The sequence below is a fragment of the Chrysemys picta genome, chromosome 7, assembly GCF_011386835.1.
Source record: "Chrysemys picta bellii isolate R12L10 chromosome 7, ASM1138683v2, whole genome shotgun sequence".
In the NCBI taxonomy this organism is placed as follows: domain Eukaryota; kingdom Metazoa; phylum Chordata; order Testudines; family Emydidae; genus Chrysemys; species Chrysemys picta.
This window is the reverse complement of record NC_088797.1, coordinates 48,526,873-48,581,542: the sequence shown is the minus strand read 5'-3', so window position 1 is coordinate 48,581,542 and position 54,670 is coordinate 48,526,873. Positions and strand designations below refer to the sequence as shown.

Sequence of the window (54,670 nt, the reverse complement as noted above, 5' to 3'; positions counted from 1 at the left end):
AATCTGAAATCCCCTAACTCTTCTCAAGGGTTATGAATAAGGACAGCCCGGATGTGGGAGACGTGCCTGGCCCAGGAATGCTAAGTACTGAGCTGTGCCCTGGGGCTGGTCCCTGAGAGATGGAAATGCTTTGAAACTGTCTGTCTGACCCTCTTCTCCCAGCCCCCACCTGCTGCCTCTACCTTTCCTAAGTGCTGTCTGGCTCACCCCGCTCTTCCTGGCATCGTCCCGAACACAGCAGCTAGGGATGGGGGCTCTGCGGGAGCCCATTCTGCCCCCACTTCCCTCTGCCACTGCCTTTCCTCGGCCAGCCTCGCTGGTGGGAAATCCAGCCTGGTAAGGATTTGGGGCAGCCAACCTCCTCTCTCTTCCCCACCTGCTTCACTGCTGCCTTGGAAGGGGGAATCTGGAGCAGCACCTTTGGGTGCTCCCCTGCCCTGGTGGGACCTGGGGCTGCCCTGCCCAGACTCTGCCCTGGTGTGAGCGGTGGGAATTGAAGGCCAGGGCGGCGGCTGCACAAGTCGCCTGCAGCCAGGGTGAGTCACTGTCATGCCACGTTCAGGCTCTCCTTTTTATAGGGAGGCCACACAGTGCTGAACTGCCTGAAGTGGAGTGTGGGACGCAGGGGCGGGAGGAACCTGGGGCACATCCCAGGCCAGGAAACAGCCCCACTTTTATGTCAAAGCATCATCAGCCCAGGGCTGTGGGAGGAGAGCCCAAGGGAGCCCTGAACTCTCAGCCAGATCACATTATTTGACAGACCCCCCTAACGCTCTATGGCTGGGAGTTGACCCTGAAGGGACAGCTGTAGCTGGGCCATGATATGGGGGAGCTAGATTTATGCAGGCAGGACCTCAGGAATATCCCCTTTGATTTGATGCCAGCTGTGTGGCAGCTCCTCTCCTTCCCAACACACCCATATCTTCATCTCCCTCTTTGTGACATGCCCTTTCCTGGAGTCAGGGTTCCAGGAATCCTGCCGTACCTCAGGGCCTTTGTGTGTGGCAAGGGCTGCAGGGCAGTTCTAGTCCCAGATCCAGCCTGGGCGAGCCCAGCAGGTGAGTGGCAGGATCCCAGGAATTTACAGAGCTCTGTAATCATGGCATCATCTACTGCCCATGGGCAGGAGAGTGGAAGAGCCCAACAAGGCACCACCGAGAACGTGGCAGTCAGCTGCAAGTTCTAGCCCCGGGCAATGCCAGCCTGCATCAGCTAGCCAGGCCTGTGCCCAAACAGAAGCAATCACCTGCATTATGACACTGATGGTGGCCAGCTATGATCCTGTTGTGTCCTTTGCTCTTTACACAATTATAGGCGTGCACACGGGGTGTGCCGGGTGTGCCCAGGCACACCCTAATGCAGGGGTGGGCAAATGGCTCCACTCCCCGATGCGGCAAGCCGTGGGGTCCGCGCTCCCGGGCCGGAGCACCCAGCTGAGCGCAGCAAGCCACCGGCCCCTCCCCCACCTTCCCCCCTCCCCTGGAGCTATGTCGCCGTGCGCGCAGTGCTCTGGGGGCCGGGGCTGCGTGCTCCCGCGGGGCAGTGTTTGGCTCCACGGGGAGGCTAGGAGCCTCATCTCATGGTAAGGGGACTGGGGCCAGGGTGGTTGGATAACGGGTGGGGGCAGTCAGGGGACGGGGGGGGTTGGATGGGGGTGAGATCCGGGGGGGGGGGTTAGGGGCGGGGGGTCTCTGGAGGGGTCAGTCAGGGAGCAGGGGGGGTTGGATGGGGCATGGGAGTCCCGGGGTCTCTCGGGGCGGGAGGTGGATAGGGGTCAGGGCAATCAGGGGACAGGGAGCAAGGAGGGTCCTGGGGGGCGGGAGTTATTGGGCGGGGGATCTCTGGAGGGGGTGGTCAGGGGACAAGGAGCTGGGGGGGTTGGATGAGTCAGGAGTTCTGGGGGGGGCTGTCAGGAGGCAGGGGTGTGGAGAGGGGTTGGGGGAGGCAGGGAGCGGGGGGGGGTGTATGGATCGGGAGTTCTGGGGGTCCTGTCAGGGGGTGGGGGTGTGGATAAGGGTCGGGGCAGTCAGGGGACAGGTAGGGGATAGGGTCCTTGGGGGGAGTCAGGGGACAAGGAGCAGGGGGGTTGGAGGTTCTGAGGGGGGAAGTCAGGGGGCGGGAAGTAGGAGGGAGTGAATGGGGGTGGGGCTAGGGCAGGGCTCCCTGGGTGCACATCCTAATGAAATGGGCTGCACATGCCTATGTACACAATAAACATAATATGAAGCAACCACACAGGCATTGGGGGGGGGGGGGGAGGCATCCTGAAAACTGTGTTACTGAATATGTGCAGCACGCCAGGCCTAGCCGCATGTACACTGCTGCCCTGGCTGGGCTGTGAGACGTAGAATGGGGTGATCACCACTGGAGAGCTCATGCTAGTTAAAGGGCTATGACCCTATTCCTATATACTCTGGGCTTGGTTTCACTGGGGAGAGGGGACCCTTCCTCAGGTATTGTCTGTCAGTGAAATTTACAAAACCCCTATAAATGACCCACAGATTTGGATTGCTGTGTGGCTCACTCTGGAAGGCAGCCTGGTGCAGAAAAAAAGCATGATGCGATTAGCACTAATTTGTGTTTTCCAGCTAGCGAGGCACCCGGCAGCCCAGAGCACTAACCTACAGGCCCCACCCCCCGGCTCTACTTATTGGGTCTCAGTAACTCCCTAGCCAATTGGCTCCACTGATCAGTAATCGGACGCTTCTCTACGTGAGACGTCTTCACAGGGGCCGGGTACAATCACAGCCTGGACAGAGAGAGTGCGTGGCTATGTGAGCTGAGGCCGGGTCACCGTCTCTCTCCCTTCTCGTGTTGCAGCAGAGTGAACCCAGCCAGGGAGAAGCACAGAGGCGTTACAGCTGCTGTGCCCTGGGAGACTTTGCATTTGCCTTTTGGAGCTCCTGCAGGGCATGTCTGGAAGCAATGGGAAGTCTGGACCTCTGCTGCCCTGTATCTTTTGTGGTCATTTACATCAGAGCAAAGTGGGTATGAAACACTGGCTAGCTTGGAAGGGGAGGGTTATGCACCAGGGAAGGGCAATAAGGAATCCTGTAGCATTCAAACTCAGCCCTTGAGGCATCTGGCCTGTAACCTGGAATCTGAAACTCGATCTGGTTTGCTCCTAAGCTTGGACACTGCTGCAGTTGCTGCTGCTCTTCTGGCTTGCTTCTAGCTCAGGCTAAATATTTTGCCAGTCAGATTTTGCCTTCAAAGCACCAGAATGGGTTTGCATGGGTGGAGCTCGGCCTGTTCACACCTCATTACTGGTGATGATGTGTGAGCCAAAAGCAGCCTACCCTGGCGCTCTGCTCTCAGGAGAACCATCTTTGCAATCATGAAATGAATCTGCGAGAGGCAATAAACATGGACCCCAGTGATGCTGTTTGAACAGTCACTTTTCTAAATGGAAACTCATTTTAATGGACAGATCCTCAGCTGCTGTACTTTGGTGTAGCTCTATTGACGCCAGTACCCAGTTACATTAGCTGAGGATCTAACCTATGTTTCAAAAGGCAGGATTTGATGCTTACAAGGCAGAGACTAGCATCCACATGATTCTAGTTAGAGGAAGGTATCAATCCCTGGGCTCCAGGACAAAAGTGGGTCAGCTAGGGTGACCAGACAGCAAATGTGAAAAATCAGGACAGGGGGTGGGGGGTAATAGGAGCCTATATAAGAAAAAGACCCAAAAATCAGGACTGTCCCTATACAATCAGGACATCTGGTCACCCTAGGGTCAGCGAGTGACCCCTCCCATCCTGGTACAACATTGCAAGATGAATTACTTTAGTGGAGCATTTTGCCTTACTCTGTACCATCTGGCATTGACAGGACACCAGCCTAGATGGACCACTGGGCCATTCCAGCTGGCTACATTTCCTGTTCTTAAATAGACTGCAATGTCATTCCAAATCCTTTTAAAGAACAATCACCCTGCACTCAGGGGCAAACCCTGCTCTACAGCTGCAAAGGCCCCTTTGCATTGGAAGCAGTTTGCATGGAGGAGGGGCAGAATTTCGGGGAGCAGTTCAGCATGGAGCCTGGTGCTGCAGTGGATCTTGCATGGCAGGGGATGGGTGGTGGCTGGAGGACAGATGGGTCTGGGGGATCCTGTACTATGTGGAGTCTCTGGTCCTATGCCAGCTGAGGGGCTTGCGTAAACTATTTCCCCTCTTAGGCTGCAGTAGCCTCCAAGGAACGGCTCTGAAGCCACTGCATGGATTGTGTTGTGGCATTGCTGACTGCCCCAGTCTCCCATGCATCTGCCCCGTGCCTTGCTGAGTTTCTCAGGCTGGTTGCTGGTCATAGGAGTTGCCTCTCAGTGCTTTCCGTCCCATGCTCTCAGGAATGACTGGTTACTGAAGTGTAACAACTTATAGCTAATTGGTGCCTGACATCATTCACTCCTGACACTGAGGTTATATACTGTGCATGGAGATCTGCTGATGAAACTGAGAGATTAAAGGGTTGATGAAACCAGCTGGCTTGTTGCCCAATGGCTAAGACACTTGATGGGGGGTCAGGAGACCTACCTTCTATACCTCATCTGTAAAATGAGATATTTTAATATTTAAATATTTTAATATTTTAATATTTTATTTTAATATTTAAATATTTAAAATATTTGCCCTCATTTGTAAAGCGATTAGAGATCTATGCACAAAAAGCACCATAGAAGAGAGAAGTATTTATTGTGCAGTTGTCACTCCATAGTGTTGCAATCAACTTTGAGTAGAAAGCCCTATTATAACTTTGGCTTGGAAAACTGGTTTGGTTTGAAAATTGCCAAGTTTACTCTGCAGGCAGAAGAGAATGTTTCTGTAGAGTTTGAGGGGAAAAATCCATCAAACAGTGTGAGTTACAGGTCACTTCAAAATGATTCTGATTTGAAATTTGGACTTCAACCTAAATTGTCTTCCATTTACCCCCCCTCGCAAAAAAGTATGGCTGCTGGCTATTTCCAGGTAGCTAATTTTCCTGGAAATCTCACTTGCTGGCTATATTAGAAGAGAACAGGTTGTAATTAACAATTTCTGTTTTGGATGATTGGGGTCCTTGCCCGGTGATTTCAACTGGAGGTTTTGCATTCACTTTGCACAAGTATAAATGGCTACCAAAGATGCAGAGCAGGAGCGGCTCAGACTCTCCATATGTATGACCATGTTGCCCTCTATTTGCTGTTTGCAGCTCAGAAAGAATTTCAAGTGCTGCCTATGGGTGGAAGTTAACAGATATTGGGACTGATCAAAAAATGTCCTGATTTTTTCCCCTCCTGACTACATCTCCCATGGTGTACCATAGCCAGGGACTCCCATAATACGTTGCTACCCTCTCCAAGGAGGGAGACCATGGTGCATCATGGTAGATGTAGTCCAATCAGGGATCCCAGCCTATAGAGATAAAAGGGAGTGCTAGGCACCTGAACTACAACTCCCAGGAGCCCCCATAGCAGCATTTCCAAAATCACAATATTTTGGGTTTTCTCTAAAAATGTTCAGGATTCAACTTGTTAATGAAAAATTAAAATTTTCCAAGGGCTGGACACCAATCAGCATCTACAGACTTTCTGTGGCTCAGATAGTACAATACACCACACCTCTTCTTCATGTAATCTATTGATTAGTCTAATGAAATGAAAAGAAACATGATGTCTGATTTTGTTGCTAGTTTCTTAAACATTTTTATGTTTTGATTCAATTGCTTATTGATACAATAATTATTAGGTAGCTAGTTCCTGATATCGGCTAGGCACTTCTCATGTGTAAGACAGGTCCCTATCCCAAAAGAACTTTACAAGGGAGAAATCTTGATTCCACTGAAGTCAATGGCAATTTTGCCGCAAGTGACATCATATAGACAAAATAGGAGAAGGGAAAAGAATCAAATAGATAGGGAGGAAGGAATATACAGAGTAGCTTAAGATGCTGCAAATGTGGTATATGATGCATTATGTTAATTCTTGGCTATTTTTAAAATTACTTAAAATATATGCATAGGCAATTAAGGGATTGTTGTTTGAGGCATTATGAGAAAAGGTGCATTTATGAATCACTTAAAAATTACCATTTGGGCTATATTTTGAAACAATCATGCTCAATAATTGTGTGAATCATGATTTGTAATTGTTCTAAAAAATACAAAGATGATAACTGAAGGCTAAACCAATGTCTAAAAGCAGCTCAAGCTGTGGTACGAGGAGAAAAATGGTGGGGAGGGGGCTTTAAACCAGAAGGGAAAATAGAATGGAGAGAGGAGAAGAGGACATCAAAACCTGACTGTATTATTAATTCCTATTGCTGTCATATTTATCCACAAGTGGTGGATGCATTTCAGAGGTGGGTGAAGTGTTTCCTGTATAGTTTGAACAGTCAACCAGTGGAATATTGAAAAGCCTATTGTGGCATTACATAAATGTTTGATCATTATTACTACACTGGAGTACACTGCACAACTGGTAGTTATATGGGTATTGATCACAATGGTGTTACTGTAGGTACAGCACTCTGTCATTTGCTTGGTCCTTGGAGTTTTGCAGATTCCAAGCCTATGTCTAGGGCAGGAACTGCATTGGAAGAGTTGTGATGGGGGTTTTATACCCAGTGCCAGAGTGCACAGTGAAAGGGTTATACTCCTTAAGTAGGATAAGGGAAGAGAAACTGCCTAGTAGAGATTGGTTTGGGTCAAGAAGTGGCTTCTAAGGGGTAACAGCTTGTTAAAGGCCTCCTGAAAAAGCAGGGTGAAATTATAGTTTAGAGCTGGTCAGAATTCTTCATGCAGAAAGTACAACACAACTTTGTTGAAACTAAACTGTTTTGCAGCAAAATGTCAGTTCTGACACAAACATTTTCCCATGGGAAATTCTGAAGCACAAAATTTCATTTTTAAATTGACATTTCAAAACAAAGCAGAAATGTTCATCTCCATTTTGAAATGTTGTTACATCAGTTTTGCAACGTTAAAAAAAACTCCATAAACAAAATGTCATTTTAAGGTGAAATGTTGATTTTTAAGAAAACAGTGAAATGAAACACTTGAGGATGAAATGACAAATTTTTGTTTCTGTCTGAAATGTCAATTTGAAATGAAAATTTTGTTTCAAGTAGGTTCTAAACTTCCCGCGAGGAAACTGATATTTTTCAATTGAAAATTTTCAAATGAAGAGTTTTTTTTGTTCCAAATTTCTCAGGGGGGGGGGGGGGGGAAAGAATGTGGAATTGGAGGAGAAGTAGGCAGGATTGCAATTTGCTCCAGCCCCAGGGAAAAGGAAACTGGTGGTTTATCCATCCCCAACTTACATCAAGTGAATTGTTTTCTTGAATGCACCATGTTAAACCTTTCTCAAGGCTCTAGCATTTAAAGTCACCCTGTTACGCATTCTAACACAGTGTGGCTCTTTGTACCACTTGCAGTGACATCCCAGGTTAGGTCACCTGCAGAGACTGAACCCAGGACCTCTGGATCTAAAAGCACATGCCTCTGCAGCCTCAAATACAGGAGTAGCAGTAGTACATGAACATGTTATATGTGACCCAGCCACTAGAGGGGGACAATGAGCCTCACTGTATTAGCCTAGGTTCCCCAGTAATATCCAAGATCAATTGTTACCGTGTTATTTTTAAGAACATGTGGGTGAGAAGTACTCAAGGTGGCCTGAGAACAGGCCTGAGTCTGATCTCACAGCACTTCTATGCAGGCATCTCTGCGCTTACATCAGTGGAGTTGTTCCTGCTGTTATACCTTGTCACCTAGCTCAGAATCAGGCCCAGCCTACCCACAGGGCTGTATAAATACTTGGGATCTAGTTTCTTCGCATAATAGCGTGAAAGTGCCAGTGCTGCTGTTGCATGTTAATTACACAGCCTTTCTTGCTGGGAAGAAGATCGAGATTTCTGCAGTCTTATAAGTGCTATCACCTCTGCCCTCATTAAAACCATGTATTTCTTATTTCTTTAGCTTCCACTGTCACCAAGGTTTCAAAATCAGACAGCGCGACAGAATAGCTGATAACTTTGGTACATTGCTATTCCACAGATGTTCCAAATGACTAACAAGAGAACTTCACTCAAGAGAAATGGGGGTTTTGGTTTTTTTAAAATCTGCTATGCACAAACCTAACTCCACATTTGCTGGATCTTTACAGCACCTGTTAAACTCGGGTTCAACCTACTCTTCCCTTCCCCAGGAGGGTACTAGAAAATTTCATAGACTGGAGTTTTTTTTAAGGCCTTGCTTACTTTGATATGTAGGCACCAGTGGCATTAAGGTGTTATATAGATTTTCAAGGAATTATATGGGAATAAATGTTCAAATCTGGGTGTCTGAATAAGACCTCGTCTGCACTTAAAAATTAGATTGACCTACTTATGTCACTCAGGGCAGTGAAAATTTTTGTGCCCTCAGCACCATGGTTAGATTGACCTAACCCCTCAGCATGGATGGTGTGTGAACCCCTCCTTCAGGAAAGCTAGCCCCCCAGCTCTTCTGCCTGAGGCCCCACCCTTCCCCCCACCGTGGCCGGAGGAGCTCTGGCTGACCTGTCTGTCCCAGCCCAGGCTGCTGGCCTGAGCTGAGCTCCCACCAGTTTTGGGGAGAGAGGGGTGCGAGGGCAGGACCTCGGGGCAGAGTGTGGGCAGGGCCTCCCCTGGCCCATTATACCCGTTGCCCATGCCCCTCAGGTAGACGCAGCTAGGTTAACGGAAGAACTCTTCTGTCGACTTACCTACTGCCTCTTGGGTGGTGGGGGGAGAAGGATTAACGATATCTATGGAAAAACCTGTTTCATTGATGCAGGAAGTGGCTGTGCTACAGCCACATAGCTGTGGCACTGTAGCTGTGCGGCTGTAGAGCCCATATTGTAGATCTAGCCTGACTGTCAGAGTTGCTGAGCATCCGCAGCTGCTGTTGACACTGGTGCGAGCTGTGACACCCAAGTTTGAAAATATTCCACATAGGGCCTAGCTCCCATGTTAGGCACCTAAACACCTTTAAAAATCTGGCCCAAGCTTCCTTAGCTAAATGTTTTTGCAGCATGAACTTATACCTTAAAAGCTGCCTCTTCCAAAGCTCAGTGTTGAGACACACCAGCGTTGCTTGAATATCTCTGTGGTGGTGACTAGGGTTGTTGTGTCTGTCTGTCCGTCTGTACCATTCCCATCGCTATGCTCTGTGAACATTTCTGTGCTCTCACCTGAGTGATACTTCCCAGAGGGTGCTCTTGGTGTCAGTGATGCAAAGTGGGACTGAAGGAATCAAGGCTCCTCCCCCCCCCCCCCGAAAGCTCTGGGGATCCCACAATTCTAGTTATCCTCAATGTATGTGTCATTCGATGCTCGGCTTGATGACTCTGAAATTAACCCAAGCAATGTTGAAAGGGAAGGGCTAAATAATTTAAACAATGCTAGGACTCTGCCTTCCGACTCCAAAGCCCGTAGGGAGGAGAAAACACTAGGTTTTGTGCCATTTAAAATCTAAGGGCCAGATTCTGGAGCTGTGCCAATAAGCGCCAGCTGAGGGCTGGTCTTGTAGTCTTGGAAAATGATAAGCAGTAGGATCCGTACCTTGTGGGTTTGTTTCTCTCTGCGGGCTGAGCAGCCAGGTGAACAGAGATGAGTAGCCGCATTCTGAGGGGTTGCATGGAACAACTGCTGAGATGCAGGGTCTGCATGGAAGAAAATAACGTAGTTCGGAACTGCCAAGCTGTACAAGACCTCTCTTGGCTTCTGAATCCCTCCAATAAACGGACCCCTTTTGCTCCCTGCCTGTGAAATGCTAGCCTACCAAACTCAAGAAGGTGTCTGTCAGCCCTGCAGGGCTAGAGGGATGGGGACAAATTGCAGGTGCAATGCAATTGACGCCAATAGACTGACACTCATTTATGCCATCAGTGAGTTTGGCTCCTTGTATCCCATTATGCCAGCCAGTAAATGAAAATAAAGTGAGATACCTTGATTGGGGTAGGAGGTTGGGATGCAGGAGAAGGTGAGGGGTGCGGGCTCTGGGAGGAAGTTTGGGTGCGAGGTGCAGGCTCTAGGCTGGCCGGGGGGTTGGGATGTGGGAGGGGGTCAGAAGGGCGGCACTTACCTTGGGCGGCGTGGCTTCCAAAGCACCCCCCTCCCCCCGGCAGTGGCTCCTAGGTAGGGGGGGCCAGGGGGGTCTCCGTGTGCCGCTGCCAACAGGTGCCGCCCCCGCAGCTCCCATTGGCCGCAATTCCCGGCCAATGCGAGCTGCGGAGTCAGCGCTCGGGACGGGGGCAACACGTGGAGACACCCTCCCCCCCCCCCCCCCCCCCAGGGGCCGCAGGGACATGCTGACCGCTTCCAGGAGTGACGTGGCACAGGGGGAGGGAGACAAAGTGGGCAGGGAGCCGTCTTAGCCCCGCTGCACTGCTGCTGGCATGTCTCTGCATGCCCCTAGTCGGGAGGGGGACAGTGGGTCTCCGTGCGCTGCCTGGGGTGGGGGCAGTGACTGGAGCCGCCTCCCCCTGCCAGGGGTGCGTAGAGATGTGCCAGCAGCCGACTGCTTCTGGGGGTGGTGTGGGGCCACCGGCCACGGCATGCAGGCAGCCTGCCTGCCTGAGCCCTGCTTCGCTGCCACATTTGGGGGCCCCCCTGTTTTGGGGGGGCATGTGCCACTGCATGGTTTGTTTAATGGTAAATCTGCTCCTGCAATTGAGTTTTACAAGTATAGAATAATCTCATGTTGTCTCAGCATGCAGTACGTAGAACAGCTTGAAGCTTCTAGTTTCCATGAGCCCATGTTCCTTCTGTGAGTGTCTGGATGCCCATGCAGGTGTAGTTATAAATGGCATGGTGTAGCCAACTCAGGACTCCAAAAAGTTCCCCTTAACACTTGATAGCACATGTTCACTCATTGGTTATAATGCAGTAGCATGTAGTTGCAAAAGACATCCCTGCACACTTAGGTGCCACATCCCTGCAATCTGGTCTGTGTGGGTGGATCCCTGCACCTGCATGAAGCCCCATTGACTTCAATGGGACTCTACATGGAGGCAAGGGTCTGTCCATGGAGCCTGCAGGATCAAGGCCTTAAATAGAAGCATGGAAATAACTGGGCATTTCTCTAAGCATGAAAATATCTCTAGCTTAACATTTCTAGTTGCGTGTCCAGTTGGGTCAGTGCATTGGCTGGGTCATGGCTTGTTTCCTACAAATCAGATCACTGAATCTTGAAATTCTTTTGTATCAAAGTTTAGAAGACAGCTGCAAAGAGAGGACCCAGCAATGACAAAATGCATACAAAGGTGTAAATGTAGAGGAGTGGGATGGGGTGGGGAGAAATAGTGTAAGATGATACAGATCAATGTTAATGAGAGCCAGCTAATACAGTCAGGGCCTAATCTGTGCAATTTACTGTAGAATCCCCCCCGCCTGAAGAATTATGCTCCAGAATTTCAGCTTTCATTTAAAATAAAATTATGCTTTTAGCAGCTATTGCTTTGGAGAAACAGTTGAAGACATGAATGGATGAAATGATGTCTTCTAAGCTTGCAGCCAGCTTGAACTAATGGCCTGAGAGATATAAACTGCCCTATCCATATCAATGAATGTTAATTCTGAAACCTAAAGATGACATCTTCATTGTCAACTTTGTGACTTTGAAAATCTCCTCCAGAGGGAAGTTAGGCAGCCAGCAGTCTTCACTGATTTATAATGGGAGTTGAGTGCTTAACTGCCCTCTGTATGTTTGTGCTTAGCAGCCCATACTGTTGACTATTTCACTACTGAGCTCTCTGAAACAAATCACATTAGCTGGATGTTTGCGTTAAACTCTCTAGGTGTTAAAAGTCCCCAACTGTCCCTTATTCAAATGCCCAGATCCCCAAAGAGTCAGTTCTTTGTTGTGAGGATAAAAATAAACTGAATTAATGTCAAACTAAATAATACAAGGAGCAGCAATACTGATTCTATTATTCTATGTCATTAGCTGAAAACCAACACTTCTAAATTAGCTGCCACAAAATCTCATTCTTCAGCAAGATTGCTAGATTCCGCAGGAGTTTTTAACCCCTGCGTGCCTTATTGTTTGTATTATGGTTGCACCTACAGACTGCAGCTGAGATTGAACTATGTGTACAAACACACATAGTAAGGGACAGGTTTTGCCCCAAAAAACTTACAAATATTTAACTGAGCAATGGAGTGACTTTCCCAAGGTCACGCTGCATCAGAGCTAGGAATAGGACTCCCTGCTTTTCACGCTCCAGGCCAGGGTCTTATCCACTGGACCTCAGTGCCTACTAGAGCCCCTATAGGCCCTAAACATAGTTATAAAAACATGCCACAGACCCGCTTCTGCTCTCGGCGACCTCAGCAGCAAGACCCTCTTGGACTTCAAACAGAGTGTAGGCTTGAGCCCCTGTCTCTCTCTATATTACACTAATAATCCTGTGTGGGTGTGTGTTTGGAGAGAGAGATTCAAATTATACCTTCCAGTCCAAGTAAATATGAAAGGCTGCCAAATCTGTCTCTCTAAATCCCAAGGATCTCCAATGTTTTCTCATTTGCACTGAAAATAAATCAAAGGTGCGATGGCTTTTTAAGAATTTTTATTTTGTTTTTGCCTGCAAATGGGGAATAAAGGGTAAGGGTTAGTCTTTCAGAAGTGTATTTATTTCAGAGTTACTGGCTTGGTAAACAAATGATTAATCTGTGTGGCATATGTAAAGGGAATCGGGAGAAAAAATGTTAATATTTTAAAGTAATTCATAGTGCTGCCTGAGCATCGTGGAAAATTGCCTTCTGCCCTTTATTAATGTTCATTTAGTTTTAATAGGCCATTGAATGCTTGGCGTGGGGAACTTTCATGAGCCATTTGCAAAATATAAGTGAGAGCACGAAGAGGGGAGACGTGTGAAGCAGCAAAGGGGATGGAGGTTGGTGGACACAATATATTTCCTTGCCTTAGTCTGCGTATTGTGACTGGAATGCCCCATTTGCTGCACACCTGCATGTACACTTTGCTTATTGCTCTTGCATAAATATTCAGGGTCAGATTTTGTAAGAGCCCTGGGACAACTTGTGTGACGAATTGCTGGACGAATCTCTTTAATGGGGTGGGGGAACCCAGAGATTTGTTTGCATTCTACTTTTTTGTGTGTGAAAAATTTTAATTTCCTTTTGGAGGGTGGGGGGAATGACTAACTTTGAAGCTGTTCTCATTGGAAAACAATTAGTCTCTTTCCATTTTTAACTCTCTAAGTGAGAAAGTGATCTTTAAAAGAGTGATGTTTTTAAAACTCATTCCCCTCCCCACAACTCTTCTTGGGGGTGGAAGAGAAGAGAAACGAGAAGGTGGATATTTCCCCACAACTTAGAAATTAAATTGAAAATTCCCCCTGAAATCTTTCATGCTGGAATTTTGCAATGAAAAAAATGTCCTTTTCCCATTAAAATGGGATTTTTCCAATGGAAAAACATTCTTCCAAAAACCCTTCAACCAGACTTGTTGCTCACCAACGTGACTAAGGAGTTCACGGTCTAGCCTTAGGCAGATGCAGGGCCAAATTCAGATGTGATTTTAACTAAGCCTAAATCAGCAAGGAGTCTAAGCTGGAGTCAACAGGTAGATTTTACCAGCTTAAGCTCCCTCTGGATTCCCCTCAGTCTCTATTATTTAGGTCAAAATTCTCAAAAGTGGACCCTGGTTTTGGGTGTCCCAGTTCCTGAGGCACCTTGGAGCTGGTTTTTCAGAGGTGCTGAGCACCTGCAATGCCATTTGAAATCAGTGGCAGCTACAGCTGCTCAGCAACTCTGAAAGTCAGGCCCTGGGTGGATACCTTAAGCTGGGCACCCCAAAAAAATCCAGACCACCTCCCCAGTTAGTGGCCATTACTGAAAATGTGGCTTGGGGTACAGTTCTCAAGACTTACTCCCATGAGTCTTGCATAAAGTACACTTCTATGTGAGTAGGAGATGCAGAACTGGACCATCACCGAAGCTCTGATGCTGGGGTGTGATCAGAATCTGGCCCTGACCTTGGCCAATCTAGCCTAGTGTGGTGGCACCAAGGATCACATGCCAAGGGGCCAGAAGGAAGCATCTGTAGCCAGAAAAGCTGCAGGGGAGGAGAAGGCCACCACCTGCTTTAGCTAACATCATTTTACACTTTCTTCTGGCTCCTTTGCAGGTACATCCCAACAACCTAGGCTCTGTCGCACTCCTCCCACGCATCAGGAAGTTGGCCTGTGGGAGGCTAAGGCTCTGATCCAAACCCACTGAAACTGACAGACCCAATTTTAGTGGGCTTTGGATCAGGCCCTTGGATCAGAATACCAGCATGTACAGGAGTCTGATTCACAGTGTCTTACAGGTCACCTCTGAACTGGGCCCACAGATTACAGGGAGGGGAAAAAGCAAGACTGATGTACATCTCTAGTTTGAGGCACAACTGAACTGGTGCCTGCTGATAGCTGGAGCTAGTGTTTTCATCAAAGCTTCTAGCGCAATTTGTCCTTGTAAACTTGTACACTAAAAGGGAAGGGAAGTTAAAGGGGCAGAAAAGGCTATTTATTCAGCACTGGTCATCTAACTGACTTGGCAGAAGACTCAATGTTTTCCCTGAACTCAGTTGCAGCCTGCAGAGTTACATTTTTAGCATGTGTGATCTCCTTAGCTCACATTACTTCAGACCTCAGCATCACTAACCTATCAGGCTGCAAACAAATGCATCACATAACCTAATAGGCCTCTTCCACTGCTATGGCGTCATGACCATTTTTGACTAATTATGAACTGGGATTTTCCTTTATGTGTTTGTGTTATGGTGGTACCCAGAGGCCATACCGAAGATCAGGGTTTCATTGTGCTAGGTGCTGGACAAATTCATAATGGACCGATCCTGCCTCAAAGAGCTTAGTCAAATAGACACAGTATTATCTCCACTTTTCAAAGTCTTGGACCAGAGTCTTAACCACAAGACCATCCTTTCTCTCTAACTATCCGTGTGTGTGAGAACCTGAAACTACAATTATACCATCTTGCACATCTTAAAATTGTGGTTGGCCAGGCCTGTGAATTAGCTCACAGTCTGTGTGGGCAACAGTACAGCTTAGGAATTAACCTGCAGTCTCTCTGACAAAGATGCATACTCTTGGGAATAAGTCCACGCTGTTCCCAGAAAGCAATAAGCTATACACTGCATTCCCTGGGAATGCAGTCACACTAAATACAGGGAACAATAGGATATACTGTCTCCAGGGAGTCGCTTCGCAATCTCTTTAGAGAGAGAATAGGATTTATTCTGTAACCATCAGGAATCTCTGCAACAGTCTCTTCAGGGAGTAATAGGATTTAGTCTGTTCCCTGGCCTCTGGGAATGGTTTCATAGACTCCAAGGATAGAAGCAGGATTGGTATTGTATTCGCTGGAGAATTAGTCCACAACCTCTCTATGAAGCAAAAAGATGGAAATGTCATCTCTTGGGAACTGGACAGCCTTCTTTAGGTAGCTATAGGGAATTCTTTGTGGTTATATAAAATAACAACTGCCAGCATCATTCCTTGGTAACTGTTCTTGTCTTAAGGTATCCCACTGAGTCCTAGAAATATACTTTCATCTTGTGCTAACCTGGTGATGTAGAGGTGAATGCACCATCAGTCTTTGCTCACCTGAGCCAGAATTTCTAAGGAGAAGTAGTAATGTTTCTGGGACTAGAGTATGCATTTTTCCAAGGGCAATAGTTCATTTTGGAGTTTGAGGCTAGACTGAAATAAGGGCGGCATGGCCGATGTCATGTGAGTGAATATATTTAGAGCTGTTTCTGATTTGAGGAATGCTTATGGGTTAGTATTAGAGGGGTAGCCGTGTAAGTCTGTATCCAAAAAAACCAACGAGGAGTCCGGTGGCACCTTAAAGACTAACAGATTTATTTGGGCATAAGCTTTTGTGGGTAAAAAAACCCACTTCTTCAGATGCATTTCCTCGTTGTTTTTATGGGTTAGTGTTTCAGACATCTGGTTGTGGTATGCTCTAATTATCTCTCCATTTTACTGTAGATCTCAGATTTGGGAAATCACTAGGATTAGTCAATTTTGAAAGGCGATTAAATTAATGGCATTTAGAAATGCCATTGATTAGGGAAAATTGCATAAAACAAGACTTGGCTGGTATTGCTGCGTAAGTGACAGAGCAATACTCTATACTATGGTGTTACTCCTAGAATGATGTCAACTTGAGTTGCTCCTTCTTGAGTTAGCAATGTCCTAGAGGGTGGCTCTCGGCCACGAAAATCTCTGATTGGGCAGAACATTCTCTTGGCTGGCCCAATGATCTGTTTTCACCCAACAGAGCTATAATATTCTGGCCAGAGCCCCTCCAGATTACTGACCAGGAATTGGGAACAGGTGATGAAAAGAGGCCCCAAAGGAACCTTTGCCAGGTTTTTACATCAAGTCCTGACAGTGCTGGAATGCTCGGAGTTCAGAAAGTGCTGTGTAAATGGGAGCCCGATAGCTAAATGAACGCGTAAGCATTGCCAATCGGATCAAAAAGGGGGCTAGCTCCATCTTTCAGAATTAAGCCTTCAAGAAGATTTGTGAGACCTGAGATGATACATGGGTGAGTGTTGAGCACTATCAGCACCAGACCTACCCCGATCTGGGTGGCAGTACAAACTCTCATCCAATTCTGGCTCATATCAGGCAGTTCTTGCCTTGGATTGGAGCTGTATGCCTCAGACCTCTTCATCCCTGTGTTCTCACTGCTCCGATTTTGTTAATAACCTGTAATATGAGAAGCCTGGCCCTGGGGAGTGTCTTTGTCAAATGGCATTTTCTAGTTGTTGGGCTTCTAGAGGCTTTATTGATGGGTGGAGGAGGGAAGCTAGAGAATTAACTGGGAATTGAAGGAAGAAGACACAGTCCTGGCTCAGGATTTCCAAGGGCTACAGATCTTAACAGGACTCTTCTGGAGGCTCCAAATATCCACTAATTTACAAGGAACATAATCTGGTGAAGAAGGTCTATTGAATTCTAATTAGCTCTTTAAAATTAATGAGTTGGCATAAAAACAAATGAGCCCAAGACAATGGCTGCCACTCTTCATTCAAACACTCTACACTGCTTTTGTTCTGTTGCCACAGAGCCAGCCAGCAAAAGGGAGCCCAGCCCAATAACACACCTTCCCAGCGACCATGGCTGTGCATATATCACAGCCGTGAGCCTGCCCCCAGACCCAGCCGCTTCATGTGATCCCCACTGCAACCAGATAATCCTGGCTCAGTCTGCTCTGGCTGAGTCTGCTGCCCCAGCTTCCCAGACAGATCCACAGCATCACCAACCCCAACTGTACAAAAAACATCAGTCAGGCCCCAAAATCAAGAATGGCTTAAAAACCATGTGAGGGTTTTTTTTTAATGATAAACGTTAGGCTCTTTTTGAGCCATTAGGAGGTCACATTTCCCAGCTTTTCTCTGCAGTCATGAGGTCTTGAATCTTACCTTAATTTAAAAAAATGAAAGCGGAAAATCTCCTGTAGTCTCATGACTCCAGGAGCTGGGGCTTTAAGAAACTCAAAGCATTGCAAGAATTGGCAACACTGCATTTGCTCTGCTCCCCGCTGGAGCCCAACTCCTCCAAGGCTCTCTGCTAAGCAACCCCTTAAATCTTGCAGCAACCCTCATGCCTCTGCTCCTTTACTCACAAAGGTCTGCTCAGTCCACTTCCAGGCTTCTGTCCCAGACAGAGCTCCCAGAATGCCTTCCTAGATAGTGCCCCAGGAAACCAATGTCCTACCCTACCTGGCAACTCTTAATACAACATATGAGCTTTCAAGACCAGGGCTGCTGCCCAGGGCTCATTCCTCCCAGCTGTGACTATGTAATAAAACAATCATTAATACATTGCTCTCCTACCATGCTTTCCCTCTAGGGGTCCCTGTGTGTCACTCATGCCCTGGCCCAAAGATGTTCAGGCCCCTGTGTGACCTAAGTGAAACCATTTCTAAAAATACATTAAGGCCTATCACAAGTCCCCATCTGCCATAGAGTTAAGGGGAGGAGGTCTGATACACAGGCCAATTGGTGGGGGAGAAATACTTCTACAGCTGAGGACTGCGCAAACATTAAGCACTAATATGGCTGGAAAGCTACTTGTTGCACTGCGGGGTGATGCGAATGCAAAGGAGCTCCCAAATCCTAGCAGGAACCATACCGAGGTCTTATCTAGCACTTGTCCTCTGTAGATCTCAAAGCGCTTTTCAAAGGAGGTCAGAATCATTATCCCTTTATTATACCTGGGGAAACTGAGTCACGGGGAGGTGAAGTGACTGGTTCAAGTTCACCCAGCAGGCCACTGGTAGAGCTAGGTCCAGAATCCAGGACTCCTGAGTGCCAGCCCAGTGCTCTATCCACTAGATAACACTACCCACCACATTAGCTGGTTTGGGATTGTCTGGCAGCAGACTCTTCATACTTTCTCTCCTGCCATAAACAGTTACCTTTTCATAAAGAATAATTAGGAAGAGGTGTAAACTGAGGCATAGAAATCCTATGATTTGCCCAAGGCTGTAGACAAAATTGGGAGCAGAACCCAAGTCTCCTGACTCCTAATCCACAGTTATGACCATTGGTGGTGGTGGGGTGTTAGACAAATAAGTAGCCAAACCAAATACAGTAGCCAGGTTAATTTGAGTGTGTAACTGGGGGTGAGGTGGGGTAGAAGGGGAGGAATTGCAATTTTTCAAAAATGCAAAATTGGTAGGAAACAGTTTAACTTATTGTCCAGTTTGGAAGAAAGGATTATAAAAAGAGAAAAGTGGAGGAGAAAATGAACTCCAGAAGCATGTCACCATGTCCTATTGTGAGTGTTGGGAATATAACCCCATATTTCTTATGCTGCTTCCATTACTTTTGATTGGCCTTAGCCCCAGTCCTATGAAGACTTTTATGCATGAGCTTAACTTTGAAACTAATGGGCAAGGTTGGCTCTAGAGGCGAGCAAAGGCGGTGCCCCTGGGTGCCAACTCCCAGAGGGCGCCGTACTACTGCGCTGCTTGGCTTTGTTAGTTCCACTGTGATTGGCTGGCCTGTCTTTGCTCTGATGGCTGGCTGCTGGGGGAGGAGGGAGTGCTTGGAAGTGGGACTGAAAGCATTTTCCACCCTGGCCAGCAAAATGGCCCAGTTCCTCCGAATGGGACTGTTCCTATCTCTTTGCAGAACTGGGGCCTAAAATAGGTGATCTCTGCTGGACCACATATCTGAGAATCCAAAGAGATGACCTATTTGGTCACATTGCCTATTCCCATGGGCAATACAGGATGGTTCCATCAGGATGTGCATTGTCCAGCAAGTAACGGGAGCATCTGCCTGTTTCCCTGAATGATTACTCCACAGTCTAAGGGCATGTCTAGACAGGGAAAATGACTAGCATAGCTATAGCAACATAACTATTCTGCTATAGATGTTCCAACTCCCCATGGGGACTCTCTAGTCTGAAGTGACAGGACTCCAGAATCAAGTGCCCACAAGGAGGAATTATACTAGAAAATCTATTCTGCTATAGCTACACTGGTCGACTTACCCCATGTTGACAAGACCTAATACATTTAATCACTGGGGAATTTCCTCTGAGAGTGAGCCAACCTTTTCCATGTCAATCTGTTATGTCTGTAGGTACTTAGATGGCCCCTGTTACCATGGCATCTGAGTGCCTCATGACTTGTAATGTATTTAGCCTCAGGACATTTCCATGAGGCAGGGAAGTGCAATTCTCTCCATATTACAAGCCAAGATCCTCAAAGGTAGTTAGAGGGTATTAGACTTCCGTGGCAATAAGGCACCTCAATAGCTATGAGGATCTGGGTGAGAGAGAATACGGTATGTCTACATGGCAAAAAAGATAGATTCTTAACTTGGGTTAAAATAGCAGTGAAGACACAGCAACTTGGCTTTGTAGCTCCAGTTGGAGCCTGTGGTTGAATTTGAGTTGGTGGGTCTCCACTGCTATTTTAACTCATGTTAGCTAATGCAAGTTGACTAACTCAAGAGTACACCTTCTTTGGCACTATGGATGTACCCTAAGTAACTTGCCCAAGTCAACACAGGGAGACTGAGGTAGTCCCAGACTTAGTGCCCTAACCACTAGACCATCCGCCACCTCAAACCTCTTTGTTCATATCCTCTTTAATTATCCTAGTCACTCTCATCTATGTCACAGCTTTTCCAAGCAAACAGAGCTCTGTGTAGAGGTGCATAACAATAGTTTATAACAAGAACTGCAGTGATTGTCTTAGTTACCCTGTTTGACCAGCTGTTCTGTTGGTCTGAGACATTTCTTATTCTTAGAAGGAAGGTTATAAACAGGCAGTACTTTGGGGATATGAGTCTTGGGAAAAACTGGTGGTGCTCCAATGTTCCTAAAAGCTTCATAGGACACCCTGCCGTTTTTCAAAGGTTCTATCAGACCCCAAGACTAACCAACTATCAGTTTCCTTCAACAGGACTTTCATCAGGTTTTCTAGAGATCTTCACCCAGGTCTCCATGAATCCTAAGCAAGGATTTCCACCCCAAGCTGATGAGCTCTACCTTGGAGGATTCAGCCCCGGAAGGCTGGCTAACAGGATCTTGCTCCTATTTTATAACCAATGTACAGGACCCGGTAGCTTGTATTTCTTCTGTATTCGCAATGGAGATTCCATGCTTTAAAACTTGCTGTTCTAATCCTTCCCTGGGTTAGCTCCAAGTTTCTAACTAGCATGCATGGAAGGGACTGAATGGGCCAGATCCACAGCTGGTGCAAATCACTGTGACTACGTGTCCTCTGTCGACAGCACTTAATGGCTGGGATATAACAGACTTTGGATTCATGTCATGCATTCGTGGAGCATTCAAGAAGAGACTTGTTTTTGTGCTGTCCTGTGGATTCTGTCCCAGACAGATGTCCATCTTTGGAAATGGCGCCTCTGGGAGCAAGAGTGCAGCCAAAGGTGAGTTAGTTATCATCCCTTTAGAGAGACTTTGTCTGCAGACAACTCCCCTAGGAATGATGCTGGGAAACATAATCATTTGTGTGGCCCTCAGAGTGAAGCAAAGGCATGTCTAGGGAAATACCCACCCTAACCATGGGTTGTGGTTACTCCCCTGGTCAGAGGTCTATGACTCTTCTTGAAGTAGAATTGGGATCTCTGCCCTCTGTAGCCCCTCACATGTACATGATGGAGACAGGTTTAAAAGTAATTCCATATAGGTGTTTGGTGGCACTGTGGATGTATCTTAAGCTCTATAGACCTGAGGTGAAACCAGTTCTAGGACAGAAGCAGAAAGAGTTATGGGGTCTCACACTGAATCTCAGTGGATGATTATCTGCATTACAAACCCACAACAGAATCTGGCCTGACTGGCAGTTGCTTTGCTCAGCAGGAGGTGCTGGAGCCTCAAGAACAAGGTGCATTAGCATAGCTATGCGTGGGAAGTTTCTGTAACACCTGCCTACGCTACGTCTGCCTTTAGATGGTCTCTTTCTCAGAAGCCCTTAAATTAATCAAATTTAAAATAAATTACATGCTGCTCATCTTTGTACGTGTGTGTAAATGAGGAGTCAGGGAAGCAAGTCTGATAATGACCTCAAAATCCTGGAGCTTTTCTCTGCATGAAATCAGATAATCCAGCTACAATTGTGGGCCTATCAGACTGGCACAGCTGCCTTGGCATCACTTTTGAGACAGGTTGGGGGCATTTTGCCCATCTTCCTCTACTCCCTATCTCCCTTTAGCATGTGGCAATGCTAGCTGTATTTATAGCAGTTACTTAACTCCTGAGTCATGGCACCACCGTATGTTTAGCTAATGAAAATACAACAGTTGTTAGGGTTTGCAGGGAAACTCAGATTTCTTTTTTTCACCCGCTCTCTCAAACGCACTTGCCATGTCTTAGCCCCTAACATGCCACCATTTTGTGACAATTTCATGAAAAGTGGTTTTTCTCAGGAAAACCTGCAAAATGTAAAAATTTGTTCATGGGGCAAAAGTCGATCGCTGAAAGGAAGTTTCAAATTTTAAAAAAATTCAGAGATTTTGCTTTAAAAAGAAAAGACCAATCTTCGATTTTACCCATTGGGTCTAATTGTGAGTTAAAACCTCACAACAGTTTGCAGGTTGGTTTTGAGGTTTTTTACAAAATTGAAAGTAAAGGTAAAATGCTCAGGATCTGAGGGTTTTTTGGTGTCCCCCCCCAATTTCATGATAAATATCTCTCTTTTTAGATACATATTTAACTTCCTTTACTAGACCACCTCAAAATCCTTAACCTATTTCTCCTCACAGTCCTTTTGGAGGTAGGGAAGTGCTGTTTCACGGATGGGAAACTGATGTGCAGAGAGATTTAGGGTATGTCTACATACACAGCTTAATTTGCAATGAAAGAGGTGCTGGGTCTCAAGCAATTTTTTTACCTTCATAGCTGATGCAGCAAGCCCAGAGGTGCCGGGGCTATGAATTGCCAAGCCCAGAGGTGCCGGGGCTCAGCCCTGGCACAAATTAAGCACCATCTACACAGCATTTTGGAGAGAGCTTCTCAGCCTGCTGACAGATTTGGGCTAGACGGGCTCACACCAGTGCTCAAAGAGAACAGCTGTATAGACAGTGCTCTGAAGTCATGGCTCGGCCTCTGAAATCCACCTCCCTTTCTGGACTTCAGAGCCCAAGCCATGACTTCAAAGCACTGTCTATACAGCTATTCTTTTAGAGCACTAGCACAAGCCCTGCTAGCCGGAGTCGGTCAACCTGATCTGGGAGGCTCACTCCAAATAGTCCCACCATAAGGACCAGATCCTCAAAGGTGTTTAGGTGCCTAACTCCCACTGAAATCGATAGGAGTCAGGTGCCCAAATACCTCTTGAAGCTGTGGGACTTATGTGCTGTGCTTGTGGTCACACAGGAAGTGTGTGCCAAAGCAGGGAATGGACCCAGGGATCTCCTGAGTTGCAGCCAGCATCCCAACCACTGAGCCATCCTTCCTGGTCAGGTAAACGGGGGTGGATGGACGGACCGATTACGTGAAAGTTGCTCAGTAGCTGCTATTGACTTAAATAGGGTGTGCTAGTTTTCAGGACTTCTGCAAATCAGGCCAGAAGTCTAGACGTGTTGTGCACACTTAATTAGGGGACACAGATGCACTGTGTGTCTCTGGAACATACACGTCCACTATGTATTAGGCCAGAGCCTATAAGCCTCACAGCTCTGGCTCTGGAGAAAAGAGTTTTAAGTGCTGCAAGCCAAATAACACTTACCTTCTTTGTATTGCAGTAGTATCTAGGTGTCACCACCGGGGGAAAAGCACCCCGTTGCACTAGGTGCGGTACACCCATACAATACAGTTCTTGCCCCAATTTTTTTCCTTTTGAGGAATAAGATAATAAAATGCCAACAGATTGCTTGGAGACTGTTAAGATCACAAAAAGCTAAGAGGCCAGATCCTTACTTGGTGTACGTTTGTGTGACTCCACTGAGGTCGCAGACAGTCCCCACTATGCTGACCTACACCAGCTGAGAATCTGGCCCAAGAAATGCAAACATTAAGATTCCAACAGTGCCGTTAACTCCGCTGTGTTACACATGGGCGCTATTGTCTATTCTGTTTTTCCTGGTTACGTGTCTAGCTTAGTATCTTATTGACTATGCTGTTAAAGGGATACCACAGAACATCCCCAATGTACAATGTGGCCAAATTAGCACTGCCGTCAGAGCCTTAACTTTTGCAGTTTCCTGATATTGTGTGAAATTAACCATGCAGCCTTCATCCAAAACAAGGATTTTTTTTTCTTGGGGGCAAGAGGGAGGGTCTGTATTTAATAATGTAATATAGCTGGTTCTTTTCCTAGTAAAGTGAATTGGCCAATCAGATTACAATTAATGAGAGCTCAGTGCTTAAGTCATCCAAGGGGTACATATGAACGGCCATACTGGGTCAGACCAAAGGTCCATCTAGCCCAGTATCCTGGCTTCTGACAGTGGCTGATGCCAGGTGCCACAGAGGGGATGAACAGAACACGGGTAGTCTCAGAATATCACTCCCCCAAACTCAAACCCTTTTGTAGCCCCTTCCTGATCTGAGCCTTTGTTTCCTGCAGGAATCTCCCCCCCCACCAGCCCGCTGACAAAGGCACAAGAGCTGAGCACAGAGACTCCATAGGTAGAAGCAAGCTGCTGATGCCTTCCTTTAATTAAAGACTATTTGTCTTTCGAATGCGTCAGTGTTGCCCGAGAGCTCCAGGGCGCTAGCTAGAAGAACCACTCCTAATGAAACCAGGGCTGACTGAGCAGCGCTCTGAATCCGAGACACCTGTGCTCAGTTCTTTGCAAAGGCATCTGAGAAATGCCAGCAGCCTCCCCATGACCGGTGCACGGCACCCCTCTGCTCTCTCTGGCTGGCTCCTTGCCTCTCTTGTGCTGCATACAAATGCAGCCGCTCGTTACTGAGCTCCATACAGGCTCCTAGGACAAGGTCCTTCAAAACCCAGCTCATCTGCTCTGCATGGATGCTAAATAGCCACCACAGGGGCCTGTCTTTGTGCTTTGAGCCAAAATGGTCCCCTCTCCCAATGGTAGGACCCCCGTCTCTAGCTGCCACCTCCAAGCCGAGAAGCAGCTATATTTCAGTGGTGCTAGGATCATACGGGGTCTGGTTCTCTTACCCCTACTGAGGCAAATAATCCCATTGAGGCCAATGGGGATGCTTGTGGGAGTGGGGTGTGTGTGTGTGTGTGTCAGAACTGGGTCCGCAGTGGGATGAAAGGTGCTATGCCATAGAGAGCGAGGAAGGAAGGTCTTGTGCACCTGGAGGTCTGGCTTCAATTCCAGCTTGACCACAGACTGATTTAATCTCTCAGCCTCTCTGGTCCCCTTCTGTAAAACGGGGATGATAATTCTGCCTTGTCTGCTTAGACTGTCATCTTTTTGGGACAGGGGCTTCTTACCCTCTCTTATAGCACCGAGCACCAGGGCACCTTTAGGTGCTACTGTAATACCAGCAACACAGCCATGTGCAACCTCCGTGATCCCACAGTAATGGGTGCCATACTTATGTCTACACTGCAGTAAAACACGTGTGGCTAGACCAGGTCAGTTGACCGCGGGCTGGCAGGTCTTTGGCTGCAGGGCTGTAAAATTACAGTATAGACATTCGGGCTGGTGCCCGGGCTCTGGGCCCTCCCCCCTTGCAGGATCTCAGAGCCTGGGCTCCAGCCCTAGCCCAAAGGTCTACACTGCCATTTTATGGGCCCCTGGGGCTTGGGTTACGGGGCTCAGGCAGCTGACTCGGGCCAGCTGCGGGTGTTTTGTTGCAGTCTAGCTGCACCTTTAGAAAGAACCAGGTGGTGAAGAGCTATTTCTCCTTCCTATGGCATTGGAGTCTCTTTGTTCTCCACACCATCCGCCTGCTTCCCCTTTGCCTGGGAGATGAAATCTGGCAAACCTCTCTCACTGGCTCTCGGAATCGAAAATGCTAATGGAGAAAACTCATTAGGAAAAGTTAATCATCTTGTGTCCCAGGCCTGCTGTGCTGTCCTGAAAGGGGAGCAGGAGCTGCTGCGGTCCTCAATTCAGGGAGCCTTTTTGTTGTTTCTTTGGCAGAGTGTGGGTTGCAGTCAGCACTGGGGCTCAGGGATCTGAACACCCCTCCCCCCTGGTGGCTGTTCTGCTCAGAGTACCATGCAGAAAGCTCCAGCGTGGGCACATTGGGGGGGGGGGGGGGGAGGAAAGGGGACAATCCTATTGATCAAGCTCTGATCCAAAGCCCTTTGAAGTCAAGGGAAAGATCCCCACCCCCCAATCCCTGATGGATCTGGCCCTTGGCTATTGCTCTGTTTAAACACCTAGTCAGAGAGGGGGACTGCTGAGGTGTGTCTCTCATGCAGCCCGAGATGGGGGGATTGGAGATGGGAGAGAATTAGGAAGGGGGATGATGACTTGCCAAGAGCTCTGAGCTGAGAACTGGAGCAGGGTATCTTAGATTGGCGGCTGGACATCTGCTGTTTGAAAGGAAATATGGGTGCCAAGGAGAAGGGGAAAGAAAGATCCTCTCCTGTCTGCTTGCACCTTTTCACGCCCCCTTCCTTCTCTTCTCCTTCTCCTTCTCCCCTCCAGACTCCTCCCTGCTTCCTCTTTTGAGCCCTTCTTGCCCTGCTCCCTTCGCATCCCTTTGCAGGCTGTGCTCTTCTGTGCCTGCAGTTGTACAAATGCCTTGAGGATGGTAAAGTTGGGGTGGAGGGAGAAGAGAGATTTGGGAGTGATGCCGCAAAACCATTTGCTGCCTGTGTCACCAGAACCCCCAGAGAGGGGGAAAATGATCTGGAGGTCACTCATCACTGGTCAGGGTGATAGCCTGAACTTGGGAATTAAACCCAGGTCTCTCTGGCCTGCCAAAGACTCCATGTGGGTCCTTGGGCAAGTCTCGCTGCCTCGGTTTCCCCATCTGTAAAATGGAGATAATATAGGCCCTCACTGTCTTAAGTGCTGACACTATAATGGGGATGATATAAGTACATTAGAGAGGTAGATTGGGCCAGCAGTAGAGCTTTTTATCTGGAGCTCCCCCATGAGAAATGTACTGGACCTTTGTGGTTCAGATAACAACAGATCCAAGATCTGAACCAGCCCTGGCTTGGGTTCTGCAGAACTTGACTTGTCAATAGAGCTGATCAAAACCCAATTTTCTCTTGCAATTTCAAAGACATTTTCAGTTCTAAATGTTCAAAACCAACCTGTTTTTCAAAGATTTTTTTCATTCATTTTCAAATCCAAAATGTGCTGGAAAATGGTTACAAAACTTTTCATACCCTGACAACCTGGTTATCATTAAACAAAAAGTATTTAAAAATATTGGGGTGGGGGGGAAGGTACAAAATTCTTCATGAAAAATGTTGACACCATTGCTAGTCTTGCAAAAATTGATATTGCAGAACAAAAATCACTTTCAAAACTGGCCGTCTTTCAATGGAAAACACTTATTACAAAACAGAAACTCTGCCCAGCCCAGTCACGGTGCAATCCAACCCCTCCCTCCCTCCCTGGCCCACCTCTCTTTTCAATGTAAAACCTCAAATGGGACCATGTTAGCAAAAACTTAGCTCCAGATTTCCTTGTAAGTTGCTTGGATCTGTTGATGAATCCAGGCTGTCTTTTCAGTAGGTAGAAGACCAAAATAAGGAAAATGTCCCATGGTGCAGAGTTTTAATGTGATCCTGTCCTCGGGCACTGGCTTCAATATGACACCATCATGTATAGAGATGTAATAACATCATGTTGCCCTCTCCTGTCTCCTTCAACACCAGGATTTCAAAGCATGCTATGACCCCTGGAATTAAGCCCCATGCCCCCTGTGAGATGGTCCATGTCACAATCACCACTTCACAGAGAAGGCAACAAAGATTAAATGACTTGCCCAAGCTGGTACAATGAGTCAGTAGCAGAAACAGGAATAGAAGCCCAGAGACCTCCTTTCCTGTGCTGCTACTTGAACCACAAGCCCATCTTTCCATTGCCATCTATGGCACCAAGGTCCCTACCTGTACCAGTTTTAAGCCTTTTCTTAGGCAGGGAGGAGTTTTTCTAGGCACTAAGACAGCAGCTAAGAGGGTAGCAAGTTGTATATACTTGCTGCTGTGTGTTAGATGCAGATCCTTCCAGGGTAGGGGGAGACAGGGCAGGGCAGTGTGGATCTCTGGCTGGATAACCGGCTGGCTGCTTTTGGAGTAGTGGCCCCAGTGAATGGGGAGATGCTTAAGAGATTTGCTCTGACTGGCTGTGCGCATCAGCTTTGTAGGGGGTCTCGGAGCAGCCTTTCCAGCACCAACCCGTCTGGAAATGTCTACGCTGCTATTTATAGCGTCATGGCCCGAGCCCAAGTCAATCAACCCAGGCTCTGAGACTTGGTGCCACGGGTCTTTGACTGCAATGTAGACGTATCCACAGTTATTTGATCCTGTCTAGCCCATAACTCCTGTCCTTGGGTCAGACTGGAGACAGGGCAAAAAAGGGAGGAGGGACTCTTCTGAGCTCCACCCATAAAATAATCTCCACCCAAAGTTGCTAAAGTGACACTGCCCACAGTAAATTGTGTAGCTCCCTGAGCTCCCCTGGCTCCTTAGGCTCTTGGGTCCCACTCAGAGGGGTCTGAATGTGCCCATGGGTTCTGCAGGACTCCCTTGGTGGGGAAGTGCTGGCGCATTTCCCAAATGCCACCCACTTTTGGTACCACATGAAGACACCCTTCACAGTAAAATCTGCAGATCTGGGACCCTCCCTCTCCTTTCTGACATGAATGAAATATGCCGGGGAGGTGTAGCCGGGTCAGTCCCAAGATATTCGAGAGACAAGGTGTGGGAGGTAATATCTTGTATCAGACTAGCCTCTGCTGGCGAGAGAGACAAGCTTTCAAGCTTACATGGAGCTCTTTGTAATAAATAATAGACTGACATGTCACTGATCATCACTGGGTGTCTGAGCGAACCCCTCACTGAGCTAGATGGGGAAGTTCACACCCCTCAGAGCTATTGGTCCAGGCTCAGTCAGACATCCTGTGCACCTGGTAAACTTGGTTCATACTTCTGATGTTTTGTGCTCCTAAAAAAAAAATAGCTCTAGCTGTTAGATAGAAGCTGACCAAGTTACTAGCTCCAGAGCAGTGCCACCATGGTGTGTAGCAGCTGGTTCCAAGCCAGCTTGTTCCAGGCATCTCTTCTCACTCAACTGGCTGGTGGGTTTGTGCCCGGTTGCCCCCTATTGGTCAGAAACAGAACTGCTCAAGTGTGTGTCAGGGCCTATACTGCTACCAGCAAGTCTCTTTGAGCTCAGGTGGCAAAGGGGGCTTTTGGCTCTGTGCCTGGGAAGGAGACATTCAGATTCCACCCAGCAGAGGGTAGCTGCAAACCCCCACTAGCCACTTCATACAAGTGGAAGCACCAAAGCTCATTTTGCCCAGTCCCTTTCTATGTGCCAGCCGCAGCAGCAGAGCCAGCAAGGAGGCCGGGTGGAAGCCAAGTGCCATCAATTAGGCTGGCACTCAGGGCAGGACTGGCATATGAGTTGGTGGCTCCCTGATGGAAGTGGCATCTGGGATGGCACAGGAGAAAGGGCGATGAGTGTATGGGAACTGGCAAGCCTCCTTTTATCTACACTGTGCAGGCCCTTGTATCTCTCCGTGTCAGACCCTAGTGCTGGCCTTGTCAGCCCTGGTCTCATTACTGCAGGGCACACATTGTGCCACTGATTGCACACAGTGCTAGTCACACTGTACAGCATGGATTAGAAATGCAGGTGTGGTGAAATATTAATATTTAATGCTGCCATTAGGAAAAAACCCATCCTGCTTAAAGTGACTCCAGCAGGGGGTGACAGGGCTCCAACGAAAGTCAAAGATCGACAGTCGTTTTCATTTGGGGGTGGGGAGAAGGATCCCAAGGGTGGGGAGAAGGATCCCAAGGTTTGTAATAAAGGAAGGGATGCTTTGGTTGTTGTTTCAACTAGCGGGAGGCTCAAGGCTAGAGGGGTTGGTCTCTATGTTCAGGGGCATTCACCATGGTGGTGGGTGTAGCAGAAGAACCAGAATAAACGCAGGTTGCAAAATTCTCAGGCTGCTCCCCGATCTGAGTTTGGATCTGGGCTCAAATTCCCCCCCCCTCAAAAAAAAGCCTGGGGGAAGTATTCAGAGCAGACTTAAGCTTGACCAAGCTGTAGCAGTGACCAGATGACACTTCAGCCTCAGACCTGAGTTTTAGTGACCCCTTAAAGTGTTGGAACTGTATAATGCACCCAAAGCTTTTGCTGCAGACACTGCCTTTTAGGGAAGGTGGAAGATGCATCCCTTTTATTTGTTACTGTTATTTATGTAGGGCTGTAAATATATATATACTCTCTCTCTCTCTCTCTTCAACGGGTGAGTTGTGCCAACCAGCAACAGTTCCCTGGTTTTTACGCAGCACAGTCTCCCTCTCTCCCCGAATAAAATGCACATGCTACAACCAAAAGATGAAGCGGGGGGAAAGGGAGATGTGCTCGCCGTGAGCAGGAGCTGGAGTGCGCTGCAAATGGGGATAGGGCTAAAGAGCCGGTGTGCTGTGCTGGGGACGGGGGTAGAGGCTGAGTAGCGGGTTATGATGGTAGAGAGGGGCACAGGCGCAGTGCTTAGATGGCACCGGGCATGGAGCTAGCTGATGTCTGTGTGATGATGATGGAGCTGTCTGGCTGATTAATGGGTCCAGCAAGCAGCACATGGGACCCAGAGCTGGACCATGTACCGCTGTCCAGATAAAGCAGGAGTCTTTCTGATGGCTGGATAAACCAGACAGATAGATATTGCAGTGAGGCTGACAGGTGGACAGAGAACAGGCACGGAGCCCATGTGACAGATGAATCAATGCTTTCTCTGACACTCCCCTTCCATTGTTTGCCTCCTAATGTGAAATAATTTAAATAACAATGGGCTGAAAGGCCAGGGTGAGTCATAATCATAAAGCTCTCCAGGATGATCAATATACCAGCTGAGAGAGACACTGCACTTTTTTGGGGCTGAGCCATGCAACAAACAGACACTCCAAGGCCAAATGTATTCAAAACCCCCATTGCTGCTTCTCAGTCCTACCAGCCAGAAAGCTGGGCTTGGGGCTAATGGGTCCTTGTGGGGCACCGGCCTGTTCTCAAAAACATTCCCTTTGTACGGCTGGAGAGAATACTGGCAGCAACCCAGCTCCACACGCCTGGAACTGAGAGGCCAAGCGCCAGTTCCCACCCCTAGTCCTTAGAGAGCAGAACGCTGCGCTGATGCTTTCAGACACAATGGAAATAGAATCCTAGATGGCTAAGTCTTATTAATCCAGCTCACCAGCCAGCAGTGTGTTCTCCAGCGCTTTGTTCAGGGGTAGATTAAATATTCCAGAACAACAGGACTCTCTCTGCTTCCCCAGCCTGATGGAACACCCTTACAGTACCGGCAAGGTCCTCTGCCGGTGGGGTAGATTAGCATCGCTTCATTAATTTCCGTGGAGCGCCACTGATTTGCACCAGATGAGGAGCTGGCCTGTGATTAACTTTTTCCCCCGGCTCCTTCGCCTCAGCTTTCTTTTTCTTCATTTCATTTTCATTTTTTAAAGAATAACAGTTGTTTGAGCTCCTGCAGCCCCCTCTACCCAAGGATCTGAGAAACTTTGGTGTAGTTTCAGGAGACCACTATGGGGTAGGTATTGTTTTTCCATGTAACAGGTAGGGAAACTGAGGCACAGAGAGGTGACTTGGCCAATGTCACCTAGGCCCCATCCAACACCCTTGAAGTTAATGAGTGTGTTATTTTTTACTTTGACAGTAGCAGGATCCTGAGGGAGCCAGGAATAAACTGTTTTGCAGAGTGGTTAGGCCCCGTCTGGATACCAGGGGGTTAATTCCCTGCCTGGCGCTCTGACAGGTGCACAGGGTGAGAATAATGAAGCAGCATGGGAGACTGGAGGCCCAGTCAGCTCCAGAGCAGTGAACCAGGCCCCGAGTTAGAGATGACCCTAGCAGCTCCTCAGCCATCTGTGAAGGAGCAGTGGCTGGTAACCCTGGGCTTCTTCTATTTGCATAAAACCCTTGTGCTTGTGTCATAACCTCAGCACCTTAGATCTCAGAGGTGTGGGGAGAAAATAGCAAGACTTCTTGCTGTTGCTCCATGGCCAAGTGGTTGGCTCCACCAGCTCATATGGATCCAACAGTTCTGACATCTAGTCCCCTGCTCCTTCCTACCCCTCCACCATGCTCCTCCTCCTTCCCCGGTGAATAACCATCACTATTCAGCCCTTCCTGCTGCCTGTTCTGCTTCACACATCCTTCAATCAGTAAATTAACTGCACAGAAGAGTACAAGACGTGTGTCCTGTAGCGAAGGCTGCGTCTGATGAGGAGAGAAATGTTTCCCTAGCTACAGATGGCACTCATTGGAAGGGCAGCCAAAGACAGAATAGAATAATCCTGCTTTTTACCTATGGGCTTGGGGAGTAGGCGTATATATTACTGCCACCTGCTGAACCACCTATTGTGCCGCGAAGTTTGCAGCATGTTCTATTCTATGCGATGAGCCCGGCAGCAGTAGCTAAACCTGCCAAACCTAGTGTGAAGCACAAGCATATAAGCCATATGGCCCAGCTCATCCTTCAGTTCTTGGGACCAGACTTCCCCTCCCCAAGAACTTCCCATGGCCACATGTCCCTGCCTCAAGAAATCTGCAGACAGTGTTCAAACCCAGAGGCCTTCCATTGACTAGCCACTCATATCAAACCTGAGAGAGAACCTGCCAATTCAGTTCCCTCAAATACAGCTGCTCCCTCCCCTGCGTGGAGCTGGAAAGGATAAAAGTCCTCTGCTCCTTTGTTGCACTGTTCTCAGTGGCTAATTTGTGCCAGGGCTTGCCAGGGCTGAGCCCCAGTATCTCTAGGCTTAGCAGTTCATAGCCCCAGCACCTCTGGGCTCGCTGCTTCAGTTATGAATGTAAAAAAATTCCTTCAGCCCTGGCCCCTAATTGCATGAGACCGGCACCTCTTTCATTACAAATTAAGCATTGGCCATTCCCCTTGCCTGGCTAACATGAGATTGAGAGAGCCATAACTTGCATGGCTTGTGTGTGATGCCTTTAACAGTATGGGCTTCCAAAGCTCACTGGATCAAATCCAAATGAGGTGAAGTAGGAACCGGAAGTTATCACCAGCTAATGACTGGTGTGAAATGAGTTGGTTTCTGGCAAGTTCTTAGTGGAGAGCGCTTGATATGACAAAACCCTTTTGGTTTGGGGGTCAGGGTGTCACTCCAGGTGTGTTAAATTGCCTTGACCTAGAGAAAGCCATTGACATCTCCCCCCCTTCCCGGAAGGCACCTCATTGTGAGAAACATGCATTCAGTGATCTGAACTTGACTGTATCTAGCTTTGGTTTGCTGCAGAGCTGAAGCTCACTAAACACTCGGGGTCACTGAGCAATGCTGCTGCTCGTGACTACGAGCCCTGTTACTACGACATGCTAATGGGTCTCCTGCAACAACACTCATAAACTCTTGTGCTAGCATCACATACCTCCTGCTAATCCCCATCCTCCTGCTTCTAATCAACCGCAGATCTCACAGAAGATGTCTCACAAAACCTTAATTGGAAAAATTAATTCAAATTGGCTTGGAGCTGAACACTGCCGTGTGGACTGAAAACCAGTTAAAAGACCGTAAACACAGGCTAATGATAAACGGCAGCTTCTGTTTAGTGGAGAAGTGTCTAGTGGGGGGACCGCAGGGATCGGCGGGAGGGGCTGGTCTTATTTAACATCTTCATTAATGATCCGGAAGAGGGATTAAGCAGCGCGCTAATGAAATTCCCAGATGATGCTAATTTGGGAGGAGTTGCAAACACCAGTGAGGATAGAAAAATAAAACACAGGAGCCAGGAGAGATTAGAAACATGGTGAGAAAATACTCAACTGAGCTTCAGCTTGGGAAAACATGCTAACGTTGCTACAAGTAATCACTGAGGCCAAGAGCTTTGCAAGATTCAAATAAGGTTTAGCCATTTACATGGAAGAGAGGATCCACCAGTACAAGAAGTGGGAGAACTCTTTATTTTTTTAAAGAAGGGCGATCATCGGTCACGCTTCAGAAGGCATAAGCCAATCTCTAACTGATGGAGGTTAGCAAGAAACTTCCTGTATGGGAAAGTTATTCTATAACGGTCCACCAGGGGGTTCTTGATCTGAATCAACTGGCCACTGCTAGAATCACGCAGGCCATGGCCCTGACAAATCCTATGTTCCTGTTACAGCTGTGAAAGAATAATCAGAAACGCACCTACTCTCATTCCAGAGACAGTCCCGGGACACAATAATGACCTAGGAGCGAAAGAGGATAGTGACTGAGACAGGAATTTGCAGTGTGATGTAGCTGCCCAAACTGCCAATACCATTTTGGGCCAAGCTGGAGGTACCAGGCCCTCTCTGCTCAGGGCCGGCGCTTCCATTTAGGCGACCTAGGCGGTCGCCTAGGACACCAGGATTTGCGGGTGTTCTTTCTGTCTTTGCTTCATCCACAGCTGCAACGTGAAACTCAGTTTTAGGCATCGCATTACCAGAAAGATCTTGAGAGTTCAGAGAAGAGCAATGCAGGTGATCAGACAGCTGAAGAGGCTGATTTACTGGGGAAGAGTCAAAGGGCTAAATAGGTAAAGTGTGACTAAGTGATGACTCAAGTGAGAGGGAGAATACAACTATCTGAAGGATAGAAAAGCCAAGGAGGGAGGTGATGTTAGTATGGTGCAGAAGGTTATTACTAGGAGTAATGGGATGAAATTAAGACTCAGTAGCAAGGAAAACTTCCCAATGGTAAGATACAGTGGAATAATCTCCCTGGGAAGTGTGGGAAGCCAGAATCATTCTTGTAGCGCTGTGTGGGATGACTTGGTGGGTCTGTTTTCTCCCTTCCTTTAATGCTTCCATCATTAAGATCTTACCCTCTTAAATCCATTCCACTCGCCTGTGGCCCTGCTCATGCACCTGGCTCAGTTCCACTCCTTGCTGTGCAGTCGCAGAAGGCAGAGATGAGGTGCCTACCTCAGGCAAAAAAGGTTACTGAACCGTTCGTGCTTTAAAACTTCAGGTGAAGGAAGCTGGAAAGGTTCTAGCCATGAAACCTGAAGTATCCAGTCGGAGCCATCGCAAGGCAGCGAGCCAAATGAACGGGAGGGCAACTGAGAGACAGCAGCACAGACCACGGGGAGAGGCCACGGGCCCTACTCAGGGATGGGAGGTGGCAACTCGGGGCAAGGAAAAGACTCAGGCCATGTCTGTGTGGAAGAAATTCACACTGGTGCAATCCGCTAATGTAGACAGCAGCATGCTGTAAATTGGGGCTTGCTGTGGTGCACCTTAATCCAGCAACACACCCCAGGAACCAGAATGGGGTAAGCCCTGCTTTATGCCAGTGAACCAGTCGATGTTAGGGGCTGGTGCCAATGAAGTTACACTGGGAAGAGTGTCCTCCATGTGGACAGGGCCTATGTCCCTGAGTGTCCCTTTTGTGTCTGCGAGGACTCCCCTAGGTGGGACATCAAATGGGGCATACGTGGACTGCCAACTCCACAGCATCACCCCTCCTTTCTCAGAATGCAGGGAAGCCTTGCAAAGCTTGGGGGTGCAGGGCTGGGGTGGGAAAGGCAGGAGTTGATTCCCACTCCCCTGCTGAGTGAGGATCCAAGTGAAGAGCCTCATGTTCATTAATGCTCCATGCCTCGATCCCCATCAGCACTGGCAGCATGGTTCCTACAGGTATCCTGTGATTGGAGGGGAGGAGTGGTGGGGCAGGGCAGCAGCACAGAAGAACAGTCCCTTCCCCACAGAACATAGGGTTGGGAGATCACCTGCTCAAACCCCCAGGATTTGATTGGCTCTCATTAAGTCCTCTGGACTGCTTGTTAGTCTCCTTCCCTCATCTTCCCCTGTCCAGGTGTCTCCATGGGTGGGTAAAATTTGGTCCTAAATATCTGTATCTAACTAGCTTAAGAGTCTAGCCCCATTACCATAATCCTCTTGGGCATGTGTGTGTTAGTGGCTAAAGTTTGGATATTATTGATGGTCATAGCTGTAAGAGATTAGATTATTGCTAAAGCTACATGTGTAATAGCAGTGGAACCTCTCTGCCAGTGACAGATTTAAGTGAGAATCTGGCAAGAGAGAGACTTATCTTTTGTTTATTGCGCAGATAAGGGGTAAAGGATGTCAGCCTCGGAGTGGGGAATTGCCAGCTTCTAGCACAGGTGCCTGGATTGTAAGACGGGGAGATCAGGAGACCCTGTCTCCCTGCCAGAGTGGAACTAGTCCTTATTGTAGGTTGTTAAGCATGCCCCCCTCTGTGATTTCTCCACACGCCTTCTGCACCGACCACAAACTTCTCACGCTCATACTCCTTCTTAACTGTGCTTGTCCCTATACCCTGACCGTCCTCTCCTGCACCCCTTCCCGAGCTTTCCCCCTGCTTGTTCCCTTTGGCTCCTTCTCACACTCCTGATTCCAGGCCATCTTCCATGCTACCCCACTGATGGAGACCAAGTGCCTGCCATCCCCCTCCCACTTAAAACAAGGTTACCCCCTCCACGCAGCCTGCCAGCAGCAGTGCCTGCTCATGGTGCCCTCCCTGCCTGCTATTTTAGACTGTAAGCTGCTTGGGGGAGGGAGATTGTTTGGTATTGTATATCCCATGGCTCGTAAAGCATCATATACAGATGTGACCCATCTAAACAGCAGTAAGAGCTAATCAATCAGGGAAACAGCTGTATTTTAAACAGAGATGAACCTTAACCAGCACACCAGACCCAAAGGCCCTCGGACTTTAGGATATTGGGATTCAGATCCAGTCTTAGCAGCTCAAGGCCTTCTGCATCAAAAGAACAACACTGGATCCAAACCCGTGGGAGAAATTTGCATTTCACGGCTGAAGCTCATCTTCGATTTCAGACGCGCTCCTGTGTTATTACTGATGGACCGTTTCTCTTCCTTTCTATTCCTCATTTACTTTAACCTCTTAATAAATCTTGATGCATAGGCTGAAATCGCTGTGATCTGTGCCCAGCTATCAGAACTTGATTAAGCTCTAATTAATTGTATTAAGGCCAGCCAATGCACTTTGCTAGAGAGGAAAACTGATAATTCCACTATCTGTGCTGCTGCTATGAGCTACATAAACTACCATAATAGGACCCAGGTGCAGGAGGGTCACAGCCAGCACTAGCTAACTGTAAAATGGTGGCAGAAATCAGCAATCGAGCACTGTAAATAAAACCATCACCATTTAATTGTACCTATGACAAAATCCAGTGCCATAATCAGCACCCTCTTGGCAGCTTAGACAGAGTCAAAGAGCTGGAGGGGCCATGGATGTTGATGGCCAGATTTCCAGGAGAGCTCAGCTCCCAGGAAGGCACTGCAATGAAGTGGCTAGACATACAGCGCTCAGCATTGTTCTCACTGGGGCAGGGGTTCTCTAGTGGCCTCGAGCTCCCTCCTACCTCCATGTCCTGGGCAAGGTTGGGCCATGTTGGTGAGGGGTCATGGGGGAAGCTGCTGCTTGGGACTGGTGGATATTGCTGCTACCTGGGACGTATCTGTTCTGTGGGGAAAGGAGTCTGTGTGTTCAGTCTGACGCCATTCACTGGCCCTGAATGCACGGGCAAAACGAAGAAAGTAAAAGACCTGTTTGCTTGTGAGATGTTCAGACCCAAGGGAGCAGGAGAGCATTCGCCGTGTTTGGTCTTCTCCTGGTAATGCAATAAGCCTTCTCAATGCACTGGTTAGCTTTGAATCTTAACCACTAGCTTCGGAATTAACACTCTTTCCAGTCCTCCATCAAAAGATGAGGCTGTTTCCTTATCACACGCATCTCGGACTCAGCCGTTCTTGGCTCTACTTTGATTTCACAGGTATTCCAGGAGTCAGCCTGCTGCACAATTGCCTTTTTAATAACGTCTTTGGCTTAGCACTTCTCTCGGCAGCAGGACCTTAACCTCTGGGCCCTTTGCTTTACCTTCAGCTTTGTCTGAGTAGCCCTCCAGCAAGTTCAGCTGGTTTGATACGCCCACTGTTTTAACCTCCAGAGAGAGAAGAGTGCCTTGAAGTGAGCTGCGTTTGACAGGGTCCAGACAGTGACAGCTCCCAGCTGGGAGATGACAGTTCCACATGTTGGCCACATGGGGCTTGAACCAATTCTGCTCCTCACTCTATTTACTTGGACGATTAGCGCCCCTCCCCCCCCATGATGGCTTAAGCTCCATGTTTTACGAGCTTCAAGTCACTAGAAAGTGGCAGAGGAGAAACAAACAAACAAAAAGCACTAGTGAAAGACAGGGAACACCAGAGAAATATTCTTGCCAGATGAGTCCTCAACTGGTTTCTCAGCCATTCCCCCCCCTCCCCGTCCCGCCCCGCCATTGGATGGCTACATATCCTAAGAGCAGTGGGTTTGAGGACGGTCTAGAGGTTCGCGCTTTGGACTGGCTATCAGAAAGTCTAGGATCTGTTCCCAGCTCTGTCACTGGCCTCTTGGCTGAGTCACCTGACCTTTTTGTTCCTCCGTTTGCTCATTTGTATAGTGGGGACAATACTGTACGGGCCTCAGGCTCCATTCACTCAGCCTGTGAAGGGCTTTGAGATGGAGCCTGGGATGGAAATGCAAAGGACTCTGAAACCTTGTTTATCTGGATGAAACTGGGGGGGGAGGGGGGAATGAAATTAATGCAGATAAAATGGTATTTTGGTTAAGACACAAGACTTCTGTGTATACGATCCATGCTGGGTACAACGCTGTTTGGAGTATATATTGATTATTATTAATATTATTATTTATTATTATTTATTTTATTATTACAACCAGGAATAGAAAACTGTAGGCCACTAAAGTGCTCTTGCTTGTGTTGTACTGGGGAAAATTACTAAACCCAAATTACAGTAGATAACTTAGGGTAGAAGTTGTAAGCTCTTTGGGGGCAGGTACCAGCTTCTTGATATGTGTTTGTACAGCACCTGGCACAACGGGGTCCTGGTAATATAAAAATAATACTAAGATACTTCATTAGGACACCCCACTCAGAGCTAGAGTAAGCAGTCATTCCATAAAAGCCAAGCTCTGTAATCTAGTTACCAATACTGTCTACTTGAGGCTGGTTGTCCAGTGGATGCTCAGGTCAGAGGAACAGATACTGTGTGTGAGATCTTTACATGCTACTGTAGATTGATGCAGATTGCTTGCACCCTTTGCCAGTCATTCTACACATCACTAGCCTCTGCTGGAGTTGCCCGAATGAGAGAACTTGGAAGCTGTCTTGAATAATGAATGTGTAGAAAACAGTCAAAGGATGTTACGGTTCAGATGAGATCATAGGGTCTTCAGGGCAGGAACTGCGTCATCTTGTGTGTTTGTATAGCGCCTGGCATGATGGGGCCTTATCTTGAATGAGGCCTCCATGCACTACCGCAATACATATAATAAGGTGGAAGGGCTGAGTGCAGTAGTTCTCCCCCCCCACCCCATGTAGTCCATCCATGAAGTCCAGATGAATTTGAATTCAAAGTCTCACTGACACTGGCCGTTTAAGATGGAAGAGACTAGTGCATCTGGCCAGCTGACCTCAGTTGCACTTAAAAGAGGGCACCTGGGCCCTAGATGGAGAGATCAGCAGGTGAGAGCTGCCTGGGAGAGATAGGGAAGCTGCAGAGAGAGGAAAGCTCTGCAAGCCCAACCTGGGGATAGGGAGGAATTAGCAGACCAACAGAGGAGCTAGCCTGCCAACTTCCCTTAGCTAGAGAGCCAGTGGCAGGAAGCTAACAAGGGCTGAGCCCATGGACTGTTGGGTAGAAGAGTCGTGAGACTGGCCGCTCTCAGGTGCATGGCCTGGAGAATGGGCCCTGGCACCAGGGCAGAAAGGAACTGGGAACTGAGTGATCCAGAGAGGGGCATGGAACCTCGTTGTACCTTTCTGTGTTTTACCGTGGGAGATGGGAGAACCATTTTGCCATGAGGCTCTATGGACTATTGCACATGTCCGTCAACAAATTATGCCCAAATGTGGGACTTTGTATCAGACAGTGAGAGAGACTGGGCTCCTTTTATAGCTAGACCAAGGGGAAATTGAGGCAGGTGCACCTGTTGTGTCAGAGCCAGCCCCAGGAGGGCACTGTGACACTTATCTTTCCCCCTCATTTGACAGGCAGCTTTCTGCAGATGAGGAATACTCTGCAAGCCCAGGGTTTAACCATCCTGGCAGCATAGGGGTGGTGGGGGGGGTTGTTTAGCTCCAGAATTGTCCTTTTGCTGTTTGATCTGTATCCACGTTCCACCACTGCTCATGCCCTTTGAAATGCAACACACACACCCTGAGCTACCTGTAGCCTTTTACAATCATCCTTTTGCTCCCAGGAATGGAGACATAGATGCTGTCAATCCTGACATGGTTAGGGCCACATCACCGCAAGTCCACCTACCCTGCTGTCTCTGCATGAACAGCCCAGCTAGGTAAAGGCTGGCCCTGGATTGGGGCGGATATTCTGCAGCTCAAACAGCTTCCTTCACAAATAGGGAGAGGTAGCGAAGGGGAAAATAATGTGAAAGAAATGGAAGCAGAAAGCCTCCTGGATGGAAAGAAGCAAAACACACCAGCTGGGGCATCCAGGATAATGGAGTGCACATAGCCCGCATTGGGGAATGGCCAGTAGCTGTGTGAACCTCCTAAAAGCTGGTTTCCATCAGAAGCCCTCCTGCAGTCAGGGCAGGCACTGCAGAAACCAGTTGGCAGGTTACAGTCACTCTCACCTGGGCTTGGCCAGCACAGGAACGAACCGTAGCAGGAATCTGTAGGGCTTGTACTGAGAAGGGCTTTGGGATAAAGGACGAAGCAGATCAGTTCCCCCATCTTAAGTACAAATAGGCAGCCATAGATGAGCCTGAACCATACCAGCTGTGGGTGTGGTCAAAGCTGGATTTTGCACATCGCTGTGATGTGCCGGGTCTCGAATCCAGGCCTGGGAGTCCCCAGACAGCCACTGCATTCTGACCTCCACCCAATGTCTACTGAAACCTAGGTTATGTCTACACAGCAAAGACAAACCTGCAGCTGGCCCATGCCAGCCAACTTGGACTCAGGCTGCGGGGCTGTTTCATTGCTGTGTAGACTTCTGGTCTTGGGGCTGGGGCCCTGGCTCTAGGATCTGGTGGAGTGGGATGGTCCAGGAAGTCTACACAGCAATGAAACAGCCCCACAGCCCAAGTCAGCTGGCACAGGCCAGCCATGGGTTTGTCTTTGCTGTGTAGACATACCACTGGTGGGCTGAGAAGCTACTAGGACTATAGCCCCAGCCAAGGCTTCACCCACGGGAACCCTGATTGTAGGATCACCTGGCTCCACTGATTGGTCCAGCTAAGCTATTTAAGCCAGAAGGAGGCACAGGAAGTTTGTCTGAGCAACAAGGTGATTTCCTGTTGTGGCTGCATTGGACCCTGCTTGTGTCTGCCTCCTGCACCTAACCCTGTTCCTGATTCCTGCTCTGCTCCTGGCTCCTGCCTTACCTCCTGTTCCCACCATGCTCTATGCTTGATCCCTGCACCTTGCCTCCAGTCCCCAGTGACCAGTCCTGGCTCCGACCCTGACTTCTGACCCTGACTCCGGCTTGACCCTTGGTCTGGCATTTGGCATCTCACCTCGGGCTCTGACTCTCAGCTCTGATTTCCTGGTTCTGACTCTGGCTTGCCCCCTGGCTCTGGTAACTGGCAGTTGACTCTGGTACTGATCCTTAGCTTCATTCCCCAACCTGGACGCCTGCTCTGCCCTCTAGACCTGACTCCTGCTCTGACCACTAGGCCAGACTGCCTATCTCCTAGTCCATAACAGCGGCCCTGTATCTCAGTGATCCCATAGGCGTGTTCCTCCCAGGAACATGCTCCCATCATGTGCGGCCACCCCGCCCCACCCAGGTAGGGCAGAGGCATGGACGTGCCTCTACAGTTATCCAGCTCGCTCAGTGAAATGACAACCACCGACCTCAATGAGGCTGCCCGCCCAAAATGTGCTGTCGCCATAGCAACCAAGCAGCTAGCTCCTGTGACTTTGACACCGGAGTCATAGGGGCCTGGTATGTCTCCTGAGCCAGTACAGGCAGGAGTGATCAGATGCTTGGGGATGACGTGAAAAAGGCCAAGATACAGCTATCTGCAGTGAAATGATCAAACAAAATAGGGTCTGAAGAGACAGCTTCCAAATTAGCAGTAGCCAGCACCAAGGACACACTAAGTGCAGGGGAATCTGCATTCAGATCCACAGACACAAAGCACTACTGCTATGTGTCAGTACACGCTAGGGAGAAAAGACCCAAATCCAAGTTTACCTTGGTGCCTTTAAGTGAGATGACTCTGTGTCCCCAAGTCCCTGCACCTAAATGCTGCAATTCATACACACTGAGTACAGGCAAAGATGAGGATAAAATGGGAGCACCATTAAGTTTTGTTAGTTAATTACAGTTTATTTAATTAGGTGCCTGAGCCGTGCTTTTACAATGTGAAGTGCTAGGTAGCGATTGTTTAATTAATAAATTGCCTACTAGTTAAATACAAAATGGCTAATGAGATGGTAGCCATAGGGTCGCATTCCCTCTCCAACCCCTCAAATAGAGGAACTGCTGTAGTCATGTCCCACAGGTAATTTCAGCATGTTCCCATTGAGAATCCCAAAGGCCTGCTCTTAATTCAGGGACCTCGGGGAGATGGGGACATATGCCACTGGGAATATTCATTCACCAACTCATCACTGCAGTGGTCTGAAGACTGTCACTTCCGGAGTAAAGGACAGTCCTTAAGTCTCATCTATTATCTGGCTACAAATAGTGCCAGAGGGGTGGAGGAGAGATGGGAAATTTGGGAGAGATTAATTTAGGGCTTAGACCTAGCACTGAAAATTGAGACATATCCCTCAGTGGGCTTAACTATTCAAAGTCGCATTCAGTTCCCACACCAGAAATTCTGGAAGCAGGCACTCAGAATGCACTGTGATCTGAAGGAGACTAGAGAGAGTGACAACAGGGTTTCTATCTAAGGTTCCATTGGTCACAACAAGGTGCGCCTGTCTCTGGATGTGCACTGGGAGCCAGAGCTGGATATACCATGCCTTGGCATGATGTGCTTTCTGCACATCACAGCATATGGAGAGTAGATGAACATCACTGAACTGCCTCTAAATTGCACGTTATTGCTGTCTTCATTGCCACATGCCAGTGAGGAGCTGTCTCAACTGTGGGCCAGAAGATCTGCAGGACCTTAGGCTAAACCCAGACGTGACACTGCAATGCCCAATTAAGGTTGGTGCATGCTTTCGAGGGTTTTCTGCCTAGCTCCCTTCTGGTGGAGGGTGCACATGGCGCTTCACAAAAGGAGTTTGATACAACCTCAGTGTCTCAGCCAACGTTCTCTCTCAGAGGTAAACAGGTGGCTAAGGATCATGGCTGGGTGGGAGTTTCTGCTGAGTGCATACATTGACCACCACATGTGCCTGCATGAGGAGTGCCTATGCTCCATAGGGAATGGACCCAATTTAGGAGATGGTCATTGAGAGGGACTGGACATACAGAGCACTTGTCAATATGGGGATTGGATGAGGATCAGTTGTCACTTAGGGTGAATGGAACAGAAACCAGGTGATGCAATGTCATCTGGGGAGAATCAACCCAGAAATTGGGGGAGGAACTTTATTTTATGAGTGAATAGGCATTTCTGTAACATTCCTCATTGGAGTATTGGTGCCCTACAGAATTGAAGTGACCCCTAGAAGTCCGAGCTCTCCTCCATTCACTCTCTAGCCCAGCTTCTTAGATTGACAGGGGCTTATTCTGTCTGCCCAAGATGCCTTATGACAGTTGTTTGAGGAACTGCTAGCATACGCAGGTGCATCTTGCAGCATCTGGGCTCAGCGGGATCTCCTGCAGTTTTAGCTAGAGCCCTGGGCCCTTCCCTGAGACCACCCTGCACTTGACTGTCCTGAGATGAGAGCTGCACTTCACCAGCTAGTACCTCCTGGCTGAGACGGCAGGTACAGCGGGGAGTGGAGAGAGAAGCTGTCACCATTTGGGGCTTTGACACATGGATGAGGAACCCGAACCAGACAAGGAACTCCACTGGGACACAGAGCAGAGTGCAGGGAGCTTCTGGGATGTGATCACGTGGCTTAGCTGTACTTAGAACCTCACGCGGCACTTGCTGTACCATCTTCTATCTGCACTGGGTAAGCCTTCGCCTGAGATGCAGTAGCCTAGTCTGGAGGCAGTGAATTGTTGTCACTGTGCCTGTACTGGCATGGAATGGGCATAATCATTTGCCCAAAGGTAGCAGAAGATATCCCCCCCCCCCCATTGCTACTCTCTGGGCATCTAGGTCCAGTGAAGAGTCAAACAGGATCCGGACACCACTTTGATCATTGGGGTGGGATGAGCAAACATCTTCATGGTGGGAGGAGACCAGCCTTACAGCAGGGGGGCTAGACAAAGATGGGGGTGAGGAAACACCACCTGATGCTCTGGACACAAGGATGAGGTGAGGCAATATCCCCTGTTTGGGGATGGCCATAGGCAAAGTCGGGGGAGGGAAGAGTGCAGGAGATGTCACCTGAACCTGGACACATTCTATTATCCAGCATTAAGGAAATTTGACTCTACAATGGTACTGAAAAGAACTGAGAAATGATATTTCCTGTATTCTTTTCAAGAGACTGCCTGGTACAGAAGGCCACCCCACATGGTGACCAGGGCACCGCTTCCAGCAAAGCTGCCCTTTTGAAATGAAGAGGAGAGCGTTCACCCTATAGAATCAGCCTTCAAAGGGCCTCAAACCCTCTTTTTTTTTTTAAATGTCCTGTGAATATGAAGAATGAATGTGCTTACAGGACGGCCTGGCTGTGTGAAGGACATTAAAACACCCTGGGGAGCCAGGAGAGGATTTCAGGAGCGGCTTGTGAGCTGACAAGTTTGGTTACTGGGAGGGAAAGAAAAGAGCATTCAGACGCCTCTCTCCAGCAACACCTCTCCCATGAGCAAGCTCACTAAGGGCTTCCTTTGCACACAACAGAAAAATAAAGGCCCAGGTAATCTGTCCATCCTCCTCTTTCTCTCCAGTATAATAGCAACTCAAGGATAATATACAACATGCTAGGGTTTTACAGCTTTTATGAGAAGGTTTCTATTGTATACTGATAAAGAGGAGTGAAGGTAGCAGAGAGAGGCAAAGTAGAGACATATACTACAAAGTCACTCTATTGACTTTACCTTCTTCACTCAACATAAATTGCACTACCTATGTAGGTAGTTAGGGCCTGTGAGAGGCCAAATGAGAGAGAAACAAGTAATGGGCAGGTGAGGCCAAGGCAGAGATGGTTGGGTGAAAAACTGGGTGACTACTGCACAAAATTCCCACCAGTCTTTATTCTCATCTTTAGTTAATTCATGTAGGCTGCGTTCATGGCCCCTCTTTTGTTTGTTTTTCCATGAATATTCTGGACACTGAGCATTATTATCATGAATGCTCATGGAAAGGGGATTTGAAGCTCAGAGCCTTGTCCATTTGCCTGGAGTGAATTGTGAGTTGTGAATTTTTGTACTCGGCTTTCGAATTTTGCACCATTGTTGATTCTGATAGTTACACAATTTATCCAACTGGGGAATAGAAAGAAAGCCATGTGTCTTATATAGCTAACCAACACAGTAAGAACTGTGATTCTTGAATATTCACAATGAACTGTCTGCAAACAATCTACAGACCGAGAATTACTAGCTGAAGAAATGAGTGCGTAATTTCAAATAGCAAGAGGGTCAAACATTTTCATCAGAATTTCAATTTGATTGAAATTTCCCAGCCAACTCTACAAATAAATTTGAGAATTTCATACTCTTTTGGTGAACAGGAAAAGGTGAAATTCATCAGATACTGTTTGTTACAAACAACTCGTGTTAATCTAGTTGTGGTGAATGGCTCAGATGGGGGAAAAAATACACCCCGGTCCTGTTCAGATTTACTACACTGAATCTGAGCATCGGGGATCTGAATTTAATAGTTCTAATATGTCAATGTGTGGGTCACATGCCATCCCAGAAGAGCTTATGACTGATGAGAATCCAAGGAGAAATTCCTTCCACATCTTCATGTGACTGTCCCTATATTGTCTCTGACTATGCTATCCCAGTCTCAACTGGATCATCATCCTGATGTGATGACATTGCTGTTAAATCGGTGTCAGCATAACAGGATCAGAACTGGCAAACCCCACCCTGTTTGAATTTGCCTTGCCCTTAAGCTAGGATGAGAAATATAACAACAGAAAGGAAAGTGGCAGAGTGGACAGAAGAAGCTGAGGGGGAGGGGAGGGAGAGGGATTAAATTAGCAAATGGGAGAAGGTAAGGCTATTTGAAGAGCAGCATGGCTCCAGTGGAAAGGGAAGTGGGGTGAGGCAATTCTCCTTGTTCAGGTGAATGAATGAGTTTAACACAAGGCTGAAAGGGAAGGGGAGGTTGCTTTGTTAAAAGTCTTCCATTCAGGCCCAGGTACTGAAGCGAAGAGGATCGATCTATGCAGGAAACAGCAAGGAGATGAACTTTATGTGCTATTGAGCCCCATAGTCAAGATGCATTCTGAGATGCTGTTGTGCAGAAGTGAAAAATCAACTGGCATTGTCTGGTAAAATGAGCAGCCCAGAGAGCAGGGAGGAAAGAATGGGATTCGTTCAGGGCTCAGAGGAATGAAATGTTGGCAGAAATGCTGATCAAACAGGTGGAAAGCTCAGAAGCAATCAGGCCATCACTTAGCTTAGCAAAGAGTTTGCAGCAGCAAATGGAGGAAGATTGAGGAGGAGGGAGAAGAGGGTCCAGTGCTAGTTTATTTTGTATTACAGCTACTGCCATTCACAGTATAGGGGAGTCAGGGCACCAAAGAAGCATGATTCAGTGTCTCTCTGGTGGGGAGCACAGGACTCCCAGATCATACCCTGCAGTCCTTCCACTGTATAATTTTTCTATTAGTTTTGGACAGGTCAAATGGAACAAATAAATCTAATAATTAAAAATGAGACACAATACAGTTGATGGTATAAAGAAGGTGTGCTCTAATGTTACAGTGTCTTCCAAAACACTTCAGAAACATTCATTCTCACAACACCTCTGCAAGGGGTGGCAAAGAACGTCACTGATTATCCCCTGTCTAGAGAGGAACAAGGGTCTTGTGGTTAAGACTGCCACGGATTCCTCCTGTAACCATGTGCCTGTCACTTAATCTGTCTATGCCTCACTTTCCCATCTGTAACATGAGGATGATAATATTTCCGTTGTCTGGTTAGATTTTATTCTCTTTGGGACAGGAACTCTTCTTACCTAGCATAATGTGCAAATATGTTAATCGCTGTTATATAGAGGTGGTAATCAATTGTTCTCCATGTTCACTGAAGATATTATGAGAAGCAATGGGCTTAATCTGCAGCAAGGGAGATTTAAGTTAGATATTAGGAAAAACTTTCTAACTATAGAACAGACTTCCAAGGGAGGTTGTGGAATTCCCATCACTGGAAGTTTTTTAGAACAGGTTGGACAAGGCCCCCTGCAGGGTGGTCTAGGTATATTTGGTCCTGCCTCAGCATAGGAGGCTGGACTTGATAACTTCTCAAGGTCCCTTCCAGCTGTATATTTCTAGGAGTCTATAATAGGGACCTGATCTCGTTGGGGCCTTTAAGGGTCCCTATAACCCAAATAAATAAAACAAATGGGGAAGATGCAACACAGAGAAGCAAAGTGACTACATAGCAAGTCTAATGCCAACAGCAGGAGTAGAACTTCTGAGTTCCTGGCTATTGCAATAGTTGTGCGTAGTCTGCTAGGCACAGATACCAAGGACATAGAGAAACATGTGGAGTTTGTGGGCGCATCCAAACCATAGCGGCCACATACTATTTAGGGCCAAAGAGGAGAGAAACAAGAATGTTGAATTTCATCTGAGCAGATGCTGAGGGAACCTGAATGGGATAAAGAGCAGTGGAGGAAAAGGACATAAAGGAGAAAGGGAAATTGCTCTACGATAAAATCTTCTACTGCATAAATGTCTGTAATAACCATCACATAAACAGCAGCCATCCATTTCACAAGCCCTGCTGTGTATTGCCAGCCATTAAACGCTGACTTTATTCTGCAGTTGTGGACATTGCTAAACCCCACCCCATCAATGACATCATTGTTTCCATAGTGACTAATGCACTTACAAGGGGGAAAGCAGTCAGAGGTGGGGGGGGAGGGAAGGACGAAAAGTGAAGAGAATGTAACAAAATCTTAGACGGAACACGGGCCATGTAAACAACATGCATGATGCTGTGTGTGTGGGGTGCACGTTTGTGTAATTCATTGGCATAGTATGTGTAATCCCGTCTCTCTCTAAGTGCTGGCACCACCGAATTTAGTAGCCTGCTAGTCGCTCTCAGCTCATGTGGTAGGTTTGAGTTTGATCCCCATTGATGACCATGATGTCTGTACATACAGTGTGCCCCCATCGTCCATTACATGTGTGTGTATGTGGTTTAAGACTTCTATAGTTTCTTGTTGAAGAAGAACAGCATAGAATACTCCTGACCCTACCACACATGAGTGGGGTGGATTGGGTCAGGATCCTTGGAGTATCACAGGGGTTCTAATGGCTCTGGAGCTGGAGAAACAGCAAAGAATCAGTGAGTAACTAAGGCCAACATTTTCGACATGTCCATTAATTTAGGGGGGCCTGTTTTTTGGGTGCCTAATCTGACACATCTGGGGTCTGATTATCAGGGAGCTGAGCACCTACGGCTCTACATCAGTGTGATATCCCATACAGCTCCAGTTGGGCCCCCCAAAATTGATGGACAATTTTGGAAACTTTGGCCCAAATGTGTGTGTGGAAAGGCTGGGAGGGGAAGATGGAGTCGATGTACATGTGAAGGTGTTGAGGAGAAGAAAGGGAGGAAGAAACTGGGAATGGAAAGGGATCAACTAGATGATCTCTTGAGGTTCTGTCCAGCCCTACGTTTATTCATAGAGATAGGGATTAGGAAGAAGTGTCCATTTTGTGATTGGGCTGGTCAAGGAGTCTGGATAGGTAGGGCTTAGGGGAAAATTGTGATTTTGCAACTGTTTTATTTATTTATTTATTTTCCGGATCTAGCTGCCATTTATCTGAATCCCTCCCCTGTTCGTGAGGAGGACAGTCATCTTAAACTCATAGCAATAAAACCTTTATTGCCTCTCAGTCCATCTTCTATTCTCCATGTCTAGGGTCACCTCAGGTTCCCAGAGTCACTGCACAATAAACAGACTAGGAGCAATGAAAGGAAAATGAATATGCAGGGACATGATGCTGTAATCAGCCAAAGGACAGCAGCACCAGGGAGGAGGACTGCAAAGCCAGGCAGAATAAGGCTACAGAGACAGAGAGAACCTCATTGGAAAATGCCGTCCCCTTCTGACAAGGCATCAGATATCCTTGTTAAGGTTCCCTCTGCCCATACAGGGCATCTCCTGCTGTTTCCTTCAGAGGGGATGGGAAAGGTGCCTGGTCCGGGAATTTCCTCAGTTTTCATTATTATTATTAATTTGTTTTATGGTAGCATTAGAGGACCCAACCAAAATGAGGGCTCCACTGGGTGCTGCACACCCCCTGGGGAGGGAAAGTCTCTGCCCCAAAGAGCTTACAGTACAAACAGACCAGGTAGATTATTATCTCAATTTTGCAGGAAGGGAATGGAGAGGTGAAATGACTTGCCTGAGATCACAGAGGCAGGGAGTCTATGGCAGAGCAAGGGTTACAACCCAGATCTGCTGAGGCCAAGGCCAGTGTCGCAGCAGGCATTCCAGTTCATGGATGCCTTCTCTTAGTGTGAAGGGGTCGAATGGAGAAAGAGGGATGCTGAAATAAATGGCCATAGAAAAAAAGGGATCTAGGAAAACATGTGCAGATCTGTGACTTACTCTTGAGCCATGTGAGTGAGATGGAGACGCTAGGGAGTGTCTCCAGGAAAGTTATGGCACAGTATCATGGAGGTTAGGGAGAGTTTGTGTCTTAGAGGCAGGCAAAAGCAGAGATGGTCTTGGGTATTGCTGAATGTGGTTGGTCGTGTTTTGGAAAACAAAACCCTTAGTTGTTCCGAGGTGGGTCCCACTAGTCCAGAGTGAGGAAAAAAGCACTTGGACAAACGGTTCCAGTTTTGGCCCATCCTTCACTGGGCTTGGGTTTGCATAGGGAGAGGCTTTTAATGAACAAACAAGGGATGGTGAAATCCATGGGTGTTATTCACACCAGGGCTGTTATCTATTTGTATTGAATCCTCCATGGAGAGCCCCTGAGGCACATGTGCTTTACAGGGCCTTTAACCGAACCTCCTGACACAGTAGCATCTGCAAGATCCATAAGTCCAGGGTCAGAGATGTAGAAGAAATGGACTTGGATAGCAATAGCTAAGGGGACTCACGTAGGCTGTGGTGACTCTAGGGAGTCATGAGGCTCTCACCTGTCTCTTGAAACCCATGTGCTGGGGAAATAACTGAGAATCGTAGTCTGGGAGCCTGTTCCAGGTAGAGGAATGGAAGTGAGAATAGATACCAGAAGGACACAAAGTCCTAGGTGGGAGTCCTGTGTGAGGTAACCTGGGTCAACTCTGCGCTGCTTTCCACTCTCTCCGGGCTAGGTGTGGGCATGGGGGGCTACTGCTGGGAGATGGGTTCGGTCTGAGAGCCACCCTGGGCAGGGGGTGTGAGGGAAGGACCTCAGTACAGGAACTGGTGCTGGATCACTCTTGGTGCCAAAGCATAAGGGGGGATTGCAATCCATAGGTGGAAACAGCACGGCGTGTGTGTAGGGCCCACTATGCATGTGTTACAAGGGGTGACTATAGCTAGGGCAGGGCAGGGTTGAAGGTCTTGTTTCAGGGAGAGTGACTGAGCAGAGGGAAAGTGAGAGCTCAAGGAGAAGGATCTGAGTGTTTTATTAGATGATGGATTAAGCTGTCATAGGCCAGTGGAGTGATTGAGCCTTGGGAGAGGAGGTGAAGGAGATCACATAGGCCTTTCAGATGTTGGGGGCAGCATTGGAGATTGAACTGCTGGAAAGACCGAGAACTTGCACAGAGAGAAGTGTATGGAAGAGGCTGAATAGTAGGAAGAGACAAGGTTAGTCTGTGGAAGGTCTTGGAGACTAGGAGGGAAACGGCTCTCCAGTGGATGAAATTTGCACAGACAAGGTAGTCTGCAGCTTGTGATGGTGCGTTCTGGGCAACCAGGGTAGTGACTGGTTCCATGGATAATTGCTGCCTCCCCCATCCTCTCACACATACATCTTAGCCCACTAGTGGGTCAGGAATGGTTTGAGAAATAAAGAGAGAGGAGCAAATCCTGCCCATGCAGGCAGCGAGTGGCATGACTGGAGATGATCTCCTCCAGCACCGCCAGCCAGGAGAGGCATGTAGCCAAGTGGGCAGCGTCCAGGAGTGGCAGTGAATACACTGGGATGCTGATGTGGGGTGGATTGGGTCGGTCCCTGGTGTGTGTGGGGGGATTGGTAAGTAGCAGAGATGCAGGCAGAATGCCAGACACAATTAAGGTACCACATGCCTTTGTGAGCACCCCCAGGCTCCAGTGCCCACCAGTCAGCTGCTCCCTTTGTCACCTCCGTGCCCTTTCCTATACTGCCCATTATGCCTGGAGAAAACTCCCTGAGCAAATCACCATTCCCTTGTCCTCCTTCAGATCCCCCTTCATGGTTCATCTCAGCCATCATGCCTGAGGAAGCCAGTCTGCTAGGCGGGGGACAAGCTGTGCTTTTTTCCTCTCCCCCTTCTTTCCTTCCTCTGCTCCCTTCCTCCCAAATTCCAAAAATCCCCCCCACCCCAAACAAAACCAAAACCATCCTCTTTCCCCCTCCCCCACAATCCATGTAACTAAAAAAGCTGGGCCAATTCTCCACCAGGTTCATCAGCTTGCATAGTCTATCTGCATCCCCCACTCTCCATCTGTTTGTGTCTTTAGATGTGAACCCACCTGCTAAGGGATTGTCCCTAGCTATGTTGGATCTCAATTGGGACCTTTGAGCACAATAATCATAATTATCATCATCATCCATTGTTGTCTACATGGGCTTAGCACTGATTAGACTTTAAGGCCAGAGCAATTACTCTACCAACTATTGCCAATGATAATGGGGCTAGGTCACAAGACAAGTGAAAATAACAGTAACCCAGAGCTTTGCTAAACAGAAAATATAAACCCCATCCAAACAAACCTTCTTGCCAAAACGCCAGTTCCCAGTCCCTGCTCGAACTCACTGCAGCGTCCACCCTGGTACTGAAGTTACAGCACAATAAAGAACACAGCATGATATCTCCTATAGCAGGATTTGGCAGGAGCTCTTTATGGAGAAGGAGAAAAGGGAGGAGAAGGCTGGGAAAGGGGCATCGGTTACTGGATACCACTGGGGATGTCCGCTTGAATGCCATATTCTTATTCCGACTGGCACAGTTGCAACAAATTGCTGGGAGTGCAATCAGTTTCTTGGCTTTAATCCATCTATCCAGCCATGCAATCCCCATCATCATTTCTTTCTCTCTGCCTGTCTATCTGAATGTGTAGAGTATCAATTACTCTGGTTCTAAGCACTGATACTACTCTGTTTCTATTCACAATCTCTCTATTGATAGTTCACAGCTTTCTCAGTCCATTCCCTTTGTGTTCGCTTGATGAAATGGAGCTTCAGTCTCTTGGGGCTCTGTTCATCGCCCAACTTGTCCTCTACCTGACTACAGCCTATATTTATTTAGTTTGATTTTAAAACCTGTGAAGCCACCAGAAGCAACCAAAAACTTGTATGTGTTTGCACATATATCTGTATCTAGTTATCTATCCATACACACACACACTGATACATATAAGTATGCCCACACTCATATGTTCATATATACATACACACAAACATACTCACATAAACCCACGCACACTTCTCCTCTCTCTCTCTAATGTAATCTAATCTACACACAATGCTCTGAAGAAGGAATGTGGCCACTGGGAATTCTGAGCTCTGTACACTCCTTGATCAGTTCTCCTTTAATTTTCCTTATTTTATTTCTTTCAGAGCCATCCATGAGTGTAAAAGAGAGAGAGACAGAAAGACCTTGACCAAAGGAGGAAGACACCAGGTATTAACTGCCTCAGCCAATGAAACAATGTCTTATAGAAGGCTCCTCGCAGCAGGTATAGTCCAGCACCCACACTCACTTCATTATCTAGCTAGAACATACCTATTTCTAGCCTGAGAGCCATCTCTAGTAAAATCTGACCCAAGCAGATCCTGATCTATTGGTACCCTCATATACTGGATGTGGTTTTCTCCCAGGTTCTGTGTCAGGGGAGAAGCTAGCATAGTTACTGAAGACCCTCAATGGGGACATACAGCAGCTTCTTCTGCCCTTCAGGGATGGGTATGGCTAGCTCTACAGAGGACATCTGAGACAGACAAGGCTGGGGATCACCCTTTCCACCCAGGCTACTGACCTAGCTGTAATGCTAGCAAGCTCTGTCTCGTTGTGATGGCAATAAATTCACAATACTTATTGAAATTCCAGATCAAACCCCCTTAACACATGAAAGATAATGACAAACGTACTCATTCCCTTCTCCAATTATAGCCAAAGGGCCAGATTCTGCTCTCAAAATTCAGTGGGGTTGCATCCCACCGGCTTGTCCAAAGTCAACAGGTTTTGGCCCCAAAAGCAGTTCCTTAAAAACGATAAGAACATGCATCCTAAATTCATCCTGTGATACAGACACAGAAAGTACTGATCAGTTCATGCAATACATTTTCTTCCTTTAGCTGCGGATGTGTTTTAGTCTGAAAGGCTCCTGAGAAGACATCCAAAGCAAAGACAGAGGCCACACATCTCTCCACCAAAGTTCACTGTGGATTCCTCCTGAACACACACCACCAGTGTCAAAGACACACATACAAAACCAAACACGTACAGACACACACAAACCTGGACATGGAGATAGACCGCAATACACATCAACCCACCAAGCCACCAGCGCGCCAAAACATTGATAAATACATGCCAAGCCGCTGCAGCCAACCATGCCACGCCACTGCAACCAACCACACTGAACCATTGAGCCACCACAATCAAACACCCAGAGATGCATTAAGACACTGCAGCAGACACACTGAGACACAGAACCACTGCAACAAACACACTGAGAGGCTGCAACCAAACACTGCCACAGACATACCAAGCCACTGCAATCAAACGCATTGAGACATTGCAACCGAACACCCCGAGAGGCGGCGGCAGCCATGCTGAGAAACCAAGATGTGGCAACCAGACATTCCAAGACACCCAGACGCTGCTACAAACAGGTGGACGCTGCAACCCAAACCACCAAGAGACTGAGACACTTCAACAGCCGCACGGAGACACTGCACCCAAACACGCCTTAAAATCAGTACTAATGCACTGAGCCAGCAAAACAAGCACATGGAAAGAATAAATACACATTGAGACCTCAGTGCAAACACTCCAAGACACTGATACAATCGTACTGAGATGCGCGCGCGCACACACACTGACAGAGCAGTACGAACACACAGCATATCCTGCAAAAAAAAACTACCAAAGAGAGAGATGAATAGCTAAACACACACTGAAACACCAGTACAACTCTGACTGCAGCACATTGAAACACTGATATAACCACAGCAACACACATGACTGTACCACAGATGCACACTAAAAACATGTACAGAAATGTACCTGTGCACTTCGTTCATGCTGCATCTTTGCTAAGCCAAATAGCTCTTACGGGTGCTTCTAAACTGCTGCATCTGTGACCCGTAAATCTAAACGACGTCTTCTCTCCACTGGCTTCTGCCATCCCTGGAAAGGGACAGGTATTTATTGGGAAGAGCCCACTGTTACTCCTGGGTAAGGAATTCAGACTGGAGGGAAAGAGGAGGTTTGTCATTGGTTCCTGCGCTAACCTTTGCAGGATTGTTCTCTAGAGGATTGATTTGCCAGGGCAACTATCAGGCTGAACTTTAAAAGGGAAGCAATTTTTCAGCTGAAACAAAGAAGTAGGTTAGAAAGAAAGACAGACTGTTC

General features: G+C 47.7%; 1 long non-coding RNA gene across 1 annotated transcript; it reads left to right on the top strand.

Moving 5' to 3' along the window:
• Window positions 1-1,075: 1,075 nt before the first annotated feature.
• Window positions 1,076-54,317, top strand: LOC135972659 (uncharacterized). The gene is made up of 3 exons (XR_010589137.1): window positions 1,076-2,984; window positions 52,651-52,769; window positions 53,389-54,317. It is a non-coding gene; the product is annotated as an uncharacterized LOC135972659 (long non-coding RNA).
• Window positions 54,318-54,670: the final 353 nt, after the last annotated feature.